This window comes from Vidua chalybeata, chromosome 1, assembly GCF_026979565.1.
Source record: "Vidua chalybeata isolate OUT-0048 chromosome 1, bVidCha1 merged haplotype, whole genome shotgun sequence".
NCBI classification, from domain to species: domain Eukaryota; kingdom Metazoa; phylum Chordata; class Aves; order Passeriformes; family Viduidae; genus Vidua; species Vidua chalybeata.
In genome coordinates this window covers 107414830-107486702 of record NC_071530.1, presented here as the reverse complement: position 1 = coordinate 107486702, position 71873 = coordinate 107414830, and the positions used below count along the sequence as shown (strand labels likewise).

The following is a 71873-nucleotide window of genomic DNA, read 5'->3' as shown; positions in this document are numbered from 1 at the left end:
ATCATAAAAATAAATATATGGATTTAACATCCCCTCCCCCCACACACATACTTGTTTCACGTTTTCTGAACATGAAACAGGTCAGTTTCTACTCTGTCTATTTCTAGTTCCCACAATAAATACATATTGAGTGCTCAGTACACACATTCAATGTTTTTTCCCCCTCTCCCATTCAGTCTCTTGCCACTGACTTTTCTTGGTTTCCAGGTTATATTAAAGCTTTTGGCTTCCTGGCTGTAGGGAGAAATCTCAGCACAGACATGGAGCTTAGCAAGGGAGGGCTGTGAATAGAGTCAGCCAGAAATACTGACAGCAAGGCAGAGGTGGGCAGCAAGGGACAGGAGAAGCAATTGACTACCAGCAAAGCCGAGGATTAAAAATATATCAGTGGGAAACAAAACCAGCAGAATATGAGATTCTATGAAATGCTCTCTGACGTAAAATCAGAGCCCAAATAAAGACTGAAATAAAAAAGTTCTGACTTGCTCTGTTTTATGTAAAATTCCCTCTTTACCTTTCAGATGCAGATCAGGTACAGGGTGTTTCCTCTCCTTCTGTTCTTTAAAAGCCAAATTAAATCCATGGTTGTTTTATAGAGAAAATTGTAAGCTAGGGGGGTTTATAAAAAGATTCACAGAATGAAAGTTTTAGTCTTTCGACAGGGAGCTAACAGGAGTGCTGCATAGGCTCAGCTATTGCAACCTTTCTCCTGCAATAACTTTTACTGACCTCAGCTCCAATTTTATGCTGATTACTCAGGCAAATGGCTCATTGTTTTCACTGGCAGCTCTGCCCGAGTATGAAATTCAAGAGGAAGCTTTGAAACTGCAAAGACATTGTAGAAATTCATAACCATTGGATTGATTTAAAGCAAAAGCTGGAGCAGTGATGCTGAAATGTGTCTGGGAGCTCAGGACAGCAAAGACTTCCATGGCCAGACACCTGCCAAAACATCTCCAGGGCTGACCTGGATGTCCTGCCTAAAATGCTAGGAGATGCCTGTGACATTAAGAGCTATGTGTTAAATGACTTTGCAACATGAATACAGGCTGTGCACAAGTAAAATCTGCAATAAATGAGTGCCGTGGTGTTCCTGAATGTAAAACAGTGCATTGGGGCATAAGTGATTTGCATCTGAGAAGATGTGTCTGGCATAGAAAAGAATGTAGTAAAGGATTGTTCAACAGCTCCACTCGAGTTCAAGAACCCATCAGAGAGGAAAGGGCTGAGGCCAGAGTGTTCTCTGAAGCTGTAACCCCTGGGTGAACAATCTTCCCAGCACTTACTGATTTTGCAAGTTTTTAAGGAGCAGCTGTTAGCAGAGATACATCTTGCTTCCTTAGCTGGCACTTGTCTTAGCTCTTCTGAAGGAAAAAAGGAGCTGCAGAGAGAGAATTGGAGCTGCAGCAAGGCCAGAAGAGACTTCTGAGCATCCTTCAGATGCAATAGGCTGCAGGGAAAGGCCCATGTCAGAGGAGACGCTCAAGTGAAGAACGGAGAACTGGAAAAGCTTTTAGGAGAACAACGAAGAGGGAAGGGAAGGAGCAACAGCAGAGTAGGCACCACTATTTTCATTTGGTTTTTATTTTGAATCAAAAATTTCATCACTCATCAGGCTCATTGCCTGCCCAGGGATCACCTCAGTTCATCCACATATTGAACCAGGGGTCATGGTTGAACCAAGGACATGTTTGGTCAAACAAGGGCACAAGGTGGTCCTGCATCTCAGTTAGGCTAATTTGTGAGGTAGGACTCAGTGCCCTATGACTGCCCAAAAAGTAGGAGCAGCAGAAGGAAAACCAGGACTGGAGCTTATGGTTGTACATCTTCTCCAGCAATGCCACTGTTAGGTGGCATGATCAGGCTCTTTTTTGTCTGTTTTTTCTCTTTGCATCTGGCAACACAGATTCCCTGTCCTGTTTGGGGCTCCCAAGAACTTAAGGGTGGTACAGGGGAATACTGGTGGGAAATTGAGGTGACAGAAAACACAGTGTTTTTGAGAAAATTGCCCAATTCTAGCAGAGAAATGTGAAAAAACAGCTGTTTTCTGCAGTAATGTGTCAAGGTTGTAGCATGCCATTTTCCCATGGGGGAGAGCAGTTCCATTTTTCTGAATAGTTGTATCCAGGAGCAAGGAGCAATATCTGCCTCAAGTATCCTGGCCCACCTCTTCAATTGAAACAGCTTCTTCCTCTATCTCCAGCAGCTTTCCAAGAGCAAAGACAATAACAGCAACATTTCATCTACAGATGTTGCTTTAAGGAACTATTTTCTAAAAACCTTTAGAAGAGGGGGATCCTTTTCTCTGCACCACAGATCATAGAATCACAGAATAGTTTGGGAAGGGACATTTAAAGACCATCTGATTCAATTTCCCTACCATGAGCAGGACATCTTCAACTAGATGAGGGTGCTCAAAGTCCCATGCAAGCTGACCTTGAATGTTTCCAGGGACAGGGCATCCACCACCTCCCTGGGCAACATGTTCCACTGTTTTACGACCTTCATTGTAAAAAATCTTCTTCCTCATATCTAATCTAAGTTGATTCTTGTTTAGTTTCAAACAATTACCCCTCATTCTACCACAAAAGGCCTTGCTAAATACAGAGCAGATGGCTTTTCTTGGGTTCACATGTTCACCTGCAGTGTGTTGTGTGAGGGACCTGCCTTCTCCTGAGTCCAGTGCCAGCTGCACATCCTTTGGGGTAACGCAGAGAAAGAAGGGTGTGAGTGGGCAGAGGGATCCAGCCAGCTAGCACCAACCAGTGGGGTGGGATTGGGAGTGGGGAACAGAGCAATGCACCTCCTCCATGGGCAGGGCAAGGAGAGACCATTAACACTCCTGTGTGCAGAAGATGAGAAAAAAAGCAGATGTATACAGAGATGCCAGCTGTAGGGAGGTACGCCACTTCTGCAGTTGTTGTGGGTATCCTACTTTTCCCATTTTTCCATTGTTTTTTAGAAAAAAATCAAAAGATAAGAGTTAAAGGAAAAAGGCCATAAATGTGTGTCTTTTGTTGAGTGAACTCAGACTTGCTTTTAATCCTATTCATCTGTTCTGAGTTTACCATCAAGCCCAACAAGACTACAGGTGTTGCCCACTGCAGTAGCAGATTAAATGATTTGGAATTTATCATTGCAAAACATCTATCAGTTACCAGGCCACATTGCCCTTGGTGGGACAGTGATTACCTATTTCATCATAAGGCAATTAGGTTTATTTTACTGGTGCCTGCTCTATTTACCCCCTAATAATCTGTTCATAGGCTGCTGGAAAACTGGAAAGTATGTAGAAACCAGCAAAATGTATAAATGTTTAAGATGGCCAACAACACTGTCTTCCACGAAACTCCTACTTTAAAGTTTTCGATGTTTGTTCTTTCTGTCCTTCCTAGACATCAATTTTCTCCCACATGCTCTTGATTTTATTTTCTGTAAGCTTTGATGTACTTTTGCGAGCACCTACCACTGCTTCTTAGACCTTAGCTCCTTAACTAAAGCCATTTATTGATATAGCACATCTCTCAGTGAAGTAGTACATCAATAAATTAAAGATTAGTTCAGTGTGTCAGCTCTCCCAGAGCATCCTGGGAAGAATTTGCCACTCTGGAAGACCGTGGAGGCCACACAACATCCTTGCACAGGCAAGACAGTAATTCTGGGAGATTTAAGCTTTTGCTCCATGACATCTCCTCCTGCTAAATATTTTTGAAAGTCACCTTTTAAACTAACCCGTGGATTCTGCTTGCTACTGAACAAACAGGTGGCATTAAGTTTTTTAATACTATATAGAGAGGTGTCCAAACCAATTTTCAGCTGTCTCTTACCACATTTTATTTTTCCTGCTCTCTGATCTGATTTTATGCAGGCTACTCGTAGCGGTAAACAGTTTTGGCCTGTATTTATATGCATCATGTTCCCTGTGTGACTCAAGCTCCTGCTGCAGTCCTGACAAATGTGCCTGCAAAGTTTCATTGCACCTAATTTTTTGCAAAGGCATGGCCTGAGGTGCATTGCTGCTGAAGAGGATATCATAAGGCTTATATTAGCCATTTATGTGAGACACTTAAATGCTCTTTATTGGTATTTTTGTATTGGCACTCCCACATTCCTTGGTGTTTATTTCAGGATTTTGCACTGTTCACTTGCTAAGTTTTATGCCTTGACCTTGCAGTCAATTTACAGGACTATACTTCAGACAAAATTTCAGAATGGGAGGCAAAAAACGTACAGATCAGTGCTAATACTTACATTCCTAGATAGATATTTAGGTACAAATGTTCTGATAGCAGAGCAATTCCCATTAATTTGATTTTGGAGATGCAGGGTTGTCTGCACTATGGCAGATGAAATCTTCCATTTTGGCTTCAGTCCTTTCAGTATAAAAATGGCACCTTGTTCTTTGAACATATATCCACTTCTTTGTGCATCCCTCAATTAAAATGGACATGGAATGGCAAACTAGAAGTGTTTTGGGCACACAAAAACCTTGGTTAGAAGAAAAATGGTGCCCCTTGGTTCCCTCTGGTATTTTGAACCAGTTGCTGAGGATCGTGACTTTTTCTTTGTTTTCTGCCTGCTGGTGAGACAACACAGATTTCTTCTGAGGCAGCACTAGGATGGTGGCAGCTTCTATGAGGGACCAGGGCTTAGCTATGTTAGGTGTTATTATAAGAGGGTATTTGTGATTTGGGGGAGGTCTTCACAAGTTGTTCCCTTCTACTATGCATTATTGGTGCTGAGCTAGTAAGCAGTCACTGAAGCCTCTTGGCTGGGTACAGGAAATATTTGAAACAGAGGGATGAATGATTTGTACTAGATAGGCCTCGTTAATGAACATTTTGTTGAGCACAGACACCCACGTTGAGACATGAATGTGGCCATTTGTATGAAGAACAGTCCTTCTCCAAACCTTCACAGGGAACAAAATCCTGCATTCACAAAGGTTCGTGAATAATGAATATAAACAGGGACATGAAGAGGGCACTTAGATACCATGGTGATGGGTATAGGATAATAGTACATACATGGCCAGATGGCTTTACACAGAAAATTGGAAAAGAATGAATAAATGAATGACTCTTGATAAACCCTTCCTGAAAACCTTTCCTGAGTGCCTAGCCCAGGTTGTACAAGAGATAACCTCTAAAGTCATCTTAGTAAAAGCTCTGTAGCTATCAAAATATTTTGTGGCAAAATCGTTAGCAGAAGTTCATCACTCAGGATAGGAGCCTTTGGGAGCTGTGTGTTTTGGTGAAACTTTGGGCTCTAAGGATTGTTATTATTATCCATATTGCTTGTCACATGCAACCTGATGATGTCCACTGTGCCTCAGAGAATGGAAGCCCTACATGCCCAGCAGATGGTCACACAAAGTTTTTGAGTCAGTCATAGTGACTGAGGTTGTTGTACTAATCCTCAACTGCTGGGGAGTTCTGGTGTCATAGGGACCAGCAACAAAGAAATGATAGCATTAATTGCCTACCTGGTATTCAGCAATGGCCAGGTTTTCTCCCATTGCTAATGAACAAAATAGCAGAAAATTACTTAAAAAGGATGAGGCTTCTGTAAATTATGTTTCTGTCATCCCTGCACACAGAAAACTGTGTCTGTGTCCTGATGTCAGGAGGTAGTTACTTGTGCACTTAGCTGTGGTGGGATGAGGCAAATTCATCTCAGCTCCAGTGGGCAGTTTGCCTTATGAAATTACCTCAATTTGTAGATAATCTTCATCTGGTTGAAACTCCTCTGAGCTAAATTTCTCAGCTGAAAATGAGGATACTCACACTGAGAGTGTAGTAGATACTTTGGTCTAAGTCTCCAGGGAGATAGATGTTCTTGGTGTGCCCCAGGTGTCATCCCAAGGAATGAGTGAAAACCTCTGTGTGTGACTCCAGCAAAATGTGCTGTACATTCCCTGTGTAGATAAGAAAGGAATCAGGGAATTGTTAATGTCTGTCTCTCAGAGAATTACCCATATTAGCCCTGGTATTAAACTCTGCAATGTTTCCCAAGAAATACGATAAAGAACAGTACTCAGACCTGTCTTTCAGCAAAGCTGGAGTGCAGGAAAAATGAGTAGCAACAGTAACATACAGTGTTGACTCCTCTGCCACTGTACAAGTGTTTGCTGCAGACATCGTGCATGTATTCACACCCCTAATTACATAATTAGGATGTAGACATTTATATGTGAGGCTTTGGAGATTTATCCAAGTAGATACTTCTGCTGTGTAGTTAAACATGTAGTAGTTACCAGTTACTAGGAACTTTCCCCTATACAGGCCATTGGTGAGCTTTCGTTAAAGCAAAAAGTAAAATGTAAAATGTCAAGCAACCACCTCTGACTGACACTTGGGAAACTGAGCTGCTGCTGATTAGTATCCCATTTACAATTAAAATCTGGACTCCTTTCCTAATTTTTGTTGACGTGCTGTTGGTCTGTGAACTCCTAGTAGACAACCTGGATTTTTAAATAGTCCTTGCTTTGACTTCCAATTACCATACAATTAACAATTCCAACAATGCTGCCTTTTAATTTCACTGCTTGTATTCATTTTTCTGTGTGCTCCTAATTGCCATGTTGGCATGTTATTTGTAGACTCTGGTTTAGTACATCAGATGTCTGTATTTCTATTTAAGACATAGAAATGGCTAGTTTATGCATCTATATTGGATCTATTCTTGCTTCTGAACAAAGGAAAGCTCGACATAGCTTCACAAGGTACTCTTCCCTTTCCTTAGTCAGCTGCATTTACTTGGAAATACCATGCAGTGATTAAATCAAGGTGGTTTTGGGGCAGGAACACCCTTCTGTGGGAGCCTGTGCCAAAGGTCCCAGAGTCCTGAGCTGGGCCACACAGGCAGAGCTGTGCCTTCGTGGGTGAAACTGCTCAGGTATCTCAGTCTGTAGTGTGCAGCTCTTGACTGTCCCCTTCTGCATCTCTGGGAACAAAAGGCTTAAATAACCTCGCAAACCCAGTTGTTTCTTCCTCCGAGAAATGCAACAAGAAGGAAAATGGCCCATTGCAATGGAAGCCAGTAAATTTTTCAGGATTTTCAGACTCTTATAAGATTCTTGTCCTTCATGTTTGGTACTGTTCTAATAGCCTCAAGACTTTGAAAACAGATGGGGTGCCAGGAAAGCCATGGGCACGTGGAGCTAAGTCAGAATGAGCAATGCCTCATGCCCTGCGCTGCCTCTGATGCTGCCCAGCAGCATCCTGTCTCTGCAAGGGAGATATCTCCCTACAGGGCTCACACTAGGCAAACAACCAGAAGTATGGTTTGGGAAGAGATGTCTGGTAGAAAAAAAACATGGGACAGGATCCTCGAAACTGTTACGATATTGCTTCTTCGTTTTAAGAAAAGAATGACGTTAAATTGTTGTCTATCACCACCCAGCTTTGCACTAAACAATCCAAGGGATCCCTTCAGCCCTGTGCTTCCATGAGCTGCAAGTACAGACAAAATCCACTGTGGAGAGTGTTCCATTTATGATTCATTTGGGTTTGTTTATTCCTGTATTTTCCCAGGCCGATGCTATGTTACTTTTTTCCCTCATGCTGTTCTTGCTTCATACAAATACTCAGAGCTTTCATGAAGAGAAGTATTACCTATTAGTGTGCTCAAGAAAGGTATTTAGCAATCCTAGGTGCTTAAACTGGTAATTTGACTGGTATTTAATGGGTGGATGCTTACACTGGTAATGTTTGTTTATTTTACCAGACTTCCCCTGTAAACCTACTCTTCTTGTTGCTGCTAATCCCTAGCAGAAGGGATATGAGAAGATTACAAAAACTGCCAATAATTTTCAGGACCAAAATTCAGTCTCCTGGTACCTCCCTGATCTCTTCATTGCTTTGTTCCAGCAAAAGGCCCTTGGTAACCAGAAGGACAGTGGTTCCTGAAAGGAATTTCAAAAAGTGCATAAAGTTGATATCTGCCTAGAACTAATACAAAACAGGAGCATCTGCCAGAGACAGGAGCATGTTGCAGGCTTAGTAAAACAGCAGGGGAACCTGCTGTTGACCAGATTTGTCCGTATCAGTGCAGGTGTCTCTGCAGTTAATAAGAATTACTATTTACACTTGTTTTCAGAGATTTGGAGACCTGGGGATAATATAGATAGCCTGTAAGTCATAAAGAGCAAGTAGATACGACACATGTTCCCATTAATGTATAGTGTTACTCCTTGGAGTTTGTAATATTGAGACATTATGAAGTATGGTATGAAATACAAATGGCTCTGAATCTTGACTGTATTTGTTTAATTATAGCAGAATATATTTTGAGATAGATTTTTATCCTATTTTCAAGATGAGAAAAAGGATGAACAAAATAATGCATAAACTGAATGTGTTCAGAATTACAGGGATGCGGCAGCTGGATGTAAATGGGATTTAGTTTATCTTCAGAAAAAAACCTGAAGTGAATGTTGATGCATAAGCAATATTTTTTCCTTGACAAACTGTGTTCTGATTAGTCAATAGATGCATAACAATTTTTTTGTTGGTGTAAATGAGTCTCCCTCCATGCATGTTGGCACCACAGAGGCAGAGACAGGGCTCCCAAATGTGTCTGCCTGGCTGCTCTGGCCCTGAAGGGAGAAACCAGAGCAAGGTTTCAGGATGTAATAAGGGGAAATCCCTCAAAAGAGGAACTTAATGATCTTGCTACTGCTTGGAACCCGGAGAAGTCAGGCAACAGCTACAGGGTCTAGGAGTGGCTATTTGGCTTTTTTTTCTTTTACCTCTTGCCAGCAGTAGCTTCACCCTGGCTTTGCTGCATTTGCCTCCTACTGTGCTGGGGTAAAAAAAAAACAAAAAACCCCCAAAAAGACGTTATAATACGTGTCCAGTTTCTGTGAAGAAATAAGTCTTAGTGACCATTCTCCTTTTGGCTCTACTCTCAAGTATAAAATAGGATCACTTCTACTACATAGCACCCTTCGTAGCTGGCTGGTTGCATACTTGTTCTCCAACATAAATTTTTATTTTTCTTCACAATATCAGGTGGGAACAAGATAAAACCTTCCCTCTGGGAAGCTGTATACTGTATAATCTGTAATTCTTCCATGGTTTCTTACTCTGTGGGTTAAATCCCATCCTACCAGTGAACACACACAGAAGAAAACCACTGAGTATGCTACACAGCTGGCTTTTGCCCTAGCAGTGCAGAGGTTATCTTAACATGTGTGGTACAAGTGGCAAGAAACAGGCTTTGTTTTGGGACTCTCACTGGTTGGTCCACATGTGGTCTGTCACCTAATGGGGGCCTTGATCTCCTGGTGCCCCCTCCATTTCTCTTAGCTCAGGGAAGTTGGAAAGGGGAAAACAGGAAAAAAGACAGTCTAACTGTAACAGTTGGTTCTCCAGGATCAGGGTGGCAAGAGGGAGGGTGAAAGAGGAAAAGCAGTCTTGCTTTTTTCCTTGCAAACAAGGAAAAGTGAGCCTTGCAAGAATGGACCAAAGCAGAAATGGGTCTGGATGGGTTTATGAACACAAAGATTTTTACACTTAACTCACCTTCTGAATTGGTAAGTGACTTTAAAAAATAAATATGTAGAGCATGTGAGCATGTGTCTGGGTGGAAGAAGGCGAAGGGTCAACAGAGAAGCCTGAAGCACTTTGTTCCATTTGGATATGTACTGCTTCAAAATGCTGGAAAGGGATGATATCTTTCATACTTGATTTTTTCTGAAGTACAAAGCAAATCCTCTCTGTATTAAACAGTGAAGAGCATTCTTGAGAGTAAGGACCCTTAAAGACTCTTGTGTTTTGTTTTGTTTTTTTCCTTCTGGGCAATGAATGACTAGTCCCTTGACACCACTAACTGTTTATGTAGAAAAGCTAATTTCACTTCTGCCAATAAAGTTCTCTTGCCAGTCTGAGTTTCTCATTAAAATTAATATTCTTATTGTATGTCCCTGTCCTTTCCCTCGCTGAGAAAGAAGCGAATAATCTTTCATTCAGGGCCAAATTCCCACTTCTTCCCCATCCCAAAGCAGAGCAGGGGGAGAAGGTAATTGCATATCGAAAGGCATATTGGCAGGAACACTGTTCTTCAGAGATGTGCCTCATTTCATGGTTAGGAGAAGTATTTCAGTGGCTGTAGGAGACCTTAGTTCACTTCTGTACTGGAAAAAGCTTCAAGCCAGTATCTCAGGGGGAATACCATAACTAACAGGCCACGGACTGCGGGGGATTGCTCCCAGTGTGTCACTAGTGAAGCAGCTCAGTTTTGTAAGAGAGAATTAAGTAGCCAGGGAGAGAAAGTATGGAGGCAAGGCAGGGGGATTAGGACACTCACTTGGGATGTTTCAGTTCCAGCTGTACTTAAAATAAAAACTTCATGGAGTCTTTAGATGAGAAGAGGTGTTATTTCCCCCACTTGCTCTACCTGGTATGATGCTGGAGCTGTTAAGGGAATACTTGCTGGAACATTCATCAGAGGTGGAGGGGATAAGGTGTTTTGAGGAGCTTGTTGGCACTTTTTGTGAAATAGGTGGAACCGTTTCAGCATCCCAACTGTGTGATGCTCACCTGCGCATGGGGACATGTCAAGCAGAAAGGGGAAAGCTGGGAACCAGATAGATTTTGGTTTAGCAGGCCTGAAGGAGAAATTAGAACCCTCTATAGCTCTAGCCTAGGAGTATTGTGTGTCCAAGCAACCATGCACACCTGAGGCTTAAGCCTACCTGCATAGGAAAACCTGAAATCCTCCTTCAGCCACTGTGGGAAATTGTTCTGCCGTTACACACACAAATAACATTACCATGGTGCTGTCCTCATGCCTGAGGGAAAATTCCCCTTTCCTAAGCTGACTAGTTCACACTGGGGTTTTCTCTCCATACTGCTCAAGATAAAAGGCTTGCTCAGGGAAAAGAGGATGGATAGAAACATGGCTAGAACAAATCATCCCATCAGGTGGAACTATAATAAATATGAGCCTCAGCTTCCTTTCCTCTTTTACATCTTTTTGCTGCCTTTTGGGCTTGAGTTTTGAGGAGGGGAACAAAGGAGTGGTTTAGTGGGTTTCTTAGAAGTAAGATCCAGTCTTTCAAAAATTGTCTAGGAAAGTAATTTCTTACAACACTGAGAACATCACTAATGTTCCTTTAATTCTAATTTTGAGACACTTGCCAATCTTGTAAATTAAAGATTTATTGCCTGAGAGTACTCAGATCACAACCTAACACACGTTTAGCTGCTTTGTTCCATCCTGTTTGGAGTCATTCCAGAGGCTAAGCCCCTGTATTAGAAACATCACCAATGCAAAGATTGAATGATCGATCAAAGCAATGCAGATTGTGAATTCTACTATGCAGTCTTCCATAAAAGGGACCTAGAGAAGCAGCTATTTTTTTTTTACTGCTTATTTTTGGCGGACAGATTTATGTCAAAGATTCCCTGAGACTGTTTTGTAACAACTTGTGTCCTTTATTTAAGGAGGTGAATTTTACTACAGTAAATATTTTTCAAGTGAATGCAAAAATGACATAACTAAGTCAAGACACAGAAATGAAATGTTCTGCACAATTCGTCAGGATAGATCAAAGATAGCAAAGGGAAAAGGTATTTCTAACTTCAGAAACTCCAGAATAAATAGACTGTTACTGATGCAAACTCCCTTAAGAAAACAAACAGGATGCACTTTTGCTCTTTTTTGAGTTGCTCTGTTTTGAAATTAATTCTAAGTCCAAGGAATGGAATACATAATGTGCGTAATAATTTCAATGTGAATCCCAGGGATATTAAGCATTAAATCTGGGCTGAGATCTCGCATTATAAAAATTATTGAGAGCATGTCATTAACATACATCATTCAGCTACTTACTGTATTTGAAGAGCCTAGGTTTATACAAATACATCAGAGTAATACTTTGCATTCCAGGGCGTGACCAAATAATCAAATTACAAAGAGTGAAGTGGTTAGGGCTTGAGATAGCATGGTAAACACTACAACTCAAAGGATCCTCTGTTGTGGATCAAACCTTGCTCTCCACAGACTATCTGCTAAATAAAGGAATAAATAGGTGAGACTTCAGGGATGTCTTTTTCAGAATCTGTAGATATCATCCAAGACTTTTACACAAAGATCAAACCCAGCAGTCCATCAGGAAAGAAAACAAGACACATCAGGTGCTGCTCCACTTGTTCAATTTGCTTCTCAGCCACTCAGTTTGAACTGTGGCTGATTATTGATCATAATGTTTTCCTCCTCACAAACTTGTCTCTCCTTATCCGTAAAGAATATCCACCCAGTCATTCTACATCACTTTTCATGTTTCTGTGAGTTTTTCCTACTCAAATGTATGTTGTTTTCCAAATTCTGCAACTAGGAAAAAAGTATGTTTAAATCTGGAGTATTCTTCTGGGAACCAAACAAGGATTTTGTAAGGAACATGGCAGAAGAACCTTTGGAGCTTGGATCTTTGTATTTAAATTCTCTGCTAGAAAACATGGATCTGTTATTACTGATCCTCTTTACTGTATTGCATCTCATCATCAAGGTGGGAAGCTTTGTGACTCCTTTAGATGTGAGCAGGTAGCCAAATTTCTACATAATTCTAATTAGGAGGGGAAATTGGTGATGGAGACTGTGTATTTGATAAAATATGTTTATTGACATACACGTAGTATACTTAAACAAATGTACCAAATCCTGATTTCTTGACATGAGAAGGATCCAGAGAAAGGCAATTTCCTTGCTTGAAGCTTCTTTGCAACTCTCCATGAAAAATAAAAGTATCCTTTCTCTTGCTCTTGGGTTGATCTGTGTCTCATCTACTTGGGTTTTACACCATTCCCATGCTTCTCAAAATTACAGAAAGGTTAAGCTTTCCCACATTTATAGATTTGTTTCAGCTAGCCTGCATCTTCAAAAGGAACTTTCAAAGATCATATTTGGAATATACTTTTCCTATTTTTACTAGGTATGATAAACTCTATCTCACATATTAGTTCATCAATTACCTCAGTTACTCACATTTCTCGTTCAAATTACAGAGGTCCCAGTTTCTGAGTCTGTTTTTCCAGTTTTGGATGCCTTCACATTACCCAGATATTCTCTCCATTTGAAATCAATTAGGAGGTTCTGTTTTGAATGTCCCAAATCTCCAGTCTTTTTTTGCTTGTCTGGTCTAATAAATGTAAGGTTTGAGGCAATGTCTACAATTCCTTCACATTTCATCAATTCTATTACACTTTCAAACCCCAGAATTCCCATTATCGTTGTTAGCTGTCCAGCTTGAGATGAAAATGGCATGCTGCTCCTTTTACACAAGCATGAGTTTTGCTTGTTCCATTTGATGTCTATCCATTCCCTCAGCTGAAAGAGAAGTTCTCAATGAAGCAATGGTGGTCTCCCCAGGTGTCGTAGTCCAGGAATGGTATTCCCTAATTTAGCGTTCCCACCGACACATTCCAAACTATGTGCCATTCATTCACTTCGCTCTTCCCTGTCCCTCCCCTGCATTGGGCTGGAGAAGAGAACTGGAAGCACAAATGGTAAAGATCATGGGTTGAGATAAGAATAATTTACTGGAAACAGCGATGAGATAAGGAAATGTAGTAACAGCAACAGTATTATAGCAGGGTACAAAAGGCCAACACATGATTTCTTACCACTGTACTATGAGGAAACCCTGACAATACCCGACCACCCAACCACACCACCATTGATTGATTGACTGTCCCTTCGCCCACCCCTGGAAGTGATGTGAGGTGGCATAGAACAATCTCCAGGTTCTGGCCATATTTCATTTCACAGGTCCAATTTTCAAATTAACTTCACATTATTCTCAGTTTCATTTTACTGGGCCAAATTTTTCATTTTATTATTTTTCAATAACATCATGAGGCACATTTGTATTCTGTTTCCCTGTTACAGAACTGCAGTTAGAAAATTTATAGTGACTAACTTTCATCTCTGTCACCGGAAAATACTTCTTCCTCTGGTCTATGAATGCAAGAGGAAAATCTCAATTTCCATGGTAAACTTCAGAAATCCCTTGGAGTGTCTTTGGCTGCCATTCCCTGACCTTAGTGTAAAAGCCTAAGTCCACTTGAGCACCTTTGAATCGATTCCCCTCCAGTTTATCCTTGAAAACCCTCACTGTTATCTGCACATGCCAGAAACTCAAGTTTCTGCAGATTCTCTTGCAGTTCCTGTAGGATTTTCTATTTTCTTTTCCCTCTGACTTTTAGTTGGGTCTGGATCAGCTCAGATCTGTGAACTGCTTCAATCAAGAAGCAAATGCTTGCCTGAAGCCTGTTTTTGAAAAATCAGAACTGTGCCACTCTCTGGGCATGGTTATTCAGGCTTGCTGCTGGAACCCTTCTACTCCATATTCATCAGCTTTCATTCAGTCCACAATGCTATGTAAGTCTCAAACAGAGTTTTTCCTAAAAGATATTAGTATTATTTGACCTCAGAAAGTCCAGCCTCTCTGAGGGGACCCTTTGACTTTGGCATCTAAGCAGATGAAGTGCAGTAAAAGTTTTTGCCTAAGCTCTCTGACTGGCCCAACTGAACATCCAGATGGCTGGCTACCAGGATGAGTCTGTCACTAGACATTTCTTCCTGGAGCTGAACTTTAGCCAGTGAGTCCTTGTTCCTCTTCATCCCTGCTAGTGGGTTCCCAGGTGGTGACTCCCTGCCTAGAAGCAGCTATGGCAGTGTTGTTGCCTTTTACCTTTTTGTCCTTACCAATTCAGACAGGCCTTCTCAATTTGTTAGGACATTTTGTAGTCATTACTGCAACAGAAAGTTCAACTTTGCCTGCAAATCACTTCAGCCATTTCTGGGAAACCTCCAGATACTGCTGTAATTCCTTTTGTAAAGTTTCCAACTCTTGTTTTAGCACCTTCTGGTCTTGCTTGAATTCTTTTTGGCTAGTTTTGTTTTCTGAGAGCAGATTTGTTACTGGTTCAGGAAGAATACGAGCTCATAATTTCTGTGTTTGAATGGCGTCCCAGTGTTGACACTAGGCTTTTATCTTGTGACCTGACCAGGTTATTTCAATTAGAATGAGAAATTGATGAAGGAGATACTTCAGATGCAGTTCTGATAATTTACAAAAATGTACAAAGCTCTGCTTTTTTAGGGGAAGTGTTAATCATGCACAGATTTCTTGCCCACAGCTCTTTCTGCCAGAATCCTGTCCAAAAAAAAAAAAAAAAAATCGCACCATTTTCCTTCCCTTGGGGCCTGTGGGAAGGTCGTAGAGCTGCACACCAAAGGCAGAAACACCTTAAGGAGACACTTCTTCCAATCCAGACAGAGGTAAGTATGCCTAGCCAAAGAGTCACAGACAGGACAAAAGTGTAATGTTCTGAAACCAGTGACAAACAGAAAAAGGTCTAAATAGTGCAGAGTAGACAACTGTTTGATGGGGTTAGAGGTGAAATGCATTCTACTCTTCATGACTCTTACAAGATCATCCCCAAATGTGAGCCAATATAGGGCCCCCACATACAGGAGAGAGGATTGCTGCCTAAGACAGGCACAGCAATGCTGAGAAACTGTGCATTAGATCTGTTCAGATGGCTGCATCTTCTTTCCCCTTGTACCCTGTCTCTTCTGCACAGCTCCATCTCAGCAAATCCTCTCTATCTCTAACACTCCTAAGTTTTATATGTCCTATATTTAGTTGGAGACCTGCACTAACTTCCTTTTATAGATATCTTAAGTGAAGGACAACGTTGAAATTTAGGCTTAGTACTTATCACCACATAAACAAAGCGTTTCATCAGCTAGCTGGCAAAATATCTGACAATTGTTGGAAGAATCAAGGAGTCAAGATTGTTGGCTGAAAGAGCTTATGAGTTAACACATCAAAACAAATTACAATCAATGCTGAGAAGAAAAAGGGCTTGGCAACACAAGTGGTGAGAATCTCAGGATAGCACTCCCAAGGGGTTTTAAGGCAAGACCTGGAGGAAGGAGATGGGAAAAGCTAGCTCAAATGGCATGAAAGAAGGCAGAGGGCAGAGTGGAAGAAGGGGTCACAGGGAGCACTGTGAGCAGCAGAGTCAGAGAAATATGGGATCAATGAGGGAAACATGATGAAAGGAGTGCAAAGATGAGATTGTGAATGTTCCCCTAACAAACAACGAAGACAGATGGAGTTGATACAACACTTTCTTCTGATTCCTAAATACAGTTAGGGATTAATGCATTTTCTGTACCAGGACAACTTCTGATAAAGAGCACTGCTTATTATAAGTGTTGTTAACTTCCTCACCCTTGGGAGAGGACAATCAAAAGGGTAATACAGGTAAGGCATGTGGAAGAACTTACAGGACTGTGGTGAGAAGTGAATTGTTACAGCAGAATTCTTTGAGCACAATTTCCCTACAGGAAATGATCACTGTTCCAGACACTGACATAATTCCAGTTTGAATGCATCTGCTGGCCTCAGCTATAGCAGTTTGCTACAAGGAGAGACAATATCTTAATTTAACAGACCTACAATGATGAAGAGGGGTTTTTTTCTTCTTTTTTTGCTCAAAACACATTATCTTGAGTTCCAACCAAGAAAAGACTAAAAAGCTGTGAAAGATTCTTCAGGGTGAAGATTAGGTGGTTTATATGATCAAATACAAGTGAGAAAAAAGTGGCATCTGGAGCAGTAGCTGGACTCACTGCAAAAAGAAAGAAAGGTGAGGAAAATAGAAAAGGTCATTTAGATTAACAAAATCCAAGGTCAGAAGAAACAGTTGTGATTTTTCTGGTGATCATCCTCTTGACCAAAACCACAGGACTGCACACACAGATCCCTGGACAGCATGTTTCTGAGGCTGTGCTAAGTATCTGGAAAGATGACTCCCCCTCTTAACTATTCTAAGGTATTCATGTCACTGCCAGGGACACAAGCAGCCCCAATAGCCCCAGTGAGACATCAGACATGCATCCCCAACACCCAAGCTGATCTTTCTTCTAATGCCTCACTTCTTTTCTTATCCTGTGGACTGCACAGTTCTCTCCACTTCCCACAAGTCTCAGACATAGCTTTTGTTCCTTGCCCTCATCACACTGTGACTTTTTATAAGTACTGGCATTTCCTTTCAGTCTTATACAAGCCTCTTCTTTTCCTTGCCTGTCCCAGTTTCTGAATCCCTCCCCAAGGGTGGAATTTGTAGCACATAACTGTGGATCAGCCAGAAATTCCAGTGCTTGTGACTTCTGTTTCCTCCAGATGTACCTACTTTGTCACCAGTAGATCATTTCCATGGGTTTTTTTTATGACAAACCAAGTCTAGCCACTAGCTAAGTGTCTAGATACAGCTCTGACCATGTCCCTGTGTAGTTCCTCATATCACTGTGAGATTAACATAGCATTTTAGTTTTCTTTCGTCTGCTGAACTTTTACAGTTTCAAAGGAGACTGGATTGCTGTTCAACAGGCTGTAAAAACCATCCTCCTTTCCTGTTGCAAGGGCCTTACCACTCCCTACTGCAAACGACTTCCCAAGCTTTCTGTCATCTTCCATTATGGATATAAGGGGACACACTGTCCTCCCCCTCGAATGTTGCAGTTTTCATTAGACACAAACACTGGATAAAGGCTGATGCAGAAAGGTTTTCGGGGACCATCAGTAAAAGTTGCTGGGGAAGATGTGATATAAGAAAGGATATAAATAAGAAGTAAGACACAAGACAGTTTTTTCAGTAATACAAGCTGATGGGGTAGAAAGGGTATAGGTATGTCCAGGAATAAAGAGATGACATCTGTGAACTTTATACACCATTAAGAAAAGCAGGTGAATGGTCTGAAAGGTTTAGTGATGTGGAGAACAAAGTGTTTGCAGGATTGGCTGCCTCTTTGGAAATGAATTAGCACTGAGGAAGAAAACAGAGGGAAGGCTCATGATAGTGCATGAAAGGATGAAAAGGGAAAAAAAAAAGGGAAACTAGATAAAAAGAGCAATGTGCATGTATGCAGAGGGGATTTAGTAAATTTCTTTTGTTATATAGTTTATTAGCAGGGAATCAGAAAATTATGCAGACATAAAGTTACTTACCCAAGAACATTTACAATATAAATGCAATTTTCAGCTCTTGGCTTCATTATCTAGTGGGTAATGGTTCAAGTATTGTGAGATGGATTTTAATTCTGTCTAGCATGTACAAGTAAATAACAATTTGCAGTGTTTGGTGCAATGGAATGTATGGTATTCAGATACCTGTATAAATTTAAGTTTTATTGGCATCTATAGCATAAACAAGGTGCCCTACCTGTTATCTCTTCATAGAGGACTCTTGTGGTGTTCAACCAGAGTGTTGCAAAAAAATACAAAGTCATTACAGCTTCTGGATATTTTTCTACACTTTGGGGTTTTCATCAAGATTCAGAACCATTTTCAGAGAGTGCATGCCCTAAGACCCTCTCTGTCACTTACAGAATGCTGCAAATTGACTCTATCACTTTACCTGCTGCTGTAAATTGGCTCTGAGCACACATAATGTGTCAGGTTTGCCTACTCACTTTCAGTTTTCACCCGCCTCTACTGGGCATATCTAGGAGTAATGGGATGAAATTGAGCAAAGGAAAATTTAGACTGAATATCAGGAAAAATTTCCTAACAGTGAGATCTATTTAGAATGTGGAATAGTCCCCCAGGAAAAGTGATGGAAACCCCATTGCTAGAATCATTAAAAATAGACTGAAAAAAAACCACTGTAAAAATACAGTAGAAAATAATCTGCATTGTCAGGGGATGGACAAGATGATTCCCTAGGTTCTCTCATACTCTAATTTCTAGGATTTTAGGAGCTGAGCTGCATCAGTATTAAATTCCCTGAATGCCCAAGATCATCTAATTGAAACAATAGAAAGTTTGCTCATAGGCATGCCAGGGAGAGCGCTCAGTAATGATCAGGCTGCATTACTGCTGAGAGTGTATCACTTGATCTGCACTGTACAAAGAAACAAGGAAGGAGACAATTTTTATCACAATTTACCCTTTGCTAAAGCTGTTCTTGTAAGTCAAATACGCTGCCTTGATTCAGCATTGCTGATGTTATAGAAGGGATCCTAGAAGCAGGTAATAATGAGTCCAGATCGCAGTTTGTCATGGTGGAGTTTTGTATCAAAAGCTAATCACACATGTTCAGAATCAAAATTTCCCTCTGCAACACACATACTTTCTACCATAGCTCTGTTCTTTCATAGCACACACATGCCATGCACTGTCATTTCATTTGTCTATGGAAGACTTGTCTGTATATTGAGGGATAATGGATTATCTCCACAGGGAAAAGACACTGATTCTGAGTTTCTCCTCTCTAAAGTGTGAGCTCACTAATAAGATTTCCCCATTCTCATGGCTCATAATATTTCACAATCAATGTTGAAATCTCAACTAATGAAAAAATTAAAAACAAATTTCCAAAGCAATACTAGGTAGTGCAGCCATACCAGAAGACAGCGCTACTTTCTTACATCCAGCAGTATCAGTCACATCCCTCCTTGCTGTGAGTAGGACACCAGAAAACAGGGAGAGGAAAATGACTTGCCAAGCTAACCACACAGGAGAACAGGCTATCCCACAGCTGGCTGAAGAAGACACAAATTCAGAAAATACTTTTATTTTTTTTGAGTGGATTACTACCATGACTTTCTTCTCATTTCTTGCAATACTCTCCCATCCCTGATGACATCTAACACATGTTAGATGTGGGTGCTTTTCTGGAGCCAAACATGAAGACTCAGAAGGTAAGTGAGGTGGGGCACTATTCATGTGCTTTTAGCACAGGATTCTCCTCTGTTCCTGTGCACATCCTGGAAAAGCATGCTGGAAAGACCCTTTGCCTTATCACACAGCAGGGCCTCTGCTGGGAAGTTACATACTGTAATAGATTTGTAACTTTTATTTCCAGGGATGGCCAAGAAAAATATATTGGGGAAACTGAAAAGAACTAAAGCAACTGCCTTAGTTCCTGGCAACCAACTCCCAGAGTTACCTTCTCAGATTTTAAAAGCAGCAAAACTTTATGGCTCAGACTTCCAGCCCTGCTCTGGATGCTATGTCTCTGCAGATGTGGATGGAGGGGAAAGGGCTGTAGCCACCTAGAGGGTCTTCAAGGGCTGCTTGTGGCCAGGACACCTTTACTCAGCTGCACACCTTGGTTTGGCAGCACTCTTGGGAAAAGGGGCACTTGGATGCCTTGGGGGAGAAGCCAGACCGCAGCTCCCCCATCCCCTTGCGTGGCTGTGACGTGTTGCAGATCAGCACTGCAGAGACAGGAGCCCAGCAGGCGTGGGCAGCCCCATGGCCAGCCTGGGACCCTGGACTGCACAGTTCAGGCTCTCCTCAGGTCCCACAGATCTCCACCAGCCATCCCCCAGCTCCTCAGCCAGCTTCATTCCCTAAATTAAGGCAGACATTTCTCCACGTCACCTTCCAAAGTCTGCAGGTCAGAGTCCTTAGCAGCAAAGCTCCAGAGTATCCCTCCTCCTTCCGGGCCTGCTCTTCACATGATGTGCTCAGGTGCATGTCATGCAACATGTGAATGCGCCCACTGCTTCAGTAGGAACAGCAAAAATGTCCTGCTCCTCTCCTTTTGAGGACTGGGAGGGTCTGATGAGAGCCTGGAGGTACCAGGAGATAATAGGACTGCCTTGTAATTTCTGACTGCCTATCCCTAGCTGATTCAGGTCATTAGAGCTATTTTGCAATATTCTCTTAATAACCTTGCAAACGCTCTCCCAATACTAAAATCACACACAGAAGGCCAAGGTTTAGGGAGATGAAGACAATGCTGATAATGACTCCCTGATTGATTAAAAGTAAATACATTTTTATTCAGAGAAAAGGGCATTTGTTACCACAAACATTTCACCTTCAGCACAAATAGGAATTGCGCTTACATTTACTAAGGGATTATAGCAGCACTACAACTAATTACTTCCCAGCAGCTATTGGCCTCAGGTTAGATGTGAGCTACTTCTGGCAATCTGTGGTGTGGGTTCATGTAAAAGGGGGCCTGTATTTTCATTGTCTTGGTAGAAAACAGTGCAACAGCGAGGCATGAGTGAATATACTATGCATAATGCAATACAAAATAAGAGCTTATTACAAGGAAAGGACTCAAGGAGATCAAACAACATTAGTCCATCCCACCATTTTATGTTATGAGAAAGATATTAATTATTCTCTTTGCATTTTGTAGATGGCCTCAAGTTGTACAATTATCACATAGAAAGGTGCACATTACTTGCTGGAGACAGATTTCAGATTCAGACTCCTTGATTACCTTCACTTGCATGAAATCAGTTGCATATTGCTAATGTGACCCATGCAAATTATAGTACGTTTTTGATCAGTAAAATGTTATTTGTCCCTAAGTTATTTACCAGACTTCTGGTATGAGATTTCTGTTTTTTTCTGGAATCCCAACATAGTCACATCTTTGCCATTCTCACATGAATCTCTGAATTCTCTACCCTTCCACCTAACGTTTTTGCTAAGTTGCTAGCAAGAGATTACTTTAAAAATACCTATTATGATTCAAAGAAGGAGGTTCCTTCAGGTCCAGGCAATGAACTGCTCTGAAATTATTGAGTTATTCATAACTTTAAGCAGTTACAAATTACTGCTATTAACCGAATCCTGTAATTACAGCAAGTAGCTAGGTTTTGTAGCATAATTTATGATATAGATAGCTTTTAGTGCATGTCTTAGAGAGTTAAAACTCATGGCATGCAGAGAAATGGCTTTTGCAGTACTGTGAAAATATGTGTTGTTCTTTAAACTGGGATCTGATTTAGATGATAATGAAAAAAAAAAAAAAACCAAACCACATTCACTTTGGATGAGGGAAAAGTGCTTACTCTGATTAAAGTAGTTCAAAAATGGTGTCTTCTAGCCTAAATGAATTCTCTCACCAGATGGGCTGATTTTCACCATGACATGAGGAAAATCCTCCTTGAAGGCCTCTCACGGGAAAGTTTGTTTAGACAATTGGTCTGTAGTATCAAAAAATTGCTGACTGACACTAGTCAATCATTTTGAGACAAACCCTGGAGTTACTGCTCTCAGGGACTGTGTTAGAGCAAGCAGAGACCTCAGCGCAAGCGTTCAATAGCCCTGTGTTGTTACCCAGCAGAAACACACCACCACAGACTGGCCACTTCTTACACCTACACAGCAGGTGCTGGCATCGCTGGATCCCCTTCTTGAGAGTAGAAAAATAAAGAGTGCTTTAATTGCAAAACCAAACATATATTCAAGCTGTTGGGTTTATTATTCCTGATTTCTGGAGGTCAGCATATAAAGTATTGCAAAGTGCCTTCCATGGCTGGATGTAACAGATCCAGCTTTGAAGACGGCGTTCATTTTTGTGCTTCCTACCTGCAGTAATGACAACTCCAGCTTCTCTTCACTACTAGCCATACCCCATTGCTCACCACACCACGAGAAGAAGGTCTTCTGGGGGTTATTGAAATCTGGGGTTTTCCTCCACTTGTGTTGTCTTTCATATGGTCAGTAAGAGGTAAGGAGCCCTACATACAGTCCAAGCAGGATGAAACAGTGATTTGTATTTCCTATCATGTATGATTGATCTTTCTGTTGTAAGAAAAACAGTGAGCTTGTTTAACAGTAAAGACTGATGCATGTCTTTTTCTGAAAGTTAACATTATAAAAATGGTACCTTACTCCACAGTAATCTGCTCTTGTGTATTGTGGACCATTGCTGTCTGTGTTCAGAACTAAAAAGTTTATCATTTTTAGCCCTGCAAAACCAACCCTCTTCAGGATGAGTGAGCTAGTTCGTCTCTATTGTATCATTAATAAAACCCTTTAATCCTTATCGGTTAATCACCCTGATTGTTAACAAGTTTGCCTGGATACCTCCATTTTTCCCATTTAGTGTAAGCATAAGTGAAATTTCTTCTTGTGTAAGAGACCAATCATGTGTACACAAGAAAAATGCTTGCATGTCTTTGCTAGCAGAGATTTCATGACATGTAGGTGATGCAGTGTAAAGAAACTTTGTTTTGCCTTCTGAGTGTGGCTGAGTTTGCTGTGGACAAAAAAAAGTGACAGTTAAATAGCAGAAATCTACAAAAAACAAACTTCTGCTAAGGCACATGGGAATTCAAATGGGGAAAAGGTGAGTAAACAGCTTGGGATTTGGCCCTGAGAAAGTTCACATACATGAAACATCTCTTAAAATTTTACTGAATGGACTACCAAATACAGATTTCTTGGTGGAGGTTGTCTTTTCAAAAGGGCAAACATGAGGCAAGCTCTCAGTTGAGTGTGTTTTTATTGTAAAAACAACTTGTTTGCTTAGGTATGGATTAGCTTTCCAAAACTAGAAAACCAAGAAAATATTAAAAATCTATCCATTACTGCTGAAGCTAGTAGGCACAGTCAGAGCTTCTCCCCTTTCTCCCTCACACTGTTCCTCAGAAAGGAATCACAGCTTGTGAGCAAAGTGATTCAGAAACCAGCATCTTTCCCATACCAACGTAGAGCAGGTGCCCCACTGAAACTGGAGGTAACAAATAACAGGGCATGCCTGTATACTAGTTGCTTCTTGAGGTCTTCATAAACAGAGGCTTTTTTTTAAATGAAAAGATAAACTTCCCATCTGTTACGATTGCAAATATTGTCACTGCTTTTATGATCTTTATTAATGACAACTGTTCAAACACCACTAATCAATAGTCCTCTTATTTCCCATTAAGAGGCTGGCCACTCTGTTGCCTATGTTGATCAACATAAGGAAGGAAATATTCCTCAGTGTATGACAGCTTGTCCATGTCTACTAGAGACTCTGACAGGATTTTAAGCCCCGGTACCACAGAGATGTTGAATTCAAAATTTGTAAGGGAGACTTAATACAATGGAGTTGTCAGGTTCTCTGGGGAATCTGGGTAAAATCTTTAGTGGACTCCTGAGTTTTGAAGATCAGAGATCTACTGCTAATACAATTTGCCCAGGACCAGCAGGGATGAATCAGGGTTTCTTTAGTTGCCCAAGCTTGTATAAAGGTCACTTTTAAAAGGCAAAAACCTCTTGTCCCCTAAACTTAATTACTCTTTCCCCAAACACTGCTGTCCACTGTGGAGAGATAGCCAAGAAATTTGGAGGAGTGAAGCTCTTAGAGGGACGGACTGGCACCACTAGATATTTGCACTGCTTGCAGGGTGAAATTACTTAGCCACTGCGACCTCTCAAGATATACACTTATCACAGTCTGAAGTGTGCCTTAAAGAGCACAGGAGCCTCTGTGGGAACCCCCCCATGGCACATTGTGAAATTCATCTGGATGTGATCTCCACAGCTGCAAATCCATCTTCTGTTTCCATTACACATTCTATTAGTTTGCCATGCTTCCCCTTTAGCATACATCAGCACAGCTCTTTATTTTAGCATTATTAATTTTTGACATGAAGTCTCTCTAAACATGGTAAATACAGAAAGTAATTGGTATGTTAAACAGGGGAAGCATAATGAGTCTCATGTACAAACGCGACTTGCTCCTGCTGCAGAGTTGGACTGAAACAGAATACAAAATTGAGCTGCCAATTTCAGCAGGAACTTCTTCACCAAGTCCCCTGGTTCACAGGCAGTGCCTCGACCTCTCCTGTACTTATGATACATCCATCCACAGTTTAATGGCTGAAATGACTTTGAAGCTTTCCCAGTGGAACCAATTTTCACCCTCTGTGAATTTAAAGCTCCAGCCTTTCAGCAAAGAGTTTAGTTTGGTGATAAGTTAACATGTGAGGCCAGCCTGAGAAAAAATTTTGACTGATGTCCTGATGGTAGGGCTTTCACATTGTAACTTGTGGTGACGACATAGGGCTTTTGGGGAGAGACATGCTCTTCAGACTAATTCTGGCTGATGGGATATTTTGTCAGAGAGATGTTCTGTGTAACCAGAGAGGCTGCTGCAGCTTGTCAGCACTGATGGCAGATCTTTGCTAGGAGGAGCAGATAGGGAAGTCACAGCCCATTTGAGTCCATGCTTGTAGTGGTAAGGGGTGATTATGAAATATAGGATGAGAGTTTAAGGATGAGATATTCTCTAAATTTGGTGAGAAGTCAGTGGAAGAGGGAGGTATATTGGAAAGGATGAGAACAAGAAAAGCTAGGAAAAAAAGCATACCAACAACTTTTTTTACATAAGCTTCAAAATACTACCAACCCCAGCTTGTCTCTTTCTCTTCATTTTAGCCTTTATAAAGATTTCAGATTTCTAGTTTTGCTTTGGAAATTATACATACTAAATACAGTTATTCTAGCCGTTACAGTTTCAAATCCAGTAATTTTTGTCCAGAATCAAGGCTGAAAGATCAGAATAAAATTATTGTACAATCCAGAATCAACAAAACATATATTGAGAAGCTGTTTTCCTGCCAGCTCTATGCCTTTTCTTTGGTGGAGATTCACAAATAAAAGACAGATACAGTCAGCAGCAGGATGGGGCCATAAGATTTGACCAAGAATGAAGCTGACGTACATCAGCAAAACACCCACAGACAGCTGATTCAGGAACCTGACCTGTCTGCTGCTTTACCCATGGTACTGCATAAATAATTAATTGTACCTGCCAAGGTACCAGGTAACACCAGGTAGTTCTCTGCTTTTTTTTTTTTTTACGACAATCCTTGATCTTTTTCTATGTTAGTTGTCGTAGAAGAAGAAACTGGAAGAAAGAGAGCAGACCCTTGTTACTTGTGTAATAGCCTACCTGCTTTCTCAGGTTATTCTTGAATAGGGGTTGTTGACAGGCTATAAAATATCTCAGCTGTTCCTGGCAGGAGAGAATCAGAAGAAAAATACAATATCTACCTTATTCTGAGTTTGGTGCGTGAACCAAAAGAACACATAGAAACAATTTTTGCTTGGAACATTTAAAATAGGGCACTATAATGTCCCATATAATAGGTACTAGGGAACAAGCAGAAGCTCATAGCAGGATAGATTTAATGGCACAACAGTTTCTTTCAATTTGGTTTTATGTTTGGGTTTCAGAAGAACCCTGAAAACAGTCTAGAGACAAATTTTTCCTTTTTTTTTTTTTTTTTTTTTTTTTTTTTTTTTTTTTTTTTTTTCATTCTGGACAAGGCTGACAGTTGAGTCCTGAAACATATATTCTGCAATTCAGCAAGTACATAAATAAAAAGGACAAGTAGTGCTAGGATCTTCTCTGAGGAAACATCAGAGGTAAGTTTCAAATGCTGAAATGAAATACTGAATTCAGCTGAGGTACCTATGCTCGGTTTCAGGCAAGCAGCCAGCAAACATGTGTCCCTTTTTCTTTGTTTCTCCTTCAAGGGGTTATAATATTACTACTATTTCGATTTAACATATGTTTTCTGAAGGAGCATGGAAGCCTTGCCCCATGTAACTCACACAGCTCTGTAAAAGAAACCATAAAACTCACCAAAAAATGAGATAGAAAACCCAGCACAGTGATTTCAAGATTAAGTCCCAGAACCAACATGAATAGTATGCCTTAATGATGCAGAAGCTGGACAATAGCCTATGATCTCATAAGGGATACAGTTGCAACTTGGGCCTGATAAACCCAAGTACTTAAACTTGCACCTGCACTTTCCAAGTGCAAACACCTGGCTTTGCTTTATAGAAGGAGTCAAAAGCCTGCATTCTCTCTTTCAACAGCCTTTTCTAAGTGCAAGGATTGGAATCTGTACCTGCAAATCACATTCCTGGGCTACTCCTAGTGACACCCTAATAAACTGCAATGCTTCTGGCTATGCTGTCTTCAGAACTTCACAAAACATTGAATGCATTCACTTTAGAAAAATCACAGAGAAGTCATCTTCTATCACAGGCCAAGAATCCTGAGTCTATAATCCTGAGTCTGAAACTGCTTCTGATAGATTTGTTACACCTTCTCCTCCCACCAAATAAGGCCTACATTTACATAGCAGATTACTGAGTGCTAGGTAAATGACAGTGCAGAGGTATTTTCCAACTCTTGTTCTCAAGAAAAAACCTTAATCTGTGGCCTGATCTGGGCTCAGACATCACTGTACCTTTTAGACACTTTCCTAAGCTTGTCTGAATGTTGACAACAGTCCAAATGCCCAAAATCTAAGGAGATAGATTGAAGCATTTTTGAATTTTATATTCAAACAGAGACACTGCAAACTGAGAGGTTGGTTCATGGATTTAGAAAGACAAAGAATCAAGACTGGAAGCTGAAGATCAGGGTTTGTGTTTAGACCCACTATGATTTTGAATGCATGACCAAGATGGTACCATCAATGGTGCTTCCCATTGGTCATCCCAAACTACTTCATCTGCAGGACAACTGGCAAAAGTGTCAGCAGAAAACACCCATTGATAAATGAACAAAAACATGTCAGGCAGAATCTCTGGACTTTTCTGAAGTGGATTAGCAGCTTTTTAGATGTCATCAAAAGCAACTAAAACAAAGCTTTCAGAGCTGGCTGTGCAGGATGCTCCACACACAGCTTGAATCACCTCACTTTTGGTAATGGTCTGCCACAGGAGCCCTAATCAAGTGTGTGTGTGAATTTTACTTTCATGAGATGACAGTTCCCAAGTGAAAGGACACTTCAGCTCTGATAAAACTTTCCTTCTATTGTCTGAGGTTTGTTTGTTTTCTGGCAAACCCCAGCACTGCCTCTGCTTTCTGTGCAGGCATGCATTTCCCAAGCTTGTGCAGGGAGGCCAACCAAAGTCTTTGGAGGCTTCTCAGTAGTATTGCCTGAAGCAAATACCACAGCTCAATAGCAATTTAATATTGTAATCAGGGAGCAAACTGTGCAGTTTTGGCACATTGTGATAATTATTAACTACATCTATTAGTGTTGTGATTCTAGTAACTAATATTTACAAAAGGTTCCCTGTGTGGGGAAGACCTTGCCCAGACATGAGCAGTTGAGCTATTCCTGAGTGATTGTCAGTGGGTCTTTAAGCCTCTGCTCATGTTCACGGCTTAAAGATAAAACATCAGTACTTAGAAATTGTACTTCAAAAGACCTATTTCATGAATAATAAATTCTCAGAGTGTAAAACCATACCAAGTGCCAGAACGTTTTGTGAATTTATGGGGAAGTTTTCCTGTGGAAAAAAAAAAATCCTAGAAGATAAGATTAAAAAAGCACATCTCAAATTCCCTAACATAATAGAAAGGAGATTGGATTTAAATATTAAATCACTCTTGCTTTTCAGATTTTTGTTTCATGCCATGATGTCTCTCTTTCTCCTGCTTTCCCATTACTATTAGAATTAATGACCTTATGAACCTCAGTTCAGAACTCACAGGCAAGGGAAGAGATAAGCAACAGCAAAATGTTCTCTAAACTCAAAATCCGTAATTTGCAAATTAAATTTCTGTGTGCAGTTATTATGCCCAGGCTGACTCAAGGTTGAAGCAAAGTTGCATTCCTCTTTGTGTCTTATGCAGCTCTTGCTGGTTTGGTAGTTCTTCACCTGGCTGAGCACGCTGGTAAGGAGTGAAGGTGGTTGGGTGAGAACATCTGCATAAAAAAAAGATGACCTGTACAGTAAGCTTGACTAACCTTGAACATCTTAGCAGTCCTACTCAGAGTACATAATTGTATTTCTTGCACTGATCGATTGTGTGGTTATCCAAACAGGTGGGGACACAAACAAATACATTCTTGACATGGAGTCTCTTCTAGTCTGTGAGCTGTACCTCATAACTGATGTGAATATATGCACACAAAAAAAGTAATTTATTTTTAATGGCATCATAGTTCAGAAAAAGATTTTCTCATGCAACTTAACCACTGTGTAGTTTCTTCCCTTCAACCTCACCAATATTTCACACAATTTTTCTGGCAGTATTCAAAGTGCCTTTTAAATTATGTATGTTTTTGGCTAGAATGCCAGACTTGTAGTCTAAGAGACTAGACTTCCCTACAAAGAAGTCATGATTTGACATTGTTTATTTTGCTGCATAATCACATTAGATAGGGCAGTGTCACGAAGAAGACATGAAACAAATACATGTAAACAATACAATGCCATTCCTTTAACAACTATTTAAACAAATTAGCAAGAAAAATATACCCTTAGCTTCAGGTAGCTCCTATGTCAGAGGAGCCGGCCATTAACATGTACTTCTCAGAATTCAGACCAGTACTGACTGTTGTATTAATGCGGAAGACAAAGATGGTTCTTTCTACGTGTTTGTAATATATGTAACAACCAGGAGATGACTGAGAGATGCGGGCAGGAAGTAAAAGTAACCAGTGAGGTTATGCTGGATAACATGGTCAGTGGTGATTGCAAAGCACTAGGACGTATCAAAAAGGAAATTACAGAGGCAGAAGGACAGGTAGAAGGAGATAGAGAAGCCAAAGGAAAATCAATTTCCAGAAAAGTTAGGGAAATCGTAACTGAAGCTGTTCACAGGCTCAGGAGGGCAGAGATGGCTATGAAGAGGTCAATGAAGACTTCACCTGACTGTAAGGCACTGGAGACAGATTGAAGGAAGCTTTCTGTGGAGCAGAGAAGGAAATACATTGGAGAAAGATGTGTGATGTGTGTAGGGACAGGATGTCGACTAGGGTTGGCTATACAAGTATATGAAGTATACAGTATTAATACTGGTGAACATAGAGTATTAAAGATCTTGGTAATTTTGCCTTGTAAATTTTGTCCACATCAAAGGTCAAGACAATCTAAAAAATTTCTACCAGAAACAGTAAAATTACATGCTTCATATTTATTTTTTCTATTTTATAAATTATAAACATAAAAAAATGTTCAAATCTAATCAGATAGTGCAAACCTATATATGTATAAACACAACTCATCCAAGACTATTTCTCCCCAATTTCTTTCTCCCCAATTTACAATTTTACCTGTTTCACTCCAAGTAGACATTTTAAGATTAATAAAACAGCCACTCCAAATTCCATTATTCTCACACATTACTGCTAGGGCACGTAGATGTAACATTAGTTTTTATAAATTCCTTTAATTAAAGCAATTATGTCAAAGATAAGATATGGTAAGCATATAATATTTTAAGTAAACATTTGTGCTTGCTTTCAGAATTAGCTGAAACAGGAATTTGGCTACAGTTAGGGTTCTTCACTGGTTCTGAGTGCTGTAATAATGAAGGGGAAAGGTAACTGTATGCCTACTTTTAAGTATGTGCTTCGCTTTTTTAACCTGCTGTGAAAGCGGCAAGTTAAGGGGACTAAGTACATACCTGAAGGAAAGTATGTGCTTGACTGCCTTGATGATCTGAGCCTAGAGACAGTAGGCTTCTGAAAAGGCTGTTGGCACACTCACTACATCAGTTCAGGGACAACGAATAATTTTTTTTTTCACAAGCAACTTAACGATTGAAGGGACCAAGAAGGCAGTTAAGTATCAAATTGTCTTTGACAGCAAAAACAGTTAAAACTCGTTTTTTTCTCTGAAGTGGAGACTTAATTCTAGCAAACCAGTGCAAAGCATGGCAGTGGTACCGCCATAATTACAGAGATGATGAATTTTGGCCTAAGTACAAATGCTTTCCAGTGTGCAAAAAGTTATTAATTCAGGGTCATGGTCAAAGCTGTGGAGTTGTATTTTGTACCCTTTAAAATGCACTATGGGGTTAGGTGCAAAAAAAAAAAAAAAAAAAAAGTCAGGCACCTAATACTGCTCTTAGTATACCTGTAAGTGCCCAAGTTTAGACTTGTGACCCTAACACCCCTGAAAACATCTGGAAGTGCTAAAGATCCACCTTATATGGATTTCTAGAGTTCATGTTCTCTGAACACCTTTAATAATCTTTGCAACGTTTGGCTTCTGTGTCAGTCTAATATTTTCTGAGATCCACAAATAAAAGGTTTTCTCAGTCTCCAAGTGGAATATTGCTGCTAATACCTGTGATGAAGATTAGAGGGAAGGGCAGAAAAGGGGGAATTACCTCTACTGTCCTTTCATCTAATAGCACAGTGATTAAAATCCTAGCACAGTATACAGCAGAATTTGGTTAAAGAACTAAATAGCTAGCAGAAACAGTTACCATTCCCTCTTTTGTACATATTGTAGTTTGATATTTTTTGATGCAAAGAAAATTGTATCATACCAGGCTACATAATGATGTAAATCCCAAATGAATAAACAACAACAAAAAAAAAGCTGTAACATGGTAACCTTCAGGAGATCATTTGAATATTGAAATGTTGTGAGTTTCTTAGAATCTTGAACATTTACCACAGCGAGCCCCCAAATCTCCCTGTTTCCCCATAAATGTTGAGAAAGAAAGTCTGAATACTCCTGTCTCTCATAAGAAATTACTCACCCTAGGCAAATAGATGACTAGAGCTTTGCAAAGCTGGGATGCATTCTATTGTTATGGAATTGTTTATATACAAAAGGCAGTCTGCCTACTAATATTTATAGATGAGAGCAGTTAAGGAAACATTAAAGGTCCATAACTTTTTACTATAAAATGCATACACCTACAAAAATGGATTGTGTTTGTGGTGGGTTGTAAGGGGCAGCAGTAGTGTCTCTGAATAAACAGCTCTTAGAGCTGTTCCTCTTCCACTGCTGCACTGCTGTTGCCTCTGGCTCTGTTCTGTTTTGCCTTTTTTTTTTTTTTTTCTTTTTTTTTTTTTTTTTTTTTTTTTTTTTGCCTGCTAAGGCCAGCTGCTTCCTTGATGGTTGGATCCTCTGCCATGGTCTGGGCTGCCTCAGGGATGTCAAGGGACCACTTCCACTGGGGCCAGCCAATCTCTCTTGGTTGTGGTTTATCTGCCCGACGGGCCTGGGCAGCAAGGCAGAGATGCTCTTCTCTTCTTACTTTTTTATCTTTCCCTCGCTATCCCAGCAACAGTGACCTGTATCACCTTGCCTGAATGCATCGGTTCTGCTACCGCTGGGACCTGGTGCAGGCAGTTGTAATCAGGCCTTCTTCCCAGCTCCTCATGTGTTTGACTTTAGCAGTGCTTACCCTCCTGGTCATTCCCATGACTGTCAATAGCACAACATCCAGAGGCGAGGTGTTGTGCCTTCTCATGTCTAGGCATTCATGAGGTTATGGCTGAGCAACAGCTATGTCCAACTCTTCAAGAGGTGTGCAAGGGAAGGGGGAATATACAGTGCACAGAAGTCTTGAAATCATAAAATCATAGAATCTTTCAGGCTCAGAAAGACCTCTAAGGTTGAGTCCGACCATTAATCCAGCACTGCCAACTCCGCCATATGATGTTTTTAAGTGCTACAGCTACTCTTCTTATAAACAAACACCTCCAGAGATGGTGACTCAGCCACTTCCCTGGGCAGCCTGTTCCAATGCTTGACAGCCCTTTTTCCCCAACATTCAATCCAAACTTCCCCTGGCACAACTTGAGGCCATTTCTTCTTGTCCTGTCAGTTATTTCTCTGGAAAAGAGACAGATACCTACCTTGCTACAGCCGCCTTTTAGGTTGCTGTAGAGAGTGATAAGGTCTTCTCTAAGCCTCCTTTTCTCCTGGCTAAACAACCCCAGTTCCCTCAGCCATGCCCTGTAAGACTTCTTCTCTTTGCCCACTAATCCTCCATGCTCCCTGGTCAGGGAGCTGCTGGCCAAGGTAAGTGCCTTGCTGCATTTTTGGCAGGGCTTCTGTGAGACTACCCCCATCTAGTGCTCTATGATGTCCCTTTGATACTTCACTTTGAGCTCACCACTCCTGAGACAAAGATTTTGCAAATGGTGTTGCTAGTTGAGGACTTCTAATCAAACTTCCTCAGTAAGACAGAAAGGGGGTTATTTAGCATGACATTTGTCTGAGAAACATTTGACGGGTCTCAATGAACATCTGACAGTGATGACAAGGATTGCAGAAAATTGTAGGAAACAGATAATTTTGGCAATTCTAGGAAGCATCCTGTGTGGACTAGGGCTGGCCCCATGTCTCCTGTGATGTAAATTGTGGTAGTCCTGTCTGACATTTGTAACCTGGAGCTCCAATTTCTTCATACAAAACCAACATTCCAAAGAAATGTTAAACATTTTCACCCTGCTCTGAAAAATGCAAAAATCAGAAATCATTAAAACCAGAAGGGTTCACAAAGCAATAACCTCAATGAATTATCGTTATGCAAAATGTTTTTGGGAAGAAAGTATAATGAATAACAAACCATTCTGCTTAATTGAAGTGCCAGTAAATTAGGGCTACTGAAGTTTAATGAAAACTGAAGTTCAAATAAATATTTTAAAAAACCCATCATAGTAAAATTCTCTGCTTTATCCATATTGGGTTGTTCTTGGAATAGCAGTTTATTCAAAATTTTAAAGATCTGAGTATATGACAAGAAAATATCTCAAAATCTCCAATCTTGACACAATAGGTAGTCTGTTTTCAGAATAGTCATATATGTGACACAGGAACATCACAAGGCACTTTCCATCATTTCATTCAATTTTACAGGATTCCGTTAACTAAATTTTTCAAATAAAATATTGCCAGAATTAACATGAGAAAAACTGTAGTATCCTTTCCAGCTTCCTGGAGCAACAAGAAGAAAGTCACGTGGAACAGGAGGGACATTAAAATTGTATTTTGCACTTACAGTAACTAGATTTCCTTACAGAAAATTCTTGCAGTGGATCCAGTGTGGTGCAGATTGATGAAACATTCCTTGGCATGTGTAGAAATCTTCCTAAAACCAAAAAGCTGGAAGCTGTGGGTAGGGAGCTTGACATTGCCTCTGATAACTTCTGAGTCTGAACCCAGCCTGATGCAAGGCCAGATCTGTCAGGTAATATTTTGCCTGTTTCCTTGCCTCTCCTGGTGGCAAGCTTCCTTTCCTTTGATATGTTAGAGGATCTGCAAGGCCATCTCACCACTCACAGTAACCTGGTACATTTCTGCTCTTCAAAATGCAGTAAATGATGGAGCTAGAAAGACTGCTTGATATCTCGCAGCATGATATCTCACAGTATGCAACCCTTTTTCAGTTGCCCAAAACTCAGTCAAATTTTAATATTAAAAAATTATGCCATTTTCTTTCCTTATATCAAGAGAGAAACTCAAGATTTTGCAGACTTTTACAGATTACATATTGAAAAAAGCCCAGCCTGTGAACTCAGGACATTTCACGGCAACACTGCAGATCAGTGTCAACAGATTCTGACACTAATTCAGGAAAGGCACTAGTTAATTTTGATTTCTCAGCTCTCTCTTCAGTTCTGTTGTCATAATTAGTAAGTCAACATTTACCCACATCTATCATGAGACCTAGGAAAACTATTAGTTGCAAACAGCTGATTTGTTGAATTTAGCTCTGTTTCCTAATTGTGGTTGATCAACGACCACATTTTAATTTCTATTAATTTTATTCACTGGATAAATTCTTCTGTGACTTGTTAATCTGAATATATTTTAGCTTATGTATTGCTTACAGACTGGATGATGTATCAGAGGTTTTGTGAGCTGCAATTCAGTTTGTTCATGAAGGATCAGTAGAATTCCAGTCTATTGTTTCTGGTCTGTAGGTGCATAGTCTCCAAAAATATAAAGTGATTTTGAGATGACTTCTGCAGAAAGTTTGGAAGCTTTTTGGAAACAAAATTTCCAGGAGTATTTGTTTCACTGTCTTTTTAAATATAAATTTATGTACAAACATTTCTCCTACTATGTGTATGCAAAAACCCTGTCGAACTCCTATTGAAAGAAACAGAAATATTCTGACTCAAATCAAAAAGAATCCCATAAAGTTCACTGTGGATAAAATGAGAAAATTATTGTCCAATTAAAGGATGGAGGGTTTTGATTCATTTTTGTCTTCCTTGGATTCTTAAAACTGATCCTCAGAGAGACTGTTCTCCTTTCCTATCTTTCCCATTATTCCCCTACCTGTTGGCCCCTTACTGGTCCCAGAGACACATTGATAATTTTTTATATTCTTCCCAACTGACAGCATGGGGGAAGGCCTTCATTTAAAAAGAAACACAATATGGCAATGTGATTTTAAAAACATAAAAAGAAAACCTGCCTGTTCAGTCTCGAAAAGAGGTAACTGAGAGGGGGACCACATTAATGTGGGTATGTATGTAAAGGGTTGGTGTCAAAAGGGCGGATGCGGTGCTGGTGCCAATCAATAAGACAAGAGGCAACAGGCAGAAACTGATGCACAGGAAGCTCTGCCTGAACATGAGGAAGAAGTTCTTTACTGTGTGGATGACTGTGCACTGGAACAGATTGCCCAGAGAGGTTGTGGTGTCTCCCTCAATGAAAAACCATATGGACACAGCCTATGCAATGTGCTCTTAGGATGACCCTGCTTGAACAGGGAAGTTGACCAGGATCACTAGGTGACCCACTATGATATCTCCCAACCTGACCCATTCTGTGATTCTGTCAACATGAAATAAAGCTCCATAACTTTTCCTGAAATGTTCAAAAGCCCATCGAACAGAGGAAAGTGTCACTCTAAGTACAGCCTACCAGACTTTATGGTGCTTGTGTGTGGAGGAGACATGACCAACATCCATCAACCCAAGGTGACTGCTGGCCACAGCCCTCACCAAAACAGCTGTGCCAGGCTTGCCTGCACCAGCTTCGGTGGCTTTTGATGGCAAATTTTGTGCAATGCTTTTAGATGGCAGAGCAGACTGGCTGTCAGTGTTGACTGCATTCATACTGAGCTGCTTTATGATTCCCTTGCTGATTGCCAAGGCCTGTGGGGAAGGATCACCTCTCTCCCAAGGACCTCAGTGATGCCTGACCATTGCCATGCACTGGTAAGCTTGAAAACATTACCAAAAGTGTTGTTTGGGAAATGGATTGTTTGTATGTGTGCACCACAGAATCACCAAATGGCTACGGTTGGAAAGGACTGCAATGGGTCAACTGGTCAAACCTTCTTGGTCAAGCAGGGTCATCCTAGAGCACATGGCACAGGATTGCATTCAGATAATTCTTGAATATCTCCAGTAAGAGAGACTCCACCACCTCTCTTGGCAATCTGTTCCAGTACACGGTCACTCACACAGTAAAGAAGTTCTTCCTTGTATTCAGGTGGAAATCCCTGTTCATCAGTTTCTGCCCATTGCCTTGTTGATAAATCATCCTATTGCTTGCCACCACTGAGAAGAAACTGGCTACATCTTCTTGACACTCTCCCTTTAGATATTTATACACACTGATGAGATCCCCACTGACTTGTCTCTTTTTGAGGGTGAACAGGCCCAGCTGCCTCAGCCACTCCCTGTAAGAGAGATGCTGCAGTGCCCCCAGTCACCCTTGTTGCCCTCCCTTGGGCTCCAGGAGCTCCATGTCTCTCTTGTGCTGGGGAACCCAGAACTGAACACAGCATTCCAGCATTCCAGAGGTGGCCTCACCAGGGCTGAGTAGAGGGGCAGGATCATCTCCTTCAGCCTGCTGGCAATGCTCTAATGCTCTTCCTAATACATCCCAGTATACCACTGGTCTTGGACAGCTGGTTCACGGACAGCTCGTTGTCTAGCAGGATGCCCAGGCCCCTCTGTGCAGAGAAAGTGACTATCCATGGGTACATACAGACACAGCCGCAGAAGGCAGGCCTGGGCCTGCGGTCTGTGACCTTGTGGATCACTGACAGCAACACCTGCGAGTCCTGGGGGACACAAACATTAAGAGCACCTGCACAGACGATGTCTCCGCGCGAGGGGGCCCAGGCCGGGCCGGCGGGGCCGGGGCTGTGCCGGGGCTGTGCCGGGGCAGTGCTGGCGGGGCCGGGGCAGTGCGGGGGCTGTACCGGGGCAGTGCGGGGGCTGTGCCGATGCAGGTCGGCGGCTGTACCGGGGCTGTGCTGGCGGGGCCGGGGGTGTGCCGGTGCTGTGCTGGCGGGGCCTGGGCCGTGGCTGAGGGGTGGCCCCACGCCGGGAGCCGGAGCCGTTGCCATGGCTACGCCGGCAGAGCCGAGCCGCGGTGCGGGAGCGCGGCTCTGCGAGCGATCGTATCGATTAAACGAAATCTATAGATATAGGTATATATACACACATACATACACATTGGCGCAAGGGGAAAGCGGCACTGAGGAGGTCTGGTGCGGAAGGTGGCCGTCAGATCCCTTCGCGGTCCCCGGGAATGGGTGAGGATCAGGCGTCTGCGGTGTCTGCCCAGGGCGAGCCTCCCCTCTCCGCAGCACACACCGTCCATAAAGCTCATCCTCCGGGTGCCGAGCTCTCAACCTGGGCTATCCTGACGGAAGGGGAGGCTGAGAGGAGCGCTCGGAGGAAAGCTGATTTGTTTTGATGATGTTTAGGGACAGCACTCGCCAGCAGGGCAGCACTCGACCCCTGCTTGCCAGCTCTCTTAAAGTCACTGTCAGTGTGGACACCTCAGGTCGTCCCACAGGGATTCCTTGGATGGCGGGTAAGGACCTGCCTGCTGGAGGAACGTCTCCTGTAATGTTCATTATCCTCAGCCTGACCTCGTCGTGAGGATGTAGTGACCCCCTCGTAATGACAGGACCCTCCTCGCTCCCAAGCTGGGTGACCTGTGCGGGTGCATGATGCCTGTGTGGCCCTCTTGCCTCCCCCATCTCGGGAAAATGGCACAATACGGTGCGGCAGTCTGCCGGCGGATCTGTTACTAAAGGAATTCATGCATCTTGCATCTTGAAGATGCATTATTAATGCCTGGACAAATCACATCAGGTGGAGCTCAGCAAGTCCCTGGCACTGCAAAAAGGAACAAAGGCTGGTTCTACAAGAGAGAGAAGGATGAGACAAATTATAACAGCTGGGAGTTTCTTGTCAGTAAGATGGCATAAAAACAGAAATGCTAAAATTGTTTGCACATAAGGCACGTTTATATTTTTATTGAGAAGGAAACTGCACATTGCACTGTCAAGAAGACACTTTATTTGTATCCTAATAAACATTATGTTGTTGGGCATCTTTGAAATCCATGGCAAACTGGCCCAGCTTGCTGGCATTCAAATTACTTCCAAGCACAGTTTTATTTAGTATCTGGAATGGACTATAAAGACTGGATTTGTGAGCAGAGGGCCCGATTTGCTTCTTGTCTCCTTGAAGTCAATGGCAAAACTCCCATTCACTTCAGCAGTAACAGCTCAGGCCAGAGTTTTTAGCAGTCTTCCAAAAGAAAGCAATGCTGCCTGCAACAGCACGTGGGAAGGCATGGACCCTATCCTCCTGGGCAGAGAGAGCAGCGGTTCTTCATCTCTCTAACTCTTGAGAAGAACATCTAATCTGTGCAGCACAGGCTTTGATGCCAGCTAGTATTTTTGTCCCCATGGTGCAAGTAGCTATCCAAAATCTGGGCCTTGCTGTCTTTGTTGCATTAGGCATGGAAGAGGATGATAGGAACCCAGGATTTCTTTGGGAAAGGCCTGTTTATTTTCAGACGTTGTTATTAACAGCAAAGTGCTATTACAGCAAAGTAGTTCCATGTTTGGAAGCGGAAGTCTCTTTTTAGGGAGCACTCAGCTAAGAAGAACTGTATTTTTGTTTCACCCCCTGACACTACACCGTGGTGGCTTTCCCAATGTCTTCTCTTTTCTCATTATTTTTCATTCCCTCACACATCCACCTACAACATGCAACCCCCCCCCAGCTGTTTCACTCACAACTTCACCCAGGAGAGCTGCTGGTCTGCTCTCTGCTCCTGCCCTTTTTGCTCTTGCCTTGGGAAGCTGAGCCGTGCTCTGGGTGGTGACTTCTGTTCTTCCTTTTGCCCTTAAATTAAAGGACACTTAATTGCTGTTTCATTTAGTCTTAAAAAACCAAACTTCTGACTTTCACCTACACTGTGTTCTGTGATTGCTGTTTCAGCACATAAGTACATAAGTACTTTACTTTTGACTTCAGACTGACTGACTCAAAGGTGGCATTTTCTTTCATAAGGGTCTCTAAGGGCACACTGTTAACTCGTGTTTAACTGACAAAAATCCCCACACCACTTTCAGACATATACAAACTTGGTATATTTTCTTCCCCCAATATATGATTCTATAGGATTCCTATAAAACTATGTATCTAAATTAAAAAAAAAAAGTTATCAGAGTGCTTAAAAAGCATCTGAAATACTTTTTTATCACTATAACAGTATGAAATGCATTTCTGCTAAGTCACTGAAAACAGGTCTAGCCTTTGGTGTGAAGTGGAGAGGATATTTGTTAGGGATCCACATGAGATTGTAGGAGATTATTGAGATATCTCTAGCCATCACTATAGGGATAATCAGTCTCTCGGTGCAAGAAATAGGACCCAGTGAGAAGAGGCAAAGAAGAGAAAGGACATACTAGGCTGTAGTTTTCACTACAGCAAAAAGTAAAAAATGTGTGTCTCTAATTCTTTAATGTATTGGCAAGCTGACAGCGGTAACCTTGTTTTGCCAGAACCAGTCAGATGAGGGAAGAACGTGACAGCAGGAGTATTGGTGTGAGGATTATGTACAGACAGGCATGTTCTGAGGGTACTGTGGGGTTATGGATTATCTACATCCAGCCAGAAGATGGATCTATGAATAGTGAGAACATCTGCTCAGTGCTCACAGACAACCAGAAATGTAATGTTATCACATAAAAGTAAAGGACTTGAGAATAACACTTCAAATATTTAAGATACTTTGATGTAAGTGGGTGAACATCATGGCACATGGCACACTGTGTTCAGGATTAATCAAATACTCTAGAGAAAAGTTAGATTTTGGGAAACAGAGATCAGGATCAACACATCAAAAAGAACTGAAACCACAGGGAAGCTTTGAGCAATGAGAACATGAGAAGAGAACCTGCAAAGGTGAGGTTGTTTAGATTTGGCAGCTCTTAAGAAAGGAGTCTTTAGTCAGTATTCCTCGGAATTAAGGAATGGCAGGCATTTACAGTGGTTGAAGAGAGAAGGCTTCACCTGAATGCCCTGCAAACAGATGTGCCATTTGCTCTAGTACTAGAGGCCCAGACATAGTTAAAGCACTCTCTTGTTTCCTTCAGTAAAACTCTAGTTTGATTAGACCCAAAGTGCATCTTCTGCTCATTGACTAAATTCTGAAAAGAGGATTTTATTTTATTAAACTGCAGATGAATGATTTCAAGCACATTAAAAAGGGGCATTTTTCCAAAGCTCCTTCTGTGTAATCTGTCTGTTAAATAAGAATCTTCCTGACATCCTAAAGGAAATGACATTCTATTTAAACATGTTACCTGCTGATCTACTAGAGAAGCAGGCCAGAAGTCTTTTCTGTTTGGTTTGTGTATGCATGTGTGTGTGTGGTTGTTTCATGGCTCCTGGGTAATGTTATCCATATTTTTCTGTTTGGAGAATCACTTTTCCCTACGCACTCACCAACCAACATGAAACCACCTAATTATATTTTCATAATCCTGATTAAAAACCATCTAAATTATCCTGCTTGATGTACTCAAAGAGTTTGTTGATTGCTTTTTGATGTGTATTAGAGCTTTTTGCAGAGCCACATCAAATGGTTTGCTCCACAATGAAATAAAAAAATCTTGTAATATACATATGCACATCTTTAAAAAAACATATATAATTTATATTCTGCTAATTAAGCTACATCAAAACCAAGTCTATCACCATGAAATAATTGTGTAAAAGCTACTCACCTATTACAAGAACATTAATTTCCACTTTGCTTTTTTTCACCCAAATATCGATTTTATCTTATACAAGGCAATTCAGCATTTCAAAGCCTCAGAGTCTCAAAGTGTTTTTCCACCTCCATGGAGACCTTAAATCTTGAATACAAAATCAAGTTTTAGAATAGAAAACTCAAGTAAATAATATTTTCATGCAGAATATGAGCCTTCTGCATAATGGATCACAAACATTTTAATTTTTCCTCCGTTGTTTTCACATCTTAAATACGTCACATCAAATCTTGAGAAAAGTTCTGTCTGCTGCAGCTAAGGGGTTGATAAGAGGAGAGGAGAAGGGAGATGGGAATTTGCAGAAACTCTGACCCTGGGTTTGACACTGATCCATAGTCTGTTTTACCAGAAGACCATCTCAATGTTCATCTGTAGGTTTGGTGCCAGTCTGGTTAATATTGAAGATTGTGTTGAGACAACATCATGCATCAGAATTTAATGGAGGATAGAATTCCTCAAAGCCATGAAGGCCAACCAAAGCCAGGTTGGATGGAACTTTGAGCAGCCTGGAAGATGTCTCTGCCCAGGACAGGGGGGTTGGAACTGGTTGGTCTTCAAGGTCCCTTCCAACCCAAACCATTCTAGGATTCTATGACTTTAATAGGTCAGCTCATGAACACATTGGAGTTAAGGCTTACTTTGTGGTTGTCCAGCTCCAATCACAAAGTCAGAATTCATTAAATAATAAAAAATAAAATACTCTAGGAAAACAATTAAATAATTCAAACTCTGCCTACTTGATATCAAATCTGTTATCATATCAAATATTCATGTGAAATAAATCTGTAGGTGTGTCTGTATGAATGGAGTGCAAGTGTAAATATCGATGGTTTGCTGCAACTTGACATCCAGTGCTCTAAGACAAGAGCACAGAGGATGATCACACATGCAATGTCACCTTCCTTAGCTGCATATATGTGTGTATGTGAAGACTGACTCTCCTCTCCTGGAAACCTGTAATGTGCTGCCACTTAATCTGTGGCATCAGTGACAGCTATGGGGCATTCAAGTACAGCTCCATTCATCCTTGTGTTTCCAGTTTGACTTTCAGTAAATGTTTAATGATCCTTTTCAATTACTGGACCAAACAGTATTTGACAAGAATGCACCTTGTCTAATACTAGCACTTAGACAGGAGTGCATTTTTTAGATAGCACTTAGCACCCACAATGTTGTCATGATATTTGTGAATGTACTCTCAGGTTGATCTTAATGACCCCATTACAAAGGTCTTCTCATGCCTTGCTGCGTTATCATCTCTTTTTCCTTGACTTTACTGATAAAGAATTGCCAGAGTTCACATGGGAACACTCCTACACTCAGCGTCCTGGGTTCAAGCCCTAAAGGACATTGGCTTTGCTGGCAAGGCTGTAAGTGCCATTGGAGAGGAAGTTCCATGTGAAACCATTTGACTGATCCTTTGGATTCTCTGGCTGCATCTGATCTCATCCATGGCCATCTGTAGAGTGCATCCTTCTCCTGTGTGTTGTCTGCATCCTCATCTTCCATAGAGTAGAATGATTTTAAGGATATTGTGGTCTCACTCTGGCTGCTGCTCCTGGGCTTGATGTCATAGGAGCCAAGGCATGCAGCAGGAGACACTGTCCCTTACAGGGACACAATGGGCCCAGAGGTGAGGACACAACCCCTCCAGATGACACACAGGTATGTAAAATAAGACAGATGAAGGAATGTTGCTATTTAAATGGATGGCCAAACACTCCGCAAGTAGGCAGTTAAATAAGACACTGTGGGATATGGCTGTAGAGCTGTGATTGCTCCTTTACCTGGAATCCAAAGGTACTTTCTGTAGTTCTGAAATAGATTATTCTACCTTTACTGTTATGCTCATATTCTCTCCCTCTTAACTACATTCCTTCAGTCCATCAAGGTATGAAAACAAATCCTCTGCCCAACCCCTTCCTTCACAGTAATGATCAAAAAGCAGGACACATCAGCCCCTTGATGGGCTTTGGAGATGCTCTCAGAGCATGCCTAGTGCAGCCTGGACAGACCAAGTTCCTTGTAAAGCTCTCTGAAGGCCTCACTGTGTTTTAAAAAACTTGTGGAAAAGCAATCATCACCATTTCTATCTTGCATCAGCCTAGGGGTTGGAAAGCAGGAAATCCACATTCAGTTTCTATCCTCTTTGGAAAGAATTCAAACACACTTCTAGTCATTAGACTATAGATTTTTCTGGGAATGCTTTACCACTCCTCATGAAGCTGTACCACTGTGCAGAAAAATGGTTTGAATTCACTGAGAAAAGGAGAAAAGGCGAGTGAAAGCATGACTCCCCAGGCTAATGATTAGGCAGCCTTTTTGGAAGTAGGAGGAGGTGGGCTCCAGTCATCCCTCCTGTTTTGTACTTTAGCTCATGCCTGTTTCATATCATGTCCTCATTCTTACAGTTAAACTGGTGCATTTTGGTATTTTGAACAATAAATTATAGTCTGGTGCCTACCTACTGGGCATGCTCACAGTGTTCTGCCTATGCAGTGATTTTATGCTGCGTATGTCAATGAAGGAAGCTGAGGTTTCTCATCTATTTCCATTTATATGAGCTGGGATCCAGGCACAGTGAAAACTTCTTTTTGTCAAGTTTCCCGCTTGCCATGATTTTGCCCCCACCTTTTTCACAGTGTCATCTTTTATTAAGATCACATCAGAGCTTCTGGAACAGCCATATTTTATCAGGATCTCTCAAAAGAGGATGAGTCAGACCATCTGATTTTATTTTGTTAAGTTCATTTTTTATTTGCTGAGTTTAGTTCAGATAGGAACACATCTTGTCCAATTTATCTTAAATATAATACAGATGCTGGTGCAGGCACTGATTTTGGTTACAGTAGTGTAAATCTGGGGACATGCCAATGGAGCGTTGCCAAGGCCATACTAAAATTTCACTTTCAGCTTGTCTAGAGCTGCTAGCTTCTCAGGAAGCAGGCTGCCGTGGTGGGATGAGCCCCTGTGCCACTTCTCAATACCTCTGCAATTCTCTCTTGGTTGGAGAATATCACAGGTAACACAATACACAGCCAAAGTCAGACAGGGCCAAAACACTGCTTTACCTAGCCTGAGGCTGACTGGATCACTACTTCACATAAGCCTTGACTGACGGGAATAAGCTGGTGGGATTTAACCAGTAAAGAGGGAAAAATGAAGCAAACTTTCTACAGATGGCAAGAACCATGGGTAGTCAATCTATTTATCACCTGGCTATTTCCTACAGTCATACCGTAAAACAAAGAAATGAACAGTATCAAACTCGTCCAAACCATATTTTGTCAGAATTAGTACACACTGCAAAACCTGTGCCGGGAAAAAGCAACTGGATGCTGTTATGACCTTTCCCAGAAAACAGGAGTTCTGTGCATTTTCCCCCAGTTTCTTTTTACAGCAGAAAGTAGCGTTCCAACATTCTACATTAAATGTTAAAAATGTAAATGACTTGTTGATTTAACCAGCCTCCTAAGTACTCTGGTATATGGGTATTCTGATGAATTTTCAGGTTTTGGTTCATGCAATGTAACTTCAGAAAACCCAGCTGATATCTGGGTTAGTTTAGCTAGCTAAGCTTACTTTCCTTGAGATTCAGAATGGATAATTTGCACTCTATGTCCAGTGAAAACCTCTGTATTATTTTTTTTGTACTTAATAGGTCTCAAGGCTGCTTGGTATCTCTCACTTAGGTGAAGCCAGAGCCCATGGTAAAAATTCCTTTTAATATGTACTTCATGCTAATGCAGATCACTGCATTTGCAAATAAGAGGCAAAACTGACCCTGCTTCTCTGGCATGGAACATGAGAAATAGGGTTGGCAGAGATGGCAGCCTGCTGTGAAAGTCGATACCTCTGTAATTAATGTTTTCTGGAACTCTGCTGTCTTTAACCAGTTGTCTTGCTACTCTTCGCCTGTTTATTTGGTTGTTTATTATTGCCTATGCTCTGACTTGTGAACTCTGTGGGTTAACAATTCACTTTGCATCATTTCGTAGTGGCACTTAGGAGTCCTTGGAAACTTCTGCAAAGAAAACCAGTAAGGTGTGGATTTGGGGTATTTTTGGAGCTAAACTGCCTTTTGACATCCAAGCATTGAATATATGCAGTGCTTTTGCCATCTTATCTTTATTTGAATCAAGGTTTGATTTGTCAAACATTTTACAAATGTTTAATCCTTTCAACAAATAAAACCCACCTTTTAAATACACAGCACACTTTGCTGCCAAGAGTAGTAGTCTGGTATGAAGCCAACACTATGGATGAATGGGCTCTGCCAGGCCTCCAGGCTTTATGTGGATCTTTTGGGACTGCCTTACTGAAGGTCTCAGGTGTAGCTTCTTGCAAAGCAAGCTCCACAGCTTCACATGGTGATTGAACCTCTGGCTTCTCTTTCTTCCCAAATGAAAAACCCAAATTCAGGTCTACGCTTCACACATGCCATAGTAAAAGTTGTAGGACAGAGCTTTTTAAAAGATTGTAAGGCAACTTGAAAGCCCCTGGATGTAAGCAGACATCTGCCTGAAGTTCTCAGGGGACCTGGGACTTTGAAAGGTGGGTGAACCCCGATGGGCTGTGGAGAAGAGGTCGTGCTTTACTTCTCTCAGTAGAGACCATGAGGGATACAAAAAGTCCCTGGATTATGACACTTAGGGTAAGTTTGTCAGAAGAAGGCTCTCTGCTGGCATGGCTGAATTGCTTCCAGTACCCAATCTCATGAGTTTAAGAATCTTTGAACTGTCCTATAATGCTTTAGGACTGTGTTGTCCTTGGAGAAGTCATACGTTTTGCCTTCAGGATTCTTCTCAGGCTTTGAGCTATCAAGAAATCCATGGGAGCTTTGGTCCTCTCGCTGTGTGACACCTGCCTGTCATGGCATCTGGCTCCGTATCACTTGGCTAAGCTGCATCTGTGAGATGGGATGCCTCCATACATTTGATGTCTGAACAGAGAATGGGGTATGTGCTTTTCCTGTAGCTCCCTTCTGTCCTTAAGACACCCTGCAAAATGTAAGCTTCTGTATCTTACCAAAATAGATGGTAATGTTGTCTTCTCTAGCTGTCACTGCTTGCACCAGATACTGCAGGACTCAGACGAGATGTGGGGCTGGATGCCAAAGGCCGGGGAGTTGCAGTGCTTTTCCATTCACTGCCAGTCACTGACTTCACACCAACTACTGGGACCCCCAGAGCCACAGGCAGAGCCCACAGTTGGGTCATTCAGGTAGGCACACTGTGGCAGCAAATTCCTTTCTCCAAGAAGCAAAACGATTTCATCTTGTTTGCAATGACAGACCAGTGAGCATGTGGCCAGGGGCTGATGACTGTGGTGTGGATAATTGACTGTGCTCCTCTGGTCCCTGCTGGTGAAGTGGCAGGGTAGTTTTGAACCTGGGGAGATGGTTCCTTGCATCTCCCAAGCTGCTCTTGGTGAATTGAATGACTGGGACACTATTTCCAAGTTACATGGATCTTACACCCAGCCAGGTGCAGCACAGCCTTTCTGACCAGGAAATTTCCTAGGTAGATAGTCAAGAAGATCTCTAAAGCTAGGTAAATGTTCTGAAATAGAAGCAAGATAATATTTCCTTTCTCATCCTCTGTGGTCTGTGGGGAGGGAATAGAGACAGCCACCACTCATTTAGCAAGAGCAATTCAATTTTTAAGAAATGGGAAGAGACACTAAAAAGTATTTGATGACTTAGGGTCATTTAAGCAGATAGCACTGAAGCAAAACCTATGATTAAGAGCAGCAATTATTTTTAGATACATTATTACATATTATTCAAATTCATTGCAACTGGAAAATAATACATCTATCACATTCATTCAATTAATTTTATTTTAAATAAGCCCTACAAATGTTATAAAGAGTTTGAAACATAATTGCTAGCATGACTACCCTATCTGCAGCCAAATAAGCTTTTTTTATTAGACTTCATTTTATAAATGGAATGTGGCTTGAAAGTTTGAGTTCAATCTGTCTCTGCTCACCACTAAGCCATATATTGGAGAGGTACAGCATTTATATCTTGCCAAGATACCTTTGCAACCAGAAAGGCAAGAGAAAGTTCAGTTCTGTAAAGGGAAGGCTTAGATTCTAGAGAGCAGAGCCAAATCTATGGAGAAAATACTAAAACTGCAAATACCGTGGATTTAGATTGATCCTAATAATGCATTTTATTATTTAGATGTAATAAAAATTCAAATGATGTGAAAAACAGTAAAACCTCTAGTTTTAGAGGGTAGTGAGGGAGTGAGTTAGTGAGAGAGATTGAAGTATTTTTAGACTATGCTATATGAATGCCAATATAGATGGTAGAGTTTTGATAGCTATTCATCCAACATTTACAGAAAGACATTAACAATATATCACCCTTCACTACCAGCTGCAAACACATATAATCAGTCACAAATTATGTATTTAGATTTTGGGAACATGAGATGTTTTATGAGACTGTGTGTCCAGAGATATTGAATAGGGAGTCTCTGGCCCAATCCTGATCTCTTTGATATTACTATTGACATCAAAAGTGAGAGCCATATGCAAAGGGTTTAACACTGCCATCTGCAGATTGCTATCAAATTTGCTGGGTTTTCCCACTGATACAGGACTGCCTTTCCACTTAGTAAATCACAACAGTTAATTTGCTGCCCTTTCCTTTCACTGCTGGTTACCCAAAAGCCTGCTAGATATCCTCTGATGGAGTTTTTCTGGGAATGCTATACCAGGTCAGTTTTGTCAAAATATACTTTTTTTTCCCCCTCATACCTCACTATTGACCTTTCCACCCACAAGGAGACTCTGAGCGACCAATCTGAGTCAAATAAGCATGAGGCTATCGAAGAGGATGTGCACATTCTGTGTTCTAGGATGACTTAGAAGCAGTGAAACTCAGCGCTGATATCTTCCTTGCACTTAATAAAATTGCCAGAAGGGAAATGCTTTCACTGTCAGAATTACTATGTGAACAGATGAATTAGGATTAATAGATTTTTTAATGAGCTTTCTAAATTAGTTATAATAGAAAAGGCATTATGGCATGCTTGTGTCCCCAAAATGCCACCCCAGCATGGAAAAAATGAGAAAGAGCCAAGATTGGACACAAATGACTTTATATAAATATGTAGTTTGAACAACAGAGAGAACAAACTAGGAGAGTCTGAAAATCACTGCATGGAAGAGCTAATTCCAAAAGTGACATCAATGGGATGCCTTAATAAGGATGAGATTTGTCTACACCAAAACCCAGAACCTGCTGCAGGAATTCATGAACCATCAAAAAATAAGCAAGTCCATGTGGTACAGTGTAAAGCTGTGCTGAGTTACCAGTTTGGGCTTCTGTCTGGGATATCCTGCACTGATACTGCCCAAAACCTGAGGAGTATAAAGATCTGCCTTGTACACTGTCAGCTTTGGAGTCTGATCACGTCACTCCACCATACTTCTACTGCTATTGTGAGCAATATCTCCAGGAGAGATAGAGAGCCAGGCAATTTCCATTCTATTGCAAGCTCTGGTGACTGTCTACCGTGTGACATTTAACACAAATTGTTTTAGTTCTTTGTTTTCATATCTAAAATTAGGATAAAAGAATAATCATATCCCTTTGTAAAATGTATCTGATTTTTACAAAAAAAAAAGCCTCATATTTGAATCACTCTGTTTACTAATTTATTCTTGATAAAGATTCTGAGTAAGAATGTTAATTAAGAGAGAGAATAAGTAAATAGTGAGGGTTGAAATAAATCAGTTTTGGCAAGTTTCACAATCTATCCATTCTGATATTAAACTGTGTACTTGCCTACTTCAGAGAGAATGGTGCAACTTTACAGGAGAATTTATTTTTGAGAGGGAAGAGCAGACCCCACAAATGAGATATTAATATTTTCTTCATTACAGCAAGGTCACATACAACTGCATTTTCAAAACCCAGGTGTTCTGCACTTTAGGCAGTAGGTGCTCAAATAGATCTCTGCATGCTGCTCTGGCCGGGAGTTTTCAACAGTTATCTTTAATGCTGATCCCTTCTAAAAATATGACCATATAATTACATGCTCAGATACTAAGGATTGTGACGATGGTGACTGGAGGCATGTGTACTGGTTCCCTGCTGGACACTTGGAAATTAGCAGTCCTTGCCTTTACTTCTCAACGGGATTGCTGCAAACATTGGCCTGTCGTTACAGATGGCTTCCTTATTCTCTGCCTAGCAGCAACAGAAAAATGATGCGCCCAATTACTGGTGCCACTTACAAAAAAGTGCACAGTTCATTAGTTTGAATGGGTGTGCAGTTCTGACCCAGTGTGTCATTTACATATTATAATCAGTCATTAGCATATGCTAATCACAACCCTGAGCCTTGCCCTGGCACTTCTAAAAGATGCCGGATGATACTCTGTAGATGCTGCTATCATTGGCTGTGCTCCGAATGCAGGCTCCTGCTTCAAGCAGTAGACTGGGCTGGTTGGCTCCAAGCTTGGTAGCAGGAGAAGTCTGCTTGTCTCTCTGCAGGAAGGACTGCTAAATCAGGTTCAGTTGTAAGTAGAGGCTTTTTGAAGGAAAGCATGTTGCATGAGGGCAAAGCATATTTCTGAGGACGAGTCATAACTGGCAACCCTCTGTGATCTGCAAGAGAAACCAGTTGAAAATGGATGGAGACCCATAGACCCTTCCTAAACATGACAGCAGTGTCTAGTCCATTCAGCAAGTAGATACTATCAGAAAAAAGGCAAAGTGCCAAACTCCTGGAGTGGTAGTTGAAGTTCTGTATTGCAGACCTTGAAAGTGCCCTGATGAAGCTGAATTTTTCCCATGCCCCACACTTCTAAAAATGTTTCGACCTTGGCTCAGTTCTCTTGGGGTCTAGTCTCCTCAGTTTCAATCTACATTTGCGGTAGCTCCTCCCTGGCTTACCTTCTACCTGCCACCACAGAGCAGAGAGCAGGGAACACTGTCTGCCCCTCATATCCTGAGGGGGAAGGATTTTTTTTTTTGCCTCCAGCTAAGCCTACTGAAGTGCTTTGGCTACCTTCTAGGATGGAGTCACTTCCAGCAAGCCCCTTGATTTTCTTGTTTTTCCTTGAGATTTGACACTGTCCCAGTTGGTTCTAGCTCATGGAGTTCCTTAGATAAGTTACCTATTGGGTTTGGCTAGAGCGTCTCAGCTTTCCTCCCTGAAGTATGTCTGCCATACCATGTAGCATCCTTCCTATTAAGAAATACGTTTACCAAGCATGAGAGCTAAGCATGGGAACTAGAATTCAGGGGAAATCACCTCAGCAGAAATGTTGCTGATGTTTTCTTTTCCTTGTGTTGACCAGGGGAGTAGAGCAAGGCAGTATCATCTGCTGTTCTCACACCTTTTGGGAAATTGTTACTTCTGCAGGCTGAAAGCTCTGGGTACAGCAGTACATTTCTTCTACTCCATGCTTGCAGCTCTCTCCCACTGGATGGTCTCTCCTATCACCATGGCTGTCTGGGTAAGTGTGGGAGGTGAAGCATGGTAGGTAACTGGTTCCATACACAAATACAGAGCAACCAGTCCTTCCAGCCACACTTGTCTTTCCTGTGTAATGGGTGGGGAGTTGACTGGAAGTGGTACTCACCATGTTCTCAGGGCTACAGCTGCTGAACATCACCTTCCCAGATCCTGGTGCCCCTGCCCACCATCTCTTTTGCCAGGAGAGGGAACTCTCAATACTCAGAAATTACATGTTGAACACATTAATAATGAGATTAGCAGTAAAATCACAGTATATTAAAACTAGCATATTCTTCATGCCTTATGGTTCTGGAACCACCAGGGGCCAGGGTATCCCAGGCTTTTCCCGATAGCATTGCACATTGCTGGAAAGGAGGACGGGAGAGAGGAAGGGAGAGCTCTCACACAAATCTATTGACTTCAGGGACTGGGGTGCAAGAAAACAGACAACAACTGCTATGGAATTGATTAAAAATTTGGCAATGCTGCACATGTTTTTGTCCGTGGGCAGAATAAAACATGCTAACAAGGGCTGAGCCTAGCTGAAGCTTTAATTCCTTTCTGTTGGATAATTTTTTTCTAATTCCTCCTGATCCAGATCTCCATTCTGTTATGCAGAGCCAGCCACAAAAAGACTTTCTGTGTATTTTCATCTTTGACTCTGGATTTGCTCATCCTGCAAATTTACTGCCCACTACCAGAAAGGATGGCTGTTACTACATGACTTTTCATGCAGGTTTCACTGCAGCTGAAGTATCCTGTTTTTCAAACAAACTTCTATCAAGTAGAAGTGATTAGACAAATTAATGTGAAGTTAATGTCCCAAAGCAGCACAATTTGTTCTCAGAACTTCACGCGACATTTAGCTAACAGCTCAAAGAAAGGATTTCATTTGATAAAGCGATCAGAAAGAGTCACAGCAATGAGCTCGGATATGCAGGGCTTGATACAGCTTTTTCACCATCATAAATTAAAGAATAAGTATCAAATAATGTATTTAGCCAGGCAAGCATATGAAAAAAAAACCTCAACTTGCAAAGTTTCTTGCTGTTTCCATGGTGCTTCTTGCAAATGGCAGCTCTGAAGGCCACCAGCAGAGAACAGTGCTGGGAAAGGAGGGACTGGTTAGGCTTGGGAAGGCCAAAATGCCAAAACCAAGATGAGAGTCTAGATCTTTCACCCGTTAACACCAACAGGCCTTTAATGATACAGCTCACTGCTTATCTTTATGCAGTAGCCTTTCACTTATGCATACCTATGTCCAAATCATATTTGGAGCAATACAAATCTGTTGTAGGACAATGGATGTCTGTTTCTGAAAAGGCTCTCTGAAGAACCTACCCTAAAGGATGCCAAACACTTAATAGTGATCTTTCTCACAGAATAAATCCACAGAGAACAAGACCAGGATGGTAGTTTTTGTGCAGGTGCATTGCATGAGCTGCCTGGGGAAGTACACACAACACCTGCTCAGACACTCCTGACTGGAGTTGAACCACTGCAATTAGTCCCTCATTTTAATGAGCACCAGACTCAGTCACATCTTTTTTAAATCACCCCCTGGTGATTTTATCCTTTGAAGTGCTGTTAATCCTCCACTACCAGGAAGATTGTGAGGAAATGGCTCACAGCACTAGCACTCAGGTGTGCACTCTGCTGGGCACCTTGCAGACCAAGGCAGGTTCTGTGTAGCTTCTTGTTTATGGTTTTTGGGGTCTATTTTTGACTGCAAACGGGACTCTTAGAGGGACCATCCCTGGCTGACTGATGACTCTTTGAACTAGGATGGCCCAAGATGGCAGCATGACCATTCCAGATGGGTGGGTTTAAATTAACTAATATAAATCTCCTCTCAATTTAGGCAAGTGTCTTCTTTAGAAGGACAACTCCATGTGTTTTAAATGCAGGCTTCACATTTGTCCTGTGTTCCTAGGACTCATAATGTAACTTTGAATGGCATGCCCCATTCACTTCAGCTAATGCAAATAAAGTATAAAAAGGCTTTCAGTCTAGTAAGTGTTTGGAGGATGACTGTCTGTCTGACAAGCAGAGCTACTCTAGCACTTCAGCATTAAAGGAATCCTGCAAATTAGTATTCCATCAGCTACAAAACCAGCAACTTTGTGGGGAGCTTTTAGGAATGTATTCCATGCTCAGTTGATGCATATTGGGCTAGAACCAAAAAGTGATTAAACACTGAAATTAGAAGCCTATGAAATAAGCTGGGATCCCTAGAAAATCAGTGCACAGCTTATTGTAAATTTGATTATGAATTTTTTAGCACTAAGTAGACGAAATTACTGTTAATCACATGTAAATTGAGATACTGGAACTAATCCACTGAAATTAGTGGGATTTTTGCCATTGACTTCCAAAAAAGCAGGATTGGGCCTGCTCTGAGCAAAGAAAGGCAGGTGGAAAATTAATGTCTTGAAGAAGGAAGACTTAGGCCAGGTCTCACTATCAAAATGATGGATGACTCAGAAAGTAACCAAACCTCTACTCTGTTTCTCTCCCTCAAGAAAGCATCATTAGCTGAAAATCCATGCCAAGCTCAAGAACCACTTCTATTGAAAAAAAAAAAATAAAAAAAGGAAGGATAAATTTTGTTAGCATGATGTATTAATATCAAAAGTCAAAACTGGAAACTTAGTTGCTGAAGGTGTATGGATTAAATGTATGGTAACTGGCACAAGGAGTAGAAATCCAGCTTGTAATGGGGTATCAGTAGAAAGGTTGTATTTACTAGAAGTGCTGCTGTGGGATGCGCTGGTGTTTCCTTCCTGCCGTGGTCAGATGGTATGGATAATCTGCAGAGACAGTGCAGCCTGAAGAGATTCATAGCCTGAATCTATGCCCCCCCCCCTTACCAGGGGCATAGATTTCCTAAGAACAGCTAATATGTCCAGGTGATGTAGGCAGAACCTCAGAATTAAAAGAAATATCAACTGCATTTTAGAAAGAACAAGTGCAAGCTAAATAAAGATTTTTTTTTTTTTACCTAGAAAAGAATTTTTTCTACCTAGAAATTAACTTTAATTTGTATTTACTTCCTGTAGCATTTGGGAATAAGAAGCATAGTTTACGAATCAATTATTGATGGTGCTGTAGTCCCCTCCATGGCAGGCCAGAATGCACAAATGGCCTTTGCACTTTTAAGGTACAACCATCCAATATTGATCATCATTTCCTGCACTGTTTAACCTCATGGACAAATCATTATTAACTCACATGTATGGAAGCAGAGATTTCCTAATTCTCCTTTCCCCTTTTCCTGGACTCAGCACAACGATCAAGGGCAGAATGAGGAGAGAAGTTAATAATCACTCTAAGCTGCCTCTGCACCATATTCTTAGGCTACTGGAGATCCTTGGCAAGAATTCATCTTGAGACTGGCTCTGCACTGCTCCAACTGAGCCCTCATTCCTGAGGACTCATTTGAACAACAACAGCCATCGGCCAAGGCTTACCAGTCACGCTGTTCCGTCTGTTTTCTCCTGTTGCATATGCCAAAGCCTGATGGAAGTGTCTTTACCCAGCCTGCAAAATTCCTTACATAAGGTAAATTCTCCAGAGGACCTTTATGCATGATTTACAGCATCATTATACTATCATGCAGCCATAAAACCCATAAAGGCCCAAGCACTGAAACCAAAGCTCACACAGATGCATGCTTTCCTCTAACCGCTCCTGTGCCTCCAGAAAATGTGCAGCAGGAACTGTCTCTCCTTGCCTTTCCCTGCCTTTCCCTGCCTTTCTCTGCCTCCACAACCAAACACCACACCCTGGCAGGTCGCAGTGTGTTGCCAACCAGCTGCACATTGCATGCGATGCCTCTGAGGAAGAAGAGGGCTGAAGAGCTCCTGGCAGATGTGGGTATACCTGTGATATGGCAAGGTGACAGAGGTTGCATCCAAGCGCCATGACTCTTCCCTTATCATCTGATGCTAGAAAGTTTTCTCCTGCCAGTAGATAAACCACTTCATAGTCTCAGCTGTCAAAAAGAGAAGCAGCCTGAGAGTCTTGGCAACCGTGAATTAAACGCGACTGCTCAGGTACTGTGTTATGACAAGCATATTTCCATCCATTATTTTCAGCTACCCAACAAGAAATCATTTCAGTATCACTGGCTAACACTATATACTCACTCATTTGAATATAATGACTTCAGTTTCATCTGAACACTTAAAAGTCCTCTGGGCAAATAGGATATTTTTAAAAAAATCTTTGTGAATTGGAAAATTTAGTAGCAATGGCTGATTTCCCACTTTGATGGGTACATTGCTTCCTTAGCTATCTCTCAGGCAGAGTATATCACCTGAAGTGTGAAGTTCTAGAAGCACTAATTATTCCTGATACTGAGATGCCTTCTTTTTTTCCCCCTAATTAGTAAAGTTAATTTGATTTAAATGGCAGTTCTGCTGAGGTACTGGTATTTATTCTGTTTTCAATACATGAACATTCTAAAAATGTTTTCAAAATATTAAATGAAGCTGTAAGTTTCCTGTGGTCAAGCAAAAAATAAACCCCCACAAATTATTATTTGAGCATATTATTCCCAAACATTTTTGAGAGGGCTTGCTTGGCTTTCTTTACATGCTTTGAGTTTTTAGGACAAATGACTTCTCTCATGTGGCAGAAAATTTCAAGTCTCAGCTATGAAGACCCAAGAAAAACATAAGCCTCTTTATGAGAAACATATTATCCTAAGACAGTCTTTTTCAGTCTGGTGTGCTTGCAGACTCCTCTGGGTCCCAGCACTCCTACTTTGGGGACTAGGAAGGGTAAGCAAAACCAGCATGCCCACTGCCAGTAGGTTTTCATTTGCTGCACAGAGATCTACATCTTCAGTGATAAATCCTTAAGGGTCCACAAATTGAAAAATGTTGAAAATCACCGCCCTAGGAATTGTGCTCATACCTTGGAGCTATCTTTGCTAATTGGGCAGAGCTGACAAGCAGGTCCAATATGGTGAGGAGAGATCCCCAGATTATTAACAACATGATGGCATCTGGAAGTTTGTAGAGCAATAGAGGCACAGCTCTAATCAAGCACTTTTCCAGCCTCTTGTATAGCCCATCTGTTACAGATTTAGCATATTATATATAATGCCCTCAGCAACTGACTTTGATGTATGTTCAACTGTGAAACTTCTTTTGTAAGTAACATAAAGAAATTATTGTTTATTATCTGCTAGGTCCTTAGAATGGAATCTCTGCAACAGTCACCAAAATAAATGATCTATGTTTTCAATATCTATGAAATATTGGTATCAGATGGAAATACTCTGTTATCTGAAGATCATGGAGATTTTTTCTGGATTTCAATAGAATTCTAATCTTGGCCAAACTCTGGACAAGACAAAGGAGATGTGTTAAACTTAGGGTACTGAGATTTTAGATGAAAAATGGGAAACAATGTGGTGCAAACATAACTATGTTTCTATTGATACAATATGATTTATTGTAAATATTAGAACACATTTTATTGCAAAGTATTGAAGCAGCCTGGTCATTTTTATTCCCCTTTGCTTGGTGCAGCACAAAAAAAAAGGGTAAGGGATGTGTCCTGGATGAATTTCAGTTTGGGAAGTTAAATTTTGCTTGACTCTAATTTCACCTGGCAGTGCCAAAAAAGAAGGAGAAAAATCCTCCAGTCCTAAATCATTCTCTGTTGCTGTAATTCTTAATCAGTAGGTACATATTATTTCTTTTAGTTCTGGGAAAAACAGATCTTTCTTTGCAGGGCTCTTTATTAAGTTATAATGCTTTCATTTTCTAGAATGAGAAACATTCTGTAAATACAAAACAACTGCTTTGAGAAGCCCTGATTTGTTTCTAAGCTAATCTACACTTTCAGTACCTGATAGTAGTGCAATATAATCTCAGTCTCTTCAAATTTGTTTTCAATGTTTTACTTAGTGGAAAGTTGCTTCTTGTCCTGGTTAGGGACAAATTTGGGAGGAAACCTCTGAAAGGGTCCCTCTAGAAAGCAAATTCAAGCCAGTTGGGGAGACATAAACCTCCTTTGAGAAAAGTGGAAAAAACTGTTTATTTAACAAGCAAAGTATGCACAAACATGGTAAAATGAATAATATTAAACAATGGAACCTCTCATTGTTCTGAGAGACGGCAAATTCAGAGACAGAGTCCTTTTCATGGAGTGTGGCTCGGCTTGCTCAGTCTCTTATCAGTCCCTCCTGTGCTGGAAAATGCCATGTCCCGGCCCAGGTGGGCCACAGGTGCGAGCTCTCTGTGTTTTTTTGGTTTTTACTCCAGAGCAGACTTGAACAGTTCCAAGAAAATGAAAAGCCACAGTCCAGGGAATTTCTCTGCCCCAACTAGCTAAAAAAAACTAACTAAGAGCAAAGGAGAGCTCTCCTCCACTGTATGTGCTGCAGACAGCACAGTCCATGTGAAGGGTGAGGGGGAGCAAGTGCAGTTTCTGCAAACGAACTGCACACTTCTCTCCCCCTTCACTCTCGGTACCAGTCTTAAAGGTGCAGAACTTAATATCCAGCATAAACAGAACAAACGGCTGGGGATACAAGCATCATAAAGTCATCCCAGGACTCTTCCCTTGTTCTTCCTCAATCATAATTTTGATTTCGTTCACAAAGGACTTGTCTGGATTAGGTGTGTTGCAGATTGGGCAGGATTTCAGCATTTGTCCCTTGGGACTGCCATGGCTCCTCAAGGACAGTTGCCAAAGCAGCTGCCAGGATGCCACCGTGCAAAGGTCAGGAAACTACCCCCAGGTTCCTGACAGTGGCCTGCAGAACCTGGTAGACCATTTCGCTGGCCCAGGGGCTGCTCAAGCCTGGAAGTGCTGAACTCCATGGACTGGGAATGCCTATTTAAGGTGAGGCTTCAGCAAGTGGATTTCTTCCTGTAGCTGTATCAGGAAACTTTTCCCTTAAGCTTTCAGGAAGGCTGAATTGCTGTGATCTCGCGTGTTGTTCCCCACAATATCCATCCCTGCTCCTGTTACAGTGCTAGGAGCAGGTGACAAAGGAGTGAGAGGACTACGTGCCACATGGTATCAAGGGGCCATCCAGGCCACCAGGCCATGTGCATGTGCTGTGGGGGCATGGAGGTGTCAGAGAGGAGCACACAGCTCCAGCACCATACTAGGTACTCACCAGGATGCTTTCAGCAGCTCTCACAAATTTGTCTTCTTAACACCAATGGTCATCAAATGGAGATTAAAATAAACTAGTGTTCATATTCCTACAGAATGAGGGCTACCAAGACTTAGGACTAGAGTGCCCTTTGCTTTATATCCAGTTTTCATTTCCCTGAACCTAACTCACATTAACATAGCTCCAAGTTTCTTCCTTAGTGACACAATCCAACAACTTTATTGAAATTTAAAAAATAAGAATAAATGAGGTACTAACTGCTTAGTTTTTGTATGTATGTTTTTATTGTTTACATGTAAAGCAGGGCAGCTTTGCACTGGAAAATGTCACCAAGTCATTCACTGTGCTGAGTACTTACATTCACTTGGATATAATGGACTTTAAAATTGCCCAGTTTTGATTTACAGACATAAATTAGTAATAAAAATCTCTATTACTTTAAATACTTTGTGTTGATAATTAAATTGTAAAGGGGGCTATAAATGGATGGGAAGAAGAGAATATGTTCCCATTAATATTTATGCATTTTTCTGGTTTCAGTTATCTCCCTGTAAATTTTTTGAATACAGCATATCTGATAAAGTTCTTGTCTTTCACAAAGAAACTCTGTGCATCTCCCATTTAAACCATCTAAACAACACCAACACTTAAAGCGTATAACAATATATATTCAGTTTCTTCCTTATCATACTTCTTTGGTTTCAAAGAGAAGTAAAACATAGGCTTTTGCTAAAAAGGGAAAAAAAAATAACAACTTAGATTGGTTTTAAAATATCCTGGACTGGGTGACAAAGTGAGATACTTTACAGACCAAGAAATATGTCAGATATTAATTCATGGATTTATAAAAAAGAATAATACAAAAATGTATGTATAGTCTTGTGTGGCATTTCCTTATGTTTCAAGTTCATAAATTAGTATTAACCCCAAAGTTCAAGAAAACTGCAATAGAGATGTACTCAGACTGCTGACAGTTTCTGAGAAAAACTTGCAAAGATCAGTATCGCAGATTTTGATGTGTGATAGTATCGACTTTCAAGCATCCTCTACATGGGCAGTGGCAAAACAAGAACAGAAATTGCTTATGACATGCCTTAAAGCTCAGAAAGTTTTTGAAGGGATCTGTTCATCTGAAACAAAGCAAGAAAAAAAAAAAACACTGAGTAATTGATTTTTACTCCAGCAAAAATACATTTTATATTTTTGGGTTTTTTTGCACTAGGTGTTATTCAATGGTTGAGTACCAAACAATCAAAGATAAATTAAGTCATTCACTCTCAGGAACTTCAGAAGTGAAGTGGTATAGTGTTGGTGATAACCAGCTAGTCTTACACAAAGTCCATTTTCTTGCTTTTATAGGAAGATCACAAAAAGAGACAATTTTATCCAGTTCACTAATTAAATTAACAAGCTGAGTGAGTATACATTAATAATACATAAATGAGATGCTTTTCACCTCCATCATGACAAAATGTTATGAGCTTTTAAGTATTTATTATGGTGAGGTCTCAATATGAAATATAGCTCCTAGGACCCAAAGTCAAATTCAGGGCTCTCATTTTCCACCCGCATTCCTTCAGTCCTTATAGATGCCATTCACAATTTCCATGCATGCTATTAGTTAATAACACTGTGTACAATATCCCGTAGTAGAGTGTTGAATGCTGGAATTATCTCCAATGTATGTGTATCAATATTTGAATCCTCTTTATATTTCTGGATCTAGCAGAACACCGTGTTAGTACATCCTGGCTGGCTCAAACTGAATGTCTCTCTAGCCCAGTAGCCTGTGGTTGACAAAGCCAAATAGGGGATGCTCAGGGAAACAGTACAAGAAAGTGTGAAGGAATTAAATGGTATTTGCTCTTAAACTCTGACATGGTGGTCTGGGGTTGCTTGGTTGCTTATTGTCCACCTGGTCTCCGACAAAGCCAGCAGGAATAGTACCACATGGGCTAAGGCTGCATCTCACTAGTGTTTTTGTTGAAAGTAGTAGTCAGATTTTTACAGAATTTTCAGTTGTCTCATTTTACCATTTACTGGTTTGATTCACAGTGTGGCTTTGGATTTCTTTGAGTTTAAAATAAATAAGAAACTCTCCTCCTGGTTTGTATTGGATGCCCTGAAAACCCAGATGGAGTCACGAGGCTACAAATAACTGACTGGTGCTTTGAATGGCTTTGAAACACAGGCATGATAAGGAAGTTTTAACCCAGAGGACCAGGCTGAATCTAACCTTAAAAAAATCCTGTAATTGTATATAGTGTAAATGCAGAGACTTCAATACCGATCTCTAAGGCTATGACTGAGAGGGCAAAGCTGCAATTCTTTCTTGAACTACTGAGCTGCAAACCAGGCTCTTTCCACTATCTTTGTTGAAATAGACTTTAGCATAAGGAACTCCATAAAAACCAGTACTGATGGGAATTCATGAACCCATGTAGCAGCAGTTAATATTAAACAATATTACCTACATATCCATCTCTCAGACATAATTTTAGAAGCTGCCATCTTCTTGTTCACTGAAATAAAATTTAGCTAAGAAGTATATAGCAACAAAATGGAAAAGGACAAAGCTCTTTTTTTCTCTCAAATTGCTCTACACAATTTACCAATTCGTTTCATTGACATTGAATTTATTGAAATCCTGGATACTTTCAATGATAATAATGAGTCAGCTGATAAAATTAGATCAAATAGTATTTATACAACAGGGCAGTGGGTTTCAGGTACTCGTTATTACCTAATAACCTGCTTCAGAGGGAGGAAATAAAACCACAGCAAAAAGGGACTGCTGAGTTACAGAGTGGCTGTGGAGTTCCCTTTCCAGTCACATCCTGTACCTCAGAATTCCCCTTTGTGGCATCTGGCACATGTGGGAGGGGGTATGTACAGGCACATTGGCACATAACCATCTAGAAACCAACTGATAGTGCAGGGGTGTATTGTAAGCTCCTGTTGCTGTGAGCAGCAATAACTAGCTGTCTGGCTTAGGGAATTGTAGGGCACCAATCACTGTAGAATCTAAGTGCCAATAATGCTTAACATTTATTTTACACTTTACAGAGTTAAAGTGCTGTAGGAACATTAGCTAATTAATTATTGCATCTCCCTTGTGAGATGGGTCGGTTGGTAAGTATTAGTCCCATGTTACAGATAGGAAAACTGAGATGCAGGGTTTTCCCCTTTCATTTCTCTATTGTATTCTGTAAAGCTCCGGGCACTCTCTAGAGGAGTTTTCTACAAGTTACTTGCTCAAAGTCACTATTGAAGTTGGGGTTCTGAGCAGTAGTATAAAATTTGACATCAGGCTTCTCCTCTCTTGCTCAAACCTCCACACACAACACAGCCTGTTTCTGGATGGTAAGGAGACTGTTACGTTGTGCACACACACACACACACACACACACACAAAAGCAAACCAATCAGAGCTAGAGCAACAAACCTAGTGCTCTGACAGATCTGCTCAGCCCAGAACTCCAAACAGCTAACCTGGGTACTCTGCTACCTCTACTACAGGTTTCCCATACAGCACCAGAAAGAGGGTAGATCTGCAATGCCTTTTGAACAGGCATCCAGAGGCAACTGGAGACCCTTGCAAGACAGATCAGCTGTGCTTCTCAGTTAACCTGCTGCTTGGGAAGCCCAGAGAGGTGACAGGATTGGGATACCTGGAAACTCAACAATATTTGTCAAATCCTTCCATACCATTCAGCATTCAAGTCACTGGAAGAGACCCTAAAGTCCAAACACTGACTTTTGTTGCATGAATGCGTGTTCTAGCAGAAATCAGATTTCCATTAGGCTTGAGGTGTTTTTGGGAACAGCTGTCAGGGTCTTGCAAGAACTTGCTAGAATAACCAACACCTTCTCCATGTTTTGTGTTTTTAAACGAGAAAGTAATCCATCCTTTGACAGTAAATGCAGAATCCTGGTACTTAGACCTGTACAGATTATGTTTGGAATTGGGAAAGGGTCAGCCCAAGAATTTAGCAATCATAAATAAGGTTGCAAATAATCTGATGAATACTGGGTTATTGATTGCTAGTCACCTTTTGGTAAGCCCAGGTAGTACTTTCAGCCTCACCTTGCAGTTGTTTGCACTGAACATGATTTAGCTTTTTTCATTCTTAGCTGTGAGTATGATCTAATCACATGCTTCTAACAGTTGATGTTTCAAGAAACCCCCAGGATTCACAAGACCCGGCAATTTCAAAATGCAATTCATAAAGCTAATTGCAATTCTTCATTTAAGTAGAACTAATTACGTCTATGTACTTGACCTTTAAACACCAGTTTTGTTTTCTCTCTGAGACATTTGTGGTTTTAATTTCTTCACCTCTCTGTTTATTGTTCTTAATCAAATTGTGCCCTCAAGTGATTAAGAACTCAAATTAAGGCTTATACTTTTCTTTAAGTATGTGATGGAAAGAAGAGGGTTAATGCAAACACTTTCAAGGCAGTATTTAAAATATTTAAATTATTAGTTTGGCTGATTTAAATACTTCTTCAAAGTGCTAGTAAAACAAATATTGTATTATGCTAGCAGACAAGACCCAATGAGGAGAGTTTCCCTATACAATTATTATAGATAATGTAATAGCAAGGTGCTTATCCTAATTAAGCAAGGTGTAAATCAAAAATATATAATGAAGAGTGCACTTGATTTAAAAATCACTTTAAATAAGATAAAGTCTAATCAGTAGCAAAGGCAAGCTTATAAAAAATAATTTAACATTGTTTTCTGGCAGCAGCCTTTGAAAAACCACTTCTGGTAGCCTTCCCTGGCATTCACTAAGTATTGGCAGCCTTGGCAAACTGGCAGGAAAGAAGATGCAGAAATTATCTAATTTAAATGTCTGAATCATTGTGTGGGGGTTCCACCAATCTTTGCACCTTACCCTTGGGTTCTCCTGCACTGTCCATCACCGCTGTCCTGGGGCTGGTGCCTGCAGGTAATGAATGCTGCTCCCCTTGTTTCATCTCACCTGTCAAGAGGGAAATGCAAAATACTGTACATGTGTCTCATCCTGCCTCTCACCATCAACGTAACCGTGAAGCAGTGTCAACGAGGGGGAGGCTTGGAGGGATGGATGGGCTTGGGCTGCTCTCCCTTCTGACCTGGTGCCTCTACTGGAAAGATGACACCACTTGCTGTGGGCAAGTTGTAATATGGTTTGTTTAATAGGGTAAATCATGCTTTTATCACTGGGAATAAGATGTGGTGGAGACACGTTGTCATGGTTACTTAGCCATTTCCCCAGAGTCACAACACCAGTGTCCCAGAGGGGACATAATTCTATTTCATGCATATGCATGAGGCTAGCAGGTGCTTTGGCATTTTAATTATATATTTTTAAATGGCTAACTGTAAAATTGTGACAGAAACACAGAGTAAAAAGGATAAGAAATAGGCTTGGAAAGCAGGCAATAGGATTTTAAAGAAAAGGGAAAAAGTGGTCCAGGTTTCTGAAAGCCAGTGCCAGAATTTAATATAAATAAATATGTTTCCTAATTATTTAGGATAGTCAAGGAGATACTGAAAGTTAAAATCTCCAAGTATGAGGGTATGTGAAAGAAACTTTGCAGAATTGATTTCTTCTATGCAATTTTTCCATAGGAAAGCTGCTCAGCTCTTGGAAATGGCAACAAAAATGGGAGCAAGAAAGACAAGATTTAATAAAATATTAATGACTCTTAAATAACCCAGAAAAGCCCCCCAAACAATAATAAAATGGGTAACTAAAAAAAATATTGGCAATTGATTGGTATAATCAGATGACTCCTTTCATGCCTTTTCAAGAGTTTTGGTAAGTTAGTGCACTTTGTTTAGTTGCTGTCTCCCCATGTTACTCATGACCCACAGGCTCCTCCTGTCTCAGGTGTTAATTATTGTCCTTCAGTGTTTTTTAGCTCAGTACAATAGAAAGTACAGCTTTAAGTCAAACTAACCTATAAATACAAGGATTTCCCAAAATATCTTCAGATACATCAGCTGCTGTGTAATTACTGTGTATTCAAATATTACACAAGTCTGTGCATGTTTTTGCAGGTAACTGATTAAACATTGACTAATGAATCCAATAGTAAGAAGAAATAAAAAAATCTGTAAAACCTCTGCATACTGATACCTGTTGGACACAAAAGGTTCATGCTGAAATAACAAACCTTTATAACTAGTTTGCCTTATATGTGTCTCCCACCACTGAAGCACAACTGATCATGTTAGGGATGTTTTGGACTGAACCAAAGATTTCTGGAGTTAACAAGAATAAACCTATTCACAGAAGGTGAATAAGCCATGAAAATTTTTTCTGAGTAGTGTCCCATGTCTTTTTACTGTACCTCATATAGAGAGTTGGGGAACCATTATTTAATGTAAAATGTCAAAACTTCAAATTTATTTTTTATTTGATGGGATTGAAATGAGTCTTCACTATTTTCGTGAGTGACTTCAAGTTAGATAAGGCACTATTTTGTTTTGAGGATATTCACTTGGGATTTGAGATGGTTTTATTCTGTTACTTGGATATATAGAGACACATGATTTCTCTCTCTCTTCCTCTCCATTTCTCTTTCTTCCAACCTAATTTTTGCCAAAATTGATATGCTTCCACAAAGTATTCCCTTTCCCTTTTGACAGAAAACTACATGCAAGTGAATGATTTTTCAGATCTTTTAACTCAATCTAGTTTTATGTTCTTGAGCAGCTTATATTAAGAGAATCATATCAGGCTCTGCTTTCATGGCATTTGGCTCAGCCACATTCAGCAGAGTATTGTAGAGTTGTTTTTAAGTCAGGTCACCTCACAGGACCTGCAAACAGATTCAAGAAAGAGGGAGGAAGAAGCAGGGCTAGAAAGAAGAACGAGTTGCTTATATAAAGAAAAACGTTTGTGTAACTGCAGGTTTTGATAGAACAATAAAAACATGGCCTCTGAAACACTTTACTTCTGAAGCAGCTTTGACTATTCCCAGGTCCTTCTTTGCCCAATAATTGCTATTCTGGATTGAATTCAGGAGGCACAGGAGCCAAACAAGTCACACTTATACTCAAGGTGAGAAACATCCATAATCAATTGAAGTGTGGACTGAAAATGTTAAGAAGCATTGTTTTCCCCTGTTGGAGGTTTGCCTAAATGTTTATATGTTCTCCTGGGAATGTTTCACAACACAGCATGTTATGCTCACACAAGTTTTGATACAGTCTAAGGCTCAGTGTTCATTATGAGAGTTCTTCTCCATGAGAAATAATCTCTGAAAATATCTCAAGATATATTCATTTTTTTAATGTTAAAAGCATTTTCTTAACTCTGTTGTGGACTTCAAGCCTAGGAAGTAACTTAGCTGTTTGCTATGCAATTCTGGACAGCCAAAGTAAGCGCACTGCTGGTGCACATACCATAAAATTTATGTGTTCAACACAGCCAGAAGACCAATGCAGAACACTCTGAGATACTCTGAAGTGTTCATTAGATAGAGGAGAAACTTTCTAAGAGGAACATACATACATTTAGCCAATACCTTTGGAGAGAGGTGTAGTAACACTTCTCTCATGGCAGTGCCAAATGTTAAATAGAGTTGCATACTGCTTGGTGTTAGAAGAGATTTCTACAAAGAAATACTCAAAAAGAGAGTAATTTTCCATTGCTAAGACAGCTATTCACCAAAGGAATTCAGGCAATCCTGAGTGGCTGTGGCCACAGTTCCTTGTGGTTACAGATGTTCTGGGCACTGCCCAATCCCTGCTCCAACATGCCCTGCATTGTTGGCTGGAAGTTACTGCCCTCTAGGCTTTAGCAGCAGAGCTGCTCCTGCAGCTTGTGTGGGTCTAAAGGAGCCACGTTAACTAACTGAACTGGATCTTTGCTAGAACAGCTGGGTATTAGTGAGTCAGGTTAGGGAGAGCTCATACAGCCCTACTGAAAGGTCTGGAGATGCACTGTGCTCCAGTAGAGGCAGGAATCCACTGAGATGGCAATGACCTAGGGACAAGGAATATGTCCATTGATTCTCCATGCAATTCCTCCAGAAGAATCATCATGATTCAGTGGAGCACTCAAGCATGTATTTGCACATCCCTAAGATGAATGGGATGGAAGCTAAGTGAGCCCAGGATGTAAGTGCTGTTCCTTTTAACAGAGCAGGATTTCATCACTTCTATATAAGTACTTTGCACAAGGGGCCTTGGGACCCTCCAGCTGCTCAAAGCTAAGTATAAGAGCAAGAACTTTCAGCTAATCAAAGACTGAATCCATCTTGCAATGAGAAGTATGGGCTTTTGTGACACCACTGCATCCCCTTCTGCTCCTACATGGGCCAAGTAGTCAACATGCCAAATACACAACTTAAAAGGAATGGAAATCAAAACTGCCCTCTTGCATCTGCACCAGCAAATCCACCTCAAGGGCACATAGCACCCAGTTACTCTTTATTTAGACACCTCATGTATTTATCCTCAGAACTACTCCATGGGATGAGGAAGTGCTGCTAATCCTGCAGTTCTTGCAGCTCAGTTGGGAAATATGGGTGCACAGTGCCACACAAGTAGTTTACCATCAGGCCTTGCTCTCCCATGGCTCATTCTAATGCTTCCATGCTCAAGACCATGTTCCTTCTCACCAAACGTTTTACAGAAAGTGGATTGCCTTGTGTGCATCATATTTTAACTGCATGAAAAGAGATCTGACTACCACATTCAAAGCCACCCTAGAAATCTCTACTACTGCCAAAAACACTACACAGAGTTTTTATGAAGTTCTTCTAATGAGAGAGACAAAAGATTGCTATGCTAGATAAAAGGAAAGAGGAAAATGTTGCTGAAGAAGCATTTTAGGAGGTCAAAACTTTACACTGATGGTGAGGGGCTGGGCAATAGAAGAGCTGGGCTTCAGAGGGGGACTTTCCCAGCTCCTAAGCAGAAGGAGATGGTGGCTGTTGTACATTGCTGTAATGGGCTGTTGGATTTGCACAGCATTTAACAACACCTGATGCTGGTTCATGCCCAAGCTGCTCAGGTGCTACCTGTCTGTAAATACACCTTTAAATTCAATCTCATATAGCCTTTTAAAAATCTGAGATACAAGCGAAGAGTTTTGCGGGAGCCAAAGTGAAGCAAACTGGAGTATTATGCTCTCCTATAGCTGAAAACTTGAAATAAATAAAAATGGAAAAGTCAGAAAAAGATCTTAGGAAGTTCCTATTCTACTCCACTATTTGTAACTCTGTGGCATCTTGCCCTGTTTATTCCACATCCAACATGGGCTTAAGAACCTCTACTGAAAGAAATTCTGCAATCTCAATGAGCAGTTTCTCCCATTTCATTATGGTACTGGTTAGAAAGGATTCCTTAAAGTCAGGACTCCTTCTATTATTCAACTCATTCACCATGGATGTGGCAGAGCATTCTTGTGCCCTGTAATAACCTTTTACAAATCTGAGGACTGGTGTTAAATCCATTCTCAGTCTTTTCTTCTTTAGATTAAACAATACTAGATTTTAAAATCTTTCTTCCAAAGCCATCTTTTACTCACCCCTTTCCTCCTCTAGGTTGTTTTTTTTTTTTTTTTTTGTTCTTTTCCAAAGTTACCGCCCCTGTCCCTACCCAAGGCTATACACAGCATTTCATCCAAGACATCAGTTCTGAGAAGAGATAGAAGATTAATTTGTGGTAGAAAAAATAGGATTTTGGTAAAAATTGCACTGAGGACTTAACTGCCACTTGCCATGTCATTCATTGAACTGCATTGAATCAGACCTTTACAGGATTTTATGATAAATACTTTTGTTTTGATCATAAACCACTGTAATTGCAATGCAAAATTTTCTCTGTCTTCCCAATAATCTCTTCTATCAGGTAGAAGAGTGTCAAAACCTTGCTAAAGTCAAGGTGCATATAATCTACAGATTCCATTACCCACAAGGCCCATTACACAGCCAGGAAAGAAAATAAGGCTCATTTGACATAGAATGATATATAAATATTGATTTCCAGATGCTTTACTTCTTACAGAATTTTTCTGAGGATTGAAGTTCATTTGACTTCTTCAGTAACTCAATCCCCCCTTTTGCTTAAAAAAAAAGCACAATATTGTGCTTTTTATTTCTAGCTATGTAGTTCTTCATTCCCTCTCCACAGGTTCCCAGGATGACTACTAATGACTCTGAAAGAGCTTCAGACAGTTCTCTAAGTATCCCATACAAAATTCATCAGACACAAATGATTTTTTAAAAAATGAAGTTAAATGAGTATCCTTTACCTATTCTTGCCCCTTTTTTTTGTATCTGTTTTTAATCATGCCAGCTGCATGCCCACAATTGACCTTGCAATCAGTAAGGATGCAGGAACCCCACTTCACACACAGGCCTTCTCTGCATCTTTTTTGCAACTTTTTTTGCCTCATGACTGTTCAGTTGACACTGTTCTTGGCTTACCTCTTACTCTCAATGCACATGAAGAATCATTTTTTCCTACCATCAGTGCTGCCGCCTTGTAGTGGTTCAGTCCATGTTCTAGCTTTTCTTCCTTTGTCCTTATGTGCTCCTGGTAATCTTTCATACTCAATCCATGGTATCTGAGCATGGCTTCTTCCTTCTGTGCACATGCTGGTCAGTCTGTCTGCTATTGCAGGGACTTTCAAGCACTGTCAAAGCCCCTTTGCTACCACTAAAAGCTGCTCTCTCTGCTCACTCTCTCTCTCTGCTCACTCTCTCTTGCTGCTCTCTCTGGCCAGTTCCGTGGCCAGTTGCTGTAGCCATCCCACCATGTAAGTACTTGAGGTATTTTTCCTCTATAATTATTATCTATGAAATTTTCAAGTGGTTTTAGTCTTCTCTACATGCCAGGCTTCCAGCAAGTAAATAGATCCAAACTGAGGCAACACCTCTCCTGTTTTCTCCTTGCCTGCTCTTCCTTTCATATTACTATTCAAGTCATGCCAATTATCCCACCAAGGCTCTGTTACACCAATTAAGTCATAATTTTGATCTTGTATTAAGACTTCCAGCTCCACCTGTTTATCCCAAATATTTCTTCCATTAGTATACAGACTTCTAAAGTATTCAGTGGACTGATTCACTACTCCATGTGTCTCTCCTGTGAACCTATTTGAATACCAACATCACTGAAATTTTAGGTCCCCATCAGGCTGCTCTTGTTTATGCTAACTATTTTTTTTCCTAGTCAACCCCTCCCTCAATCCTACTTTAAAACTCTTCTAACTAGGTTAGCAGTTTGCTGGATAAACAGGCTATGGCAGGCAGCACCCCTTCCTCCCCACACCTGCTGCAGCAAACCTCCTCTCTTCCCATCAGAAGACGGTCATCAACTTTCTCAGCTATTCCTTACTTTGGAGGAGGGCTGGCTGCAAATCTCATATCTGGGGTTGGGTATATGATTTTTCCTTACCACTAGGATTTAAATATTATTTGCTCTCTGGATAACATTGTTCTTGATTTGTTCTTGCTTGTTCTTGATTTCCACATCTGCCTCAGGAGGGAGCCAGCTTCATCCCTACCTGCGGGGGAGCTGTTTCCTTCTCCACTGATGGTGCTGCTCCCTGCTCTAGGTAGCCAGACTCTTTGTGCTTAGAGGTGTCCTCACACACCGTGTCCTTGGGCCCTCCTGACTCCCTTCCCTGAAGCTCCCTGTCTTGCCACCAAAGACATCCATGGATACAGGCACCTCTCCTACCTTCCCCAGAGGAAGGGGGGAGAGGCCTCCTTCCTTGTAAAGCCAAACCAATGCAGGGTCTCAGTCATCCAGGATCATTCCCCACCTGAGATGCACCTCCCTAGTGTAGACCAAAGTCAAAGTTTGTCTTAAGGTATGGGTAGAGCCAGACTGATCTCACTCCACCCTTAAGCTGAGAGGTAGAGAGCTGCTTTTCTTTAGGAACAGGCTGGATGGTCCAGGGGGTATTTTCTGTTCATGGCCATCAGCATCAGCCTGGGCACAAACCCAGGATGAGATAGCTTCAGCCAGTCCCTTAAATATCCTATACAAAATTCATCATACCCAGAGGACTTGAAAACACCAGAGAAGGGAGCCTTACAGCTTTCACATCACAGCCAGCTCATCAAGCTGACCTGCTTGGAGTCCAGGCAATGTGAATGCATGTCTCACTGCTTCTCTACGGACACCAATACTCTTCTGCCTCATTTTTGTAAATGTAGAAGATGACAGTCGTGACACTGCAGCCAGTCATGTGATATTTTTTCCCTCCAACTATGTTATGTTCTAATGAAAGAACATTTTGTTTAGCATGTGAAATAGTAAATATCTCAAATCATAGGAAAACATACAATAGTTGCATTTTGTTATAAACAATGAGTACCTACTAGGAAAACACGAGAAGAATTAAGCCCTCTCCCTTTTCCTGTTGACTACGTGTGCTTTGCTTTCAGGCAAAATGGCATTTCCCTCCAAGACCTGAATCACCATTCTTTCCCAGCACTTGCTATCGACATAACTTCCCAAGTTATTGTTATTCCTCTTATTGATTATTACTGCCAATACACATAAAGCTTATGCCAGCATGCAGCTCCTCTAAAGACAGTGGAAATGTCCTCCCAAGAAACCTGATCATTCACTCAGAAAGGTAGGGGAAGGTGTGAAGAACTAGCAATAAAAAATGGGGTACCAATTGTACTAGACTGTAGTCGATGCACCTGTTTATCTGAATGTGTTGTTTTATATGGAATGGGAAATTTCAAACATTGTAGTTACTGCTGGATCTGAGTTGGACAGATCAAAGTGATAATTATCATATTCTAGAAATCCTTATTTTTGATGATGAGGTTTTTTAAGTCTGTAACAACACACAGCTCCAATTGCAAAAGCTTAAAATTGCCTCTTCAGTAGAAGCAGGGCTTTGATTTCATCTAATTTGACCCTTCCACCGCACTTATAAGTGCACTCCAGTGCGGCTAGAGATAAAAACTTTGAAATTTAAATGTGCAACTTGCAGTTGAGGTTGAATTTGCGAGCTAGGACACAGAGTACCTTTTGATGAGCAGCAGTTTTCATTACAGCTGTCAGAAAATACCTCCCCATTAGGAAGCGATGAGTACATTTAATTCAAGTCCAACCCTTCCAACATCATCACTTACAGACACTCTTCTGCTCTGTGAGTGAGGTTCTAATAATACACTGAGCCATGTGGGACACACCAGGGTGATTAATGCTTGGATGTGAACATGTACTGCACATAGTATATATTTCCCCCTTAAATGAATATATCTGGTTTTCATTGATATTGAGGTAGATTTGCTCTGTACTTGCCCACATGAGGAAGCCTAGAACTGTGGGATCTATCATTCAGTAATAGCTCCTGATAACACTAACACTTGGAACATGGCAAAGTAAAAAATGTGAATTCATATTCACTTTTAATAAACTGGGGTAATTAGTCAGTTGAAATGCAATAGAAAGTGACAGCCTGTGACACATAAAAGACTGCAGACTGACAAAGACAGAGCTATTCTTCATTGCACTAACATCCGTTTCTTCATCAACATTGAATTTTTTCAGTCTCTTGGCATTTCAATTACATTATAAAATGAAGGGCTAAAATCCTGTCTCTGCATTTTTTCCTGTCCTCTTTGAAACAGCAAAGAAAAGATAATAGAAGAGAAAAACCCTCTCCTCAGTTTGCTTCTGTATCCCCTGAAATTTTGTCAGTGGTTCATGGCATCCACAGTACCTGTGGTGCATGCAGGAAAAGGTGTTCCAGCCTTTACTTCATCGTGGTGCTGCTGGGACTGTGAAATCCCACCTAAGGGAACTGCCTAGAAGACAGTGAAAATAGGGTAAAATAGGTAAATACCCCAGCAAAAATCTTTCTGACTAAAAACAAATGTAGCCATGAAACTCAAGATGCTTTAAACCCTCCCTTGCTCTTTGCTGGCATCATCAATATTTCCCTCTGCATCCCCAGTGCCCAGCACCTAAGGAGTGACTAATGGGCCAGCTGGGCAACTCATTTCTGACAGGTCACTTTTCCACCTCACCTGCTTCCCCTTTCCACAGTGTTTCCATCCATTGTTGGGCTGCAGGATGCTGGGAGCTGGGGTTAGCAGCACAGTTGGTGGGGGCAGTGACCTCACCCACCAGAGATGCAGACTCATGGTACTCCAGTACTCCAGCAGAGCAGGGCTGCCTTCCAGCTCACCTTTTGGGAGCAGCAGTGAGTCAGATGACTGCCCAAAATATTCCTGGTTCTTAGTTCCCTCTTTTTCTTTTTTGGTAAGGTTCTCATCTGGGGACATGAATGGTGCTGTTGTTTAAAAGGGCATGATGAGCAGCTACATTCATGTCATTTCAGCATTTGGTGCAGTTAAGCCTATGTAGAGAGAAGCAATATCTTTTATCTGATCACCTGGGACAACAGTCAGAAACAGACCAGATTCCAGGCGCAGGAATCTTCCTTGGGACAGAAACAGCCTCACTCAGCACCTTGAATCAGCCTAGTGACCAGAGCACTGCTACTCTTTCCACTCTTCAGGTCCTCTGGAAATCTTACCATTGGCCTGCAGCAGAGGAAAAGAAATAAGCAGAAACTATTTTTACAGGAAGAACAAATGACATTTAAACCCTCTTTTTAAATGACATATGGGCATTTTGCTGTGCTTGTTGATTGGTGAAAGATT

At 41.0% G+C, this 71873-nt stretch overlaps 2 protein-coding genes and 1 long non-coding RNA gene across 17 annotated transcripts; 2 read left to right on the top strand and 1 right to left on the bottom strand.

Annotated features, from left to right (window-relative positions):
- Window positions 1–33152: 33152 nt before the first annotated feature.
- Window positions 33153–36784, bottom strand: LOC128800497 (uncharacterized). Its single transcript, XR_008434987.1, has 3 exons — window positions 36602–36784; window positions 36322–36464; window positions 33153–33638 (listed from the first exon to the last, which is right to left on the bottom strand). It is a non-coding gene; the product is annotated as an uncharacterized LOC128800497 (long non-coding RNA).
- Window positions 36613–40403, top strand: LOC128800490 (uncharacterized). Its single transcript, XM_053965706.1, has 3 exons — window positions 36613–37052; window positions 37227–37336; window positions 37621–40403. The coding sequence occupies exons 1-3, from the start codon at window positions 36613–36615 to the stop codon at window positions 37734–37736; spliced, it is 666 nt and encodes a 221-aa protein (XP_053821681.1). The 3' UTR covers window positions 37737–40403.
- A 1790-nt stretch (window positions 40404–42193) lies between these two features.
- Window positions 42194–53656, top strand: LOC128800969 (uncharacterized). 15 transcript variants are annotated; one of them, XR_008435111.1, is made up of 7 exons: window positions 42206–42263; window positions 43512–43620; window positions 44260–44308; window positions 44597–44642; window positions 45021–45556; window positions 45657–45821; window positions 47397–47533. XR_008435111.1 is itself a non-coding variant. In XM_053966554.1 (6 exons), the coding sequence occupies exons 1-6, from the start codon at window positions 42220–42222 to the stop codon at window positions 53497–53499; spliced, it is 519 nt and encodes a 172-aa protein (XP_053822529.1). In that variant the 5' UTR covers window positions 42212–42219; the 3' UTR covers window positions 53500–53656. The 15 variants fall into 15 exon arrangements, 10 of the variants coding, with proteins under 10 accessions (XP_053822564.1, XP_053822529.1, XP_053822519.1 ...); XR_008435112.1 differs by having other exon boundaries at window positions 44597–45152; window positions 45396–45556; XR_008435110.1 differs by having other exon boundaries at window positions 44597–45556.
- Window positions 53657–71873: the final 18217 nt, after the last annotated feature.

Coding starts and splice junctions, on each gene's coding strand:
- LOC128800490 (XM_053965706.1), top strand. CDS start 36,613: ATGTCTCCGCGCGAGGGGGCCCAGGCCGGGCCGGCGGGGCCGGGGCTG. Junction 37,053..37,226: donor TTCGCGGTCCCCGGGAATGG/GTGAGGATCAGG, acceptor GATGATGTTTAG/GGACAGCACTCGCCAGCAGG. Junction 37,337..37,620: donor AGGGATTCCTTGGATGGCGG/GTAAGGACCTGC, acceptor AAATCACATCAG/GTGGAGCTCAGCAAGTCCCT.
- LOC128800969 (XM_053966515.1), top strand. CDS start 42,220: ATGGGCCCAGAGGTGAGGACACAACCCCTCCAGATGACACACAG. Junction 42,264..43,511: donor CCCCTCCAGATGACACACAG/GTATGTAAAATA, acceptor TTTCACTTTCAG/CTTGTCTAGAGCTGCTAGCT. Junction 50,082..50,681: donor CTATCACCATGGCTGTCTGG/GTAAGTGTGGGA, acceptor CTCCTGATCCAG/ATCTCCATTCTGTTATGCAG.